Below are 72,089 nucleotides of genomic sequence, written 5' to 3' on the forward strand. Positions count from 1 at the left end.
GATTTCTATCTTGTTATTGAATCATGCCCATGACCACACGAATAAGATTAGGCTTTCCGCTAAATGTTACCAAAGAGACCTCAATAATGAGCTGACAGATACTTCGGAAAACTATTGTTTATAGGGAAAGTAGATGATAAAAGACCACATGGGTGACCACCTATCCGATTGTATGAATAAGTCAAAACAATAACTAGAGTCTCCATTACTACTGCCCGGAGGAAAACATATAGGATAGTATAGGCCTTTTAAGGCAAACACAACCGTCTGAAGACTGAGACAGATGAAAGATATTTCAAAGGTTATAGAACAGAAACAAATGCGAAAATGGACAATGAATTTGATTCCAATAATTGTAAATCTTCAAAAAAGGAAGTCACATGTTAAAGAAGCTTCTTTACGATGTTTAATACCCACAGCAATCGTCTCTCTTTTATTTGCTTATAAAATTGTGGTTGAAACAGCGCTATATTAAATCTTTCCTGCGAATATATTAATAAGTTAATGTAGTAAGATAGTAACCATTGACGTGCAAACTTTATAGACGAATATAAAAGAGTATTAACATGAGTTTAAACTACGATTAGTTTATTCAGAAAATATCTATATTTACATTAATTTTTACTACGATCACCATAAATTAATTATATATGTAATTATAAATTATGATTTCTATGTAAAATTGGTGGTATAATAGACAAATTTGTTTCGTGGAATTGCTGAAGCACGAATTTGAGACACCTTTGCGGTCCCTACACTTTTGTGAAAATGTAAGGAAACAAGTCAAAAATTATCAAAGTCGCTTCAGTTCTTACTCCACGACTAACTACTGTTTTGGTGTTGATCCTTTTACTGGCCTGGACGGACTTTTATGTCCTCAGGAACTCTATTCTAAACATATATTATAGTTACATCTAAAACGTTAATCATATTAAAATGATTATACATTATCTATGCTACCGAAACCGCTGTACCGTGCCACAGGCATTAGCGCGACGAGACGGGGGGAGTCTCATTCCGTTAGTCTGATGTAAATGTTGGCGGCGGTGGCGCTCATTCTCTTTTTACCTAATCCCACCTCACCGCGCTACCCTGAGCCACGGTACACAGGTTTTGGTGGCACGATACCATTATCTTTATTATATAATTAAATTCCAATGCATCGACTTTGATACTCGTATGTACATATGATTAGATTACACATCCCGCCATTTGTTTTACCTATATCGTTTTTTAATAACCCGAATAATGTATACGACCATTAATCGTGAACAAGAATTATATTTGATTGACTTATTTTTACAAATTTAAGTAAAGACGGTAATTGTACACCCGAAAGGATTTAATAATTAATTTCCTAAGTATCATATAATTTTATCATTTAACTAATTACATGTACACATACGAGTTTTCACTCAAGTTAAGACGAATTCTTTGAATTCCATTTTTGGTGCAATTTTCTGTTACCCATTTATCTAACTTTCCATAAACGTTAAGACAAGTTATGGTATCGTCTTCAAAATCTTAAATTTCTACAATTACATTATCTCACACTTATTCTTAAAATATCACACATGAATAAATAATTTAAAAATATAATCTATATTTCAGACACGTAATTTATGTTATATTTACGGGTAATTATATTGATTTAGGGACCGACACAGATAATGATATTATTTTTAAATTTGAAAAAAAAAAAACTTGTGCCAGTTACGTTTTGCGGTTTCCTATATAAAACCTATTTTTAAAACTATTTACGTTCATAGCGTAAAATTAAAATTCGTGTTTATTTTAAAATTACTAAATTAAAAGCTGTTTTCACAGGCACTTTGGTATTTGAAGAGAATTAAACAAAGAGTTTTCAATAAGTAATAAATAGGAATTAAAAAGTAACATATTAAATGAAAATTGATATAACCTATGACTTTACCGGAGGTTAAGTTTTTTTTAAAATAGAAAACATTGGAAAGTTTACAGTGAGTGATAAGAGAAATAAATTAAATATAAGTGCTTAGTGCTTGTCTAAAATCATGGAGAGCAGCTAGAAGTTGAGGTGCAGAGGGTCGACCCGTCGGTAACGTGGTCCAACACCACGACATAAGCCCGTACCTGTTTATAATAATTGCATTTTTTTCACAATAGCCACTAGAGTAGAAATACATATAATAAGTATAAAATATAAAGAAAAAACTTTTGCCAGTTAGTAAATAAAGTTAATAACTGAATTAAAAATCACAGTTGTAGCTAAATCATGTAATTTTAGTAATGATAGATTCCTTTAATAATTTTAGTAAATGTTTATAAGTTGTAATTTTAAACGAATCGTTTAGAAGCACACAAATACAAAACGCTCTAAGACTCTAGACTACAACAAACATGTCCGTCTTCTGTTCTTACTGTTCTTTTTAGATACAAAAGTTATTTGTTAATTTTTTTTTCGATTTACAAAATATATGAAAAATAAAAAAATAGCATAAATTTCTTTTACATAGCAGTTATAATAATTAAAAAATATCTAGACCAAGAAATATATTATTTTGACCATCAATATTTGTATCGAGCGGGGATATAGTTAATAGCTATGTGAAAATAACCATATATATATAAACAATAAGATTTGACCACCATACTCACAACTCATCAGGACAGTTATGAGGCTGCGAAGGTCTGTATCCACCGCTGAGGAAAGCTCCCACATCGGCAGCGTCTAGCTCGGCCAGCGGTGACGCCCCTAACGTTGCGAGCTCCCACAAAGTTATTCCTAACGACCACTGACGACGAGAATCATGTTAGAACTACTCATAGATTGTTAATTAAACATCTTTATAATCTATTAAGTTTTAAATTAGAACTTTTGATACAAGTTACTCTGACGAAATATACTTTGACTACTATTACCTAAAGAAAATATAAATATAAATATTCTAATGACACACTACATTAAGTATATGCAAATGTATTTATTTTTATAATACTGTGTTTATGAATAAAACTCTGTACACAAAGTATTTATATTTGTTATTGGTGTGGATACTAATTCGTTTCACAAAGAGTATCAATAAGTTACAAAATATATAACTGATATTATTACGTAGCCTTCCTACCATATCCGAAGCAGTGGTGTATTGATTTTGAAGCAGAGACTCCGGCGCCATCCACTTCACCGGCCGGTTCTCGTTATCGGCAAGACAGTGATAGTCATCAGGGAATAGGTCTCTTGATAAACCGTTGTCAGTCACTTTAAGTCTCAATTTCTCATCCACTCTAAATATTTACCAAAAAAAGAACAATTAATCGTGTTTATAAATATAGATACACATACTTTTTTTTACCACAATCTAAATGACACGTGATCAGATTCGAATTTTGTGTTCAATGCCAGTGAAAGATAATTATTTAAAGAAAAAAATATTTATTTTTTCATCGCCTTCATCAAGCGGCTATTTCTCCCTTTTTCCCTTTATCATTCCGTCATTTTTTTTTAAATTGATGGGCAAAACACTATTTAGGATAATAAATTATGTGAGTCGAGAGGAAGATTGAGGATTGAAAGATTTTGTTCATACATGCAATTCCTGGCTGCAACGTCAGCATGGATAACACGCTGTACATGGAGATAAGCTAATCCACAAGCCGCTTGGGCTCCCAAGTCCACGAGCTCGCGAGTCGCCGGTGTTGTCTGATGTCCCAATCGACAGGATGTTAAAAATCTACGAAAGGAAATTGTTTATGACAGATGAATAACGTTTCAAATTAAAATATTTATTCAAGAAATTAACAGAAACAATATAGTCTAATATTTGTCAAGTGTTCTTTAATTCATAAAAAAAAAACTTTTTGGCGATAAATGTCAAATATATGTAATTTAACAAACTTATTTTCTTTAACACAATAAAATCTATAAAAAGCTAATAGTTACAAACAGTTACAGACAATTATTTTTGTAACGGAATATGTTTTCATTGGAGCTCTAAGGTTCTGAAATGAAAACCGTGGATCGCTTAGAGCAGCATGAGACGAGAAACGCGGATACACCGCCTTGGTCGTCGGAAGACGCTGGATAGACTTGCCATTCATCCCGTCTTATTGAAAATCTAAGGTATATATAAAGCAATGGACTTGCTACAGCTGGAATGATGGTGTTTTAGTTAAAGTTATGGTGAATATCTAATGGATTCAGGCGTTATTTTGCGGAAGTCCATCCTAAGTAAGAAAAGGACCTATATATAGCTACTTCCGTCATACAGCAGTAGTCGTGCAATAAAGTGCACCGCCTGCCAGCCCGCTGATAAATGCGTATACGGCAAACATTGTGAATTACACAACTACCACCGTTTAATCACTCGACACGGGGCATCCTCAGTAGTAATGTCACACCGATTAGTGCCAAACACAGAGTTCGAATCTACTGCTGCATGGCGGAAATAGCTATATATTGGTCCTTTTCTAACTTAAAATTATGGTGACTTTATAGGAATTTGTAAACAAAATACTAAACCATTCGTAAAGACTATAGACGATTAGAAATTTTTAATTGATAAATCTTACCTCTTTAAATTCGAAGAATGTGAAACACAGCAGTAAACTAGAAGTGGCTTTCGAGCTTCCTCAGCACAAGCGGCCATTGGCGCGAGCACATTAGCGTGTACCAATCCACAAAGTCTTAAACCTTCGGCCACAAACAGGGCGGCTTGCATAGCTGATGCCGCTTCTAGACATTTAAAGGTAATAATTAACGTGATTTTTTCTCCTCTGATATAAAAGACCATTTTTTGTAAAATATGTCATGTTATAAATATCAGAATCGTTTACAGTTTGTGATTTGTGTACGGTACGTTATAAGAATAATAACAAAACAAAATTTATCAAACTAAGTACTTTATAAATCTTCAAATATCATCATTCAATTCATCATCCTTTAATTTAAAATAAAACTATAAGCGTTACAAACACGTTAGTTATCAGTGGGGAAGACCAATTTTCAGCTCCGGACGTCCTGCGACTGAAGTGATGACAAATGACACTGGACTCAATTATTAACAAAAAAAATACAGCTTTAAAAACACTAATAAAATATATTTGCAAAAACATTAAAACCTGACACGGATTTCAAACAATATTGAAACAGAAATTGTTTATTTTTTATAACAGTATCTTTGAGATGCATCATATTAGATTCGTTAGTGTGTTCGATTTTCAATTGTCACTTAAAAAGGAAAAGTCAAAAATTTATGGCACACTTTCTATTACTTAAATTTGCAAGTCATACGTTAATTATCTTTAAAGCTAAACGATGTTAAATGATTCATTTATTTTAACTCTTTGATCATAAAGGTAATTCTGTAGTCAAATGTATGAAGTACTCACCTGATACAGTCTTCACGATAACTTCCTCGTAAGTATCTCCCCGCTTGTAAACTCCTTTGTAAACCCGGCCAAAAGTGCCTTCGTGTGTGAGAATTTCCAACCGTATATTTGACCGAGGTGCAGTGAGGTAACGAAGTTGTTCCGACGGATCCGTAATGCGATCCTTTGCAGTTTGCTATTACAATAAACGGAAATCTTTATACTTTAGGTGTGTAGTAGAATTATAAATAATGCTGGAGATTGGTTTACATATATGTAATGAAAATTGATGCAGTTTGTTGATTTAAACTAAATGCACATACTGAATATTTTTATTACCTTTTAAAACACACGTTAGTGTCTCTTAAAGAAACATTAGTTCGCACACGTAGAAAAATAACGATAGCTTAGTTTAAATAATAACGATGATTAAGTTTTTCGCATCGTTTTTAAAGTTTTTCATTAAGTACTGGATGTGTCGATTAAACTAAAGGTTGTATAAAATAAAGCTTTAAGAAAATTTGAGTAATAATAAAGAAAATTAAATATCATTAAACGCAGAAAACGAATAACTTTTACTTGCGCTATAACGAATAATGGATAAAAATAAACTAAAGATATTTCAGTAAATCTAAATAGTAAATACGTTAATAATACTACACGTGAATAATAGTTTTATTAAAACGAAATTAAGATAAAATAATTATCCTAATCATATTTTTAAGCGAACAACAAAAACAGAACGTAAAAAACTATAATAAACAGGCAAAAGTTTCAGGATATTTTTGACTATAAATTTTTTGTAGAGAACATAAAGATGTAAAAATAAAAAAGTTAATGTTAAATCAAATTAAAAAAGGAATTCGTCGTTTCTGCCCAAAGATGCCTACTGCAAGGTATAGGCTTCCCTCAAAGATATCAAGAAGCGATATATTATAATTGTCATGCTTGACAGGCGGGTTGGCAATCGCAATGAGGCATTATTGTATGAACAAAGACTGCTGCCTAACCTCTGACAACTTGTGTGTAAGCGGTGGCAATCCTAAATAAAAGGGATTCACTTTAATATAATGTCGTAAAAGAAAGTACACATATTAAAAAAGAATATTAGCAATTTGTACGATTGTTAGTTATAAAACAGTTTGTAACAGATCTTATACTCATTTAGCTAGTTAAAAGTCAGGTGAGCGACCAAGTAATTACATTTTGCCTTTTCCTGGAATGCAGAACGATACTGCTAATTGAATTCTGTTGCTGAATTTTGTTTCAAACTTATATTGGATGTTAAATAAATAATACTAACTTTGCTTATGGTGTAAATGGAAAAGTTATAGAGGCTTTTGCAACAAAGGAAAATTTATTAAAAACAAATTTGCATTTGAGAACGCTATTTATTATAAAGGAAACTTCACACTTTGGAATAGCACACATCATATGTTACATAGAAAATAATATCATTTGTAAACACAATATAACTAAAATCGATAAAAAACAAATGAGATAGACATTCACCTTTGAATATAGCTCATTTGTTATTTACTAATATATGGTGCCCTTATCCAAAAATGAAAATTATAATAAAATAGCAAGAAAACGCGTTTTTAAAATTCGTACTTTGTACTACTAAAACTTATAGCACTGTCGTATTACAACTGAAAAAAAGAAATCGGTGTCAATGATCTTTTTATACAAGGTTATTGGAAATAGGTGAAAAACTGTAAAGGTTTCTGCTTATAAATAACCATTGCATTCATACACAGGCATATATATAAAATCATTAAAAACGATTGATTTATCCTGTGTGACAAATTACAGGTCTTGTATTACAAAACATATATAAGAATATATATATCTAAATATGGTACAAGGAAGGAGATTTTATAACGATATGTATACCTTTAAAATTAACAAAAATACGAAAGGCATACGGCAAGATTCAGTACGTTATTTTTAATATATTATTTAATAATATTTTATTCTCTGCTGCCACACATACAACAAATAAGAACAGACCTAACATTTGTAACAGCTTTGGAATCACACGTTTACAAATCCAAGAACACAAAAGACTTTGTACCCCTCAAATACTGCGCGAACAAAGTCTAGTCGCTGACGAAGTTTGTTCTGAGCGGACAATGAGAAGTTCCTTCATTATGTAGTTACACTACATGGAAACATTTATTGAAATGGTACGACATTTCAATAAATCTTTTCATGTATTTGATATTTTGTTCTCGTATTTATTGATATTATAGTCGTCTAATTAACTACATCATTAAATAAAAAAAACAGCATAAGATTTTATAACGTTTTATTTTACGAAATATATATCGGAAGTTAAAGCAGTGGTATTTTACGGGATACAATCTAATATTATTCTCACTTTGTGCATTAATTATATGGGATTACTACTGTTCACAAACAAGTTTCCAGATGGGCAGCAGCGTCGGGTAGAGCTGTTTCCTACATGCTAAGATAAGTTCTCGAACCCTTCAGTTCTGTGAACTCAGTTCCGATGAAACTGTAAAGCGCCCAGGTTAACAGTTTGAATAGCAACAGAAACAGTCTTCGACACTAACAAATTTCCAGAGAGTCCTCTGCGTACCATAATACAGCGATCACCAACCCGCGTACCTAGCTTGGAGATTATGGTATATCTCCCCAAATTTATTTTTGGAGAAGGCCTACACCTTACAGACAACCTATATGGGCTGAAATAATCAGGATATGACGTCGTATATAATGAATCAGGTCGCCTCCAACCAGTCCTATAAGAAATGTATGTGGGAGGCCTTAGACCAGCAGAGGAATTCTTTCATCCTATCGCTGAAATAGTGATGATATTTATATTAATATTCTACCCGGTAAGGTGTAATCCAATTAAAAAAGGGAAAGGAATCAGGAATTTAAGAAAAATAATTTAATGCTTGTTATTGTATTGTATATGAGAGGACCTCAGCTTAGTCGTTAATAATTTGATATAAATAGTCACAAGGCAAAAACATCATGATACTGTGATAATAATAACTACATTAAAATTTATTGCGATGTAAACAATACGTTAAGCAATGAAGTACGCATAAACTCATCCGTTTGGACTTTATTTACTTACAGTCAACAAGCGCCCCCTTCATTCTATCTCTCTCCCTCTATTAGTAACAATACGCACACAACAGCGGCCTGCTATCACCTCACCCTTACTCAACAAAACTTATTCATATTTCCTTGCGAATATACAAAGACGCTGTAAATTTATGCACAGAATGGGGAGACAAATTAAAAAGACTGAGTCGTGCCAAGTCTAATAAAATAAAGATGTAAAGTGAGCTAGATGGCACAAAGAAACAACAAATTATTCATATTGTAATCCATTTTAAACAAGGAACATATCCAATTATCATCTAAGACTAACTGCAGATAAAGACGAAGAAATAAAGTATTAATTTTGAATCGTTTAGTGCTATTTATATAAACCATGAGCATATCTATCAATCAGAGAATATTATACGTGACTACGAAGGCCCGCAATAAACCTAATATGTTTATTGTTAATACTAGCCTTATGTAAATTGCAGTTTTTTATTAATTCTTTTGTGCATACGAACAAAACCATCGTAAGCCGCTTTCGGAAGAAATATGTATTATAATTGTATCATATTTATTGTGACAATTTAGCAGCAACTCATAAAATAGACAAACAAATGATGAATATAAAAAAGAGTTGTCAACTTTTAATATCAATTAATAATGTATATAAATTGATATTAAAAATATTATGAAAGGTTTTGATTAATAAATATATAAATGTTATTTACAATTACTCTTTATTTAACTATTTAATTTCTTATTAAATAATCATGATCCATTCGCGATATGACTTATTACCCAGAATTGTAACTTGATTAGATCTCAGATTAGACTTTCTATAAGCATATATATAAATCTCAATTATTTAGACATCACCTATTTGCAGTACTTCTTCTAGTACGTACTCTCTTTTGGTAAAGAAGCTTGTAGCCGAACAGTGTAACATTACAAAGCTAACCACTAAAAATAATAATTTACTTATATGTTAAACAAAATTTATACTCTTCTTCATCTAGCACAAATCAGATTCTGGTGATTAATTATTATACATAAATATTGTCAATTTGCTTGCAATTCAGCTGTAAAAAAATGTATCAATTGCTCATCTAGTCCTCATAGGTCCGCGTCAAAGCAAGTCGCTAATTGCATTACGTTTGTATCACCTGAAGGGGTGGTGTTGCAGGCGGCTCAAATTGGATCTCTAACGAGGTAAAGGGCTCATTTCATGCGCACCCAAGCCCGGACGAGGTAACTTAAAGAAATAAAGAACTCCTTTATAGAAAATTGCTTTGATATTCTTTAAAAATTAATATTAAAAAGAAAATTCATACTGTGTCCGTACCATGATCAGATTAAAAAAAGTCGAAAGTTTTTGTTAACATTATTATTTAACATTGTTATGTATCACTCCCGTTTCACAAATAAAAGGAGCCAAACCTAAAATTTAAGCACTCTTTTGACTTATAAAGGTTTATCACAATTCACTGAATATAAACTTATCAATATTGGCTTGAAAATTTTACGCTCTGTATGTTCACTTATGAGATATAAATTCTTAGTAATATTTGCTATAGAATAATAATAGGTCGGTGTGTGAATTAAGGGTATTTTCGAAATTTGAGATCCTTTTTTTAAAATAGGCCAGTATTATGTGTTCATGACAGCATAGTGCTGATATTTGTCAAAAATATTCTGAAACTTTTAAATGAGTATAAATTAAAATTTATGAGAAATATACATAATGTATATTATATATATTATAGTTATTACGTTTTTTTTGTTTTGTTTGCTTAAAAATATTATAACGAAAATTATTTTATTTGTACCGGAGTGACCACGTTATAAAATCTCTTCATTGTAAAAAAAAATATTTACTATCGGATAGACATATATTTTATACCTGATTGTTAAAATCAAATGCTGAAAGCAAACGAAGTAAGTCTTAAACCGCCAGAGAATTCGGATTTCTCAAGAAATTGTTACTCTGTTAGAAGTATAATATATATAAGAGTACTTTCCGCAAATGTGTTATTTTGGAAGTTTCTTGTAATCCTAAAAATTAAGTCAGCTTGAACAACGTTAACATTTTAATAACTACAAAATTTCTTATGATTTATTTATAATATTTAGAACAATCCCACCACTTTTATTTTATTTTTTACTGAAAAAGGTTCGCGTTTAATATTTATTAAGTTATCCTCACTATAAACGTTTACATAAATTACAATAAATAAATATTAATTACGCATTAAGATCCTTCACGTCTAGCGAACTGTTTACAATTATTTCTCTATTCAGTCGTGGTTATTATCCTTTGTTTAGTGGTCATTTTAGAGAACAAATGTAATCCTTTAACTTAACATTAGTTTTTAACATTTTAGGTATAGTTTCTCTTATACAAAAGAAATTTTCTCTGACTTTACAGTTTAAATAATATCATTTTAAACTAGATCCATTTACCGGTCATACGGAACATAGAGGTTTTTATACGTATAATGTTATGATACGCGGAGCGGCGAGATCAGCGGTAACCCTTAATGGCAGCTAATTTATCCATTATGGGCTATAAACAGAAGATTTAGATGTCTGAAACGATGAGAATAGATGTTACAGATATTTATATGGCTTAAAGATTTTCAAAGGATTTTCTTCTAACGTTAAATGGTTGAAGAATTAATTCAATAAGATAGTGGGAAATTTTTAAGCTCAAATCTCTCTTTCTAATAAAATACATAGCTTTTTAGAAAACTAGATAGTGATATTATAGTAGCGTATAAATTAAATCAGTTTGTTTTTCAGTCGTACATTTATTATTGAGAATTACAACAAAACCGTTATCTGATCCGACTATTAATTAATACAGTATGCAAAGTTAAACGCAATATCAAATTTGATAACTAAAATAAAATAATTAAATTGTAAAAAGCCTTACTAAAAATTATAAAAATAAATAGAAATGTAGGAGATTAAGAGAGGAAAAAATATCTGATATCTTAAAATTATTGTTATTAACAACATTTTCTATGCTTTTTATTATTAATTTTAAATAAAACGTATATTGTCTTATAAGTTTTAGCACGAAAATGATAACTATTTTTATACTATATATATGATAATTTTTAAGGAAGTGAGAAAAGTCTGGGCGATGAAAGTGAACGCCAATGCTTAGCAAGAAGACCGACCTCCTTAAACTTAATAAGCGGGTTGTCAGCCCTGGGGACTATAAACATCGATTCTCACTACAACGCTTTGGAACTGACACCGACATGGTGAATCCATGAAATACTGAGAAATGACTTTTGAGAAAAGCAGTGTGGTGCCACATAATCTGTAGAGTTAAAAAATGGTGGAGGCTATTGTAAGCTTCGTATTTTCTCTCAATACAAGTTCTCCAATAGCATTTGTATGATATCAATCTCAACAGGTTACTAAAGAAATCACGAGGAAAATAATGATAATTTTATTGGTTTGAATTAAAGGAGTTGAAATAGAAAACTTGGAAGTAAAAAGATCGGTGTTACCTGGGAAACTTGCGTGAGGTTCGAGGCAGCGTAGTACGACACACGGCTGTCGGGCTTGGCGTACACATGCTCTCCAATATGCGTCGTAGCGTACGGCGACGGCGAACGTCGACTGCCTGTTAATACTCGATTTATTAACATTTTTCCGCATAAAAACTTTTCGCTTGATGTGAGTTATGCGCCGCTAATTTTAATAACTCTCTGGCAGACTTGCACTCGTTTGTTCGAATAATTTACAGAGCGAATTTAACCGGTGAAAATTTTGTGTAATGGATCATATCCCTTGAAGCAATTTCGTTGAATGTTTTTGATACGAACTTATTTAAAAAAGAGTAGAGTATTCGTTGTCTGGGATATAAATATAGCTTGCGAATAATATGATATTAATACTGCTCACCAATAGTGAACGAAATGATTGTGATGGAAAAATTTAAACGAAGTTTGAACATCTGATTCAAATCAGGCCTTTTATCTGAGATGCCTGTTTAAACATTATAAACAGAAAAAACATTATAAGGTAAAGTAATATTCTTGAACAATATACATTATTACTAGATGACTTTAAATATTCCCAGATTTCATTCTTTTTAGAACAATAGCACTTTTTTGCAATAGATTTTTAAATTAGAGGTAATAGATTAAGATTATTTTTTTATACAGTACACATACCATTTTCTCTTTAAGTGAAAATTTCAAAACTGATTAAATATATTTATTACGTTAATAATACACGGTTCCGGACTTATTGTTAAACATGCAGTAAAACACGAATCTGCCACCCTAGCCAAGCACATAATCAATCAAGTTATTTTACTTATTTAGCCGTTGTGTTAGAAAGTATACCTTTAAGTTTACACTTCTTTCCAGTTACGAAAAATGAACAGGCTAAGGCTAGACTGGATAACAAAGATTCACTTCATTTTTAACGCGAATAGGCTAAAATGTTTAACGATTACCGTGATAGAACGCTGCGAGATCTGCTACTGAACTGTCTGAAATCTGATACTCGAACACATTTTATTTGAATCACTACTAATCATGATTGGTTAGAGAAAATATGATCGGAATGGTGAGTTCATTGCGTGTAGGAGAGACCTATGTATATTAATGCTAACATGCATATATCATAAGTACAGAAGATATTAAATTTTAATAGATAAACAGTATTTTATTACATTTTTAAATTTTAACTCACCGAAAGGGAACTTATGCAAGCTTGCAATCGTAGCATAGGACCCAGTAGAACTAGGCGGCCGTCCTAAGGTATCAAGTCGCAGTAAAACATTTTGATGACTCCCATACGCCGCAGTTGTATACGAAGTGCTAGTGAAAAAATTTTAAATACATTTTTACATCTATGTTTGCAAATTTAATCGAAGCTAAAATAATTTTTTTTTTAAGTGTAAATAAACTTGTGTTTGATGAATTTTATTAAGATTAAGATATCATAATCTAAAACACCGAATATTAAAATATTTCTATGATGGATGCAGTGGACTGGATGGAAGTGGCTTCTACATGGATATTCTACACTGCGCTAGTCGTTCGTATTCTCCAGACAAGAGTAAAGCCAAGAAATCCCGAGCATTGCTTTTTCTAGGGCAAGTTGAGTGAATATAAGTTTGAATTTTTGGTCTAAATGAGATCCGAAGAGAGATACTACGTTTTGGTGTCGTAAGTCATCATTTAATTGTAAATATACGATGAAATCAACATGTATTCGTTGTAGTCTTCAGACAATAAGAGATATTGGAAGAGAAACTGTTTCGTATGTGTCCAAACACTGGCTAGCCGAGTTGGATTCGACGGTTGTCTCCTTTCTCAAGATTGAACTTAACTAGTTTGACTGTTAGTCCCAGGGCAGCAGTTACCTTTGCGTACCATAATACTACACTGCGATCCCAAACCCGCCTGCCAAGCGTGGTGTTTATAGTATATCGCCCTATACCTTAAAGTGGGCATCTATGGCTTAAAACGATGACTCATGTAGTATAATAGTATAGTACCTGGGGCTATATTTAATTTACAACGTATAACTATATTAGTTTCCTTTAAATACTGACCAGTTTTACAAAGTAAAGTTTCTATATTCTCGTTAGCTGAATTGAATGTCGCTTATTTTCATTTTTTATGACTAGCTATCAGATTAAAGATTTCTTTTTTAATTTCAAAAATGAAAAGTAAACTTCCAAATATTTGTACGAAACAATGGAAATTGAATATTCATTGGAGTCGTTAAAAATGTATCAAAGCGACAATATTTTACTGGGAAACACCAAAGGCAGCAAGCAATTAATGCTCGCAGGGCTATTTATTATCTATCGATAAACCCTCCCCAGCGGTCATCCATCAACCGCGCCAGAGACAAGGGTGGCTTCCAATACACTTTATAATGTGCAAGTGACACATTTTGTAAGTTTTTTAATAAAACTTACACTCGATGTTTATATAACCAGTTTAAAAAAGGAACAGTTGAAAACTATTTATTCTATCGCGCTAAATTATATTGAGAAATATCTTCTTTATTTAATATTCTTTACTTTACCCGCTGGGATACATGTAGTGTGAAAATAATGATGTTCAATCTCCGCAAATATTGCTGTGACGCCTTTTAAACCGGACTTTTTGCTATTTTAAACAAACATACCTAAAGAAAACACAACTAAATTGATAAAGTATTAAGATCTGGTTAACGAAATAATGAACTTGTATGCGGTAAAAGTAGGAGAGAGAGTTACAACAGAAAAAAAACTCTACAACCTGCTGAAGGATGAAGGATTTAGACTTACATTTTCCAAGCATTTCATTACAGGTTTTTTGCAATAGGAAGAGAAGTCTGGTTTGAGAAAAAATATCTGAATTTTAGTAATACGAAATTAAGGGAGAAATAATAAGTGACCAGAACTAATATAGGTGTTCAAAAAAGCAGCTTTTTATATTTTTTTCTCAACAAGACATTGTAACACTCATCATTATTTTTAAATCCATTAATGACGTTGTCAATATGAAGAGACGAATTCAATGTGAAAAATGAGATTAAGAGATGAAATAAATTAAAAGAAAACTTTGAATTTAATCATGTAAGTTGTTGATACACCTTAGAAAAACGTCATGCTTTTTTTTATTATCAACGTACTCGTATACGTGATTTAGGGACCATTCTGAAATTGGGCCTCCACTTTAATTTTTAATCGTGGATCCTTTTAAATTTCTTTAGTTGCAAATGTACATATGTCTGTCAGCGTGACGCCTTGTAGATAAGCGTTCAAAATTAGTTATAACAGGTTAGAAACATTTTTTTTAACAACTGCTTGTTAAAAAGTTATAATTTAGGGAGGATAAATATTTTAAAGTCTTTTTAGGCAGGCAGAGTGGGTCACATGAACCGCCGAAGTGTACTAGTATCTCTCAAAACGTTATTGCACTGTGTTCTACTGAAATTTTGTTGAAACCACCAACATTATATTAGTAATAAATATCTAAGGTTAGCTGCGTAGTTTTATAAAAAAATTGTTATGAATACTGCTATAAATAATGTAACTGTTAATGACATACTGTTTAAGCTAAGCGTCTTACGAGGATTCTTAGAACCATATGTTCTGCGGTATCAAAAGATACATGCTAAGAATAGCAGAGGTATCGGTACAAGCACTTCCAACAGGACCTTTTGAAAACTTATAAGGGGAACTTATATCCAGTAGTGGACATCCTGAAATTATTTAGATTATCTAAGAGAATATTTATTGAAGTATTAAAGAATTATACTTACTGAATAGAGTCATGGTGTCTCGCTTTATTTCCACGCCGATATAAAGTCCCTGCAGCAGCGGCTCCTGCTAACAGCGCCAGGGCTGCTGCCGCGCATCCACCGGCAGCAAAGAGCACCCCACCCGAACCGCGCGAAGCATCGCCAGCCAGTCGTGCTGTTTCATTATGCGTTACTACAGTTGACAACCCTGTCGAAAGTAATTATCTTTAACAAAAACTTATTTTTCATTGATATCACTGGTACGTCATTTCAACAAGAAATTGAAACTTTTAACATAGCCCCTGAAACAAATTTACGTATGTTACAAATATGAAATAAAAATTAATAAAATAAGTATATAATCATCGACGAAGACAAATGTATTTTGTTTCGTAGAGACGTTAATTAATTAACTTCTATGTTTTAAAAACATTAATTGTGTATGAAAATGTTATTCATAACTTGGACTTTAAGACACTCCAACAATTTCATAGTAGTCTAACTGAAGATCAAGACAACTAGTTTTAAGTTATTTTGGCGACATCGCTCGTAGACACCCAGATAATGAAAATAGTTTTATAGGAAAAGATGACGGTAAAAGACGTGGATAACCATTCTGTGTTCTGATCAAATTAAGTCCGGCAGAGCTATCTACCCTAACGGCTTAGATAATAAATTAATGTTAAATGATTTAAGATAAGGCATCAGTATTAAAATTATATTTCATTACTTTCCTTTTCTAAAGATTTTAAGTCGAGAGTTGTTCTGTTTTTAAATACTCTGCACAGTAAGTTTTTATAAATCCCACCGGACGAATAGAATGTTTTACCTATTACTTTTCTGAAAGACGAAACCTCAAATCACTCCCTAAGCTGTAATACTGTGACAGGCTTAATAAGACGAAATGAACGCAAAACGATCCCATTTGAAAAATTCATCACGTCTCCTACCGACCGTAATAACAATGCAGCTTTTAAAGAATTTGTTGAAAGCCTCCCTACAAGTAATGATATTAGATGAAACCGACTAAATGAAATATTAGGGATAATAGAAAAACTTTCTTCGAATGCGGAAAGAACGGGAGGACGATGGTGTAATAGCAATAAACGCAGGTACGCCACTCAGTTTTCAACGTTTTATTAAATACCACCCTCTTATTATCTGCTTTAAAGTGTCTCGGAGCGGAAGATATTGGGGTTTTAAACCGAGGCGGCAGATTGGTCAAACAAAAAATTTACAAAGTGGACCTTAACTCTCTAGTATAGCATTAGTTAAAGTAGGTTTAATTTTTATTTCATTTGTACGTGCACAAAATTTACAGCTGCCAGTCAGTGTATCAATTTTTTTAATAATCAATTACTAGGTAAAGCGTATTACTATTTAGTCCTCTTTTTAAAATATATTGAATCTGATATATTAAAATAGAAGAAACAATCACATATTTACGCTTATTAAGTAGGGTCTCATAAAGAAAATAACGATTAACCGGTGTTAAGTGCCTTTTGCTGAATGAAGTCTACCTATCATTCACCATAGCACCTATCTCAAAGCAACAATGTGAAAACGACATTGCTTTATTTAATTTTGAGGGTGACCTTTGAACTTGTGACGATGAATGCAGAATTTGTATTATAAAATACTTTGTACGATACCTCTGTTATGAGTACCACAGTTACCATTAAATAAATGATTAAACCTAATCGACATTTCAAGGGAATATTAAGCCGTATTAACTCGAGATAAGTCAAGGCAACAAGCCAGGCGGTGTTCCTGAATATTTTGAATTTCAAAATTTTGCTAATTTAACAAAACACATTTACTTTAGTATGTTTGTTAAACTCAATTAGATTTTAGAAACCTAAAAGCCTTGTTCACATTGATCAGTTAAATATCTCAGAAACCTTTTAGTACCAGTTCTTGCTGTGCTAGCCTATTGCGAGAATTCAAAGCTTCAAGGCTTTGGGAAAGAAGCAGGTGTATCTACTTTTACTTCCACAGCAGAGACGGAGTTACACAGGTTCTCCCTACGCAACGCCATGAGTGTCAATATTGTGCGCCACGAATACATGGGGTAGCACCACGGGTGAGGCAGCTGTGGAGCTTTGTAAGAAAATTATCCTTCAGCTGAGGAGGAGAGGAAAGTGAAATGAAGATTGAAAGCGATCATTTCTTACATAAATGTGCGATTGTTTAATATATTCGATACTATAATTGTACGATCGATGCGTACAAATCGATTATAAAAATCACACTAAAAAAATTTTTTTCTTCTATTAACGGGTCTCACAATTTTAAATTAGTTTTCGAAATACAAGTTATTACAGTTATTAAACTTTTCTTCAGAAGAGTTAAAGAAGTAATTAACGGAAGGGAAATATAAGTTCCGATGGAAAAGAAAACTTTAAATTAGATTTGTGTATTATACCTTGTATGATTTATAAATGTTTTTTTTTTAAGTTCCAATTTATGTACAGATGAGAAGGATGTATCTCATGGTTAATTATACGGAACCTCCATAACAGATCTCCGATTTATTTTAAAGTTAACACAGGAGTATTATTTAATATTGTATCGTTTACTAGCCCAATTATTACACACTTCAACTCATAACATGTTAATGCTAACATACCACAATTGGGCAATTGATCTGGTTACTATGTAGTATTCATTGTGATGACTTTAGGGGGCTTTACTTTTATTTTACTTTAATTATATCTTAAGATAACTTATCTTAATGTGTAATTTATGTGAATATTACTGCTTAAATACAAATGTAGTCTAACATGGTTGATTTGAGTAAATAAAAGACGACAAAGTAAATGCGTGTATGGCTATGAAAGTGTTCAAATTAGGTTACGTTCGCGAAACGAGAGCGGAACCGGAATGGCGATCGTGTGCGGTGATTTTTTTCTGAGGGACCGTTAAAATATTCTTTTTGTCTAACAATAACATTTCTTCTGCAAAATTAATTGTAACAGACAAAATTTCGACTTCTGTATAGCACGTGTGATCGCTTCATGGACTACGTTGTTTTAAATCCGTGTTTCAAAAGTATTGTGAGGTACTCTCCAATAATATAGCTATAAAGTCAGGTGCTAAAAGCAATAATATGTTCATGTCACGAAGATCCGAAGAAAATGTGAAACATTATCTTTTTGAAACGGGCAGATATAATTTAAGACAACAGAACTAACATTGTAAAGTAATAAACTATTATGGTGGCACAAGAAAGAGAAAAAGGTGAATTAAAAAGATAAGGACTTTAATATAATTGTGAACTTGTAGATATGTCTCGAGTCGAAACTAAAACTGTATTCTCCAGAACAACTAAAGACTATGCTATATGAGACACGTTGCAACAACACCCATTACACACATTCCTAAATTTCCAAACAGGTATATGATTTAGCGAGTAAAAATTGTTGTTAATCAAAACTTCAAACGCTCAGAACAAACTTGGTTTCAGGTTTGTGCCGCTTTAAACTATTAAGATATTTTAATAAATTTATACTAAATCTCACATCTTATTACCTTAAAACATGTGTAACTATGGTAAAAATAATAATTAAATCATTATATATCTAAAGCTAACTATCAAAAATGTAAAAAGGTATCAATGTCGTGTTACTATAAATACAACGTAGTAATGAGAATTTCTTATATTTATAAAATAGAAAAATATTACGAATTTGATTCGCGTTGAATATAAACCGATTGATGTTTAAATACATTCCGCGCTCGAAGTAAAGATTTGATAAGTCGTACAATAAACTTGACGCTTAGAAAAGGAACGCGAAATTTCCAAGTCAAATAAAAGTACAATAGAACAATCGATACTTCCTTGTAAACACATTAAGCAGGGGACCGAATACGCCTCCGCGGGCGCCCTCCATAATGCGTCTTAGTCCCTCGCAAAATATCCTGTTGCGTCTACGGAATCGTCTACATGCTAATAAAGAATGCGAGGGAGTGATTTGTGGAGTGAATAAAATTGCGGATATACTTTCAGCCCTAAATGAAAACGAGGTATACTTCACTTAAATTTTTAATGTCTATTCCAACATTTATTCCAAATTTCCAGAGTCTAACAATTTAGAACCAAGGAAGATTACAGAGAATAACGAAACTGTTGTAATTTATTTATATTGGTTAAGCTAAAGAATCGGCAATGCGTTAATAAAGTGTCAACTACACACTAATTCTGTGAAAAAAATGTAGAACATACTTTCTTTTGTTTTCCAAATAAAATAATAGAAAAACAGACGCCGAAATACCACTGATATGTTATTATCATTTTATATAACATTAAACCATTTTATTGAAGAACAGTACCAACAAAAAAATTATGAAAATAACAAATACTTACAAAATTTTTCAAAAAAATTTTTAACAATAATTTACCGATTGTAACGTTGATTGTGTAGCTTTCTGCGTATAAAAAGTAAGTATTGTATTATTTGGAATAAATTAATAAATATAACGTTATAAAGAAATGTATTAATTCAAATTAAACTGTAACCAGAGAATCGGATTGCTCTGTCAATGATAACAATACAAAACTTCTATCACTCTATTCAAATACAATAAAGAATAATAAAACAAATTGATAGCGGTATCGGAAAGTATTTATTATGCCGCTATGACACGATTTGTACTACGTAAGCTATTCAGAATAAGCGTTTCAGTGATGGAAACACCCTCTTTCAGGCAATGCTGGCCGGCGGAGTAGGAAATTTATTGTTATTATTATTGCCAGACAAAGTGTTTGCGAGAAAAGTTAGTCTTTTTATTGCTTTATGCGATTTTACTATACCTATCGGTTGTTGGAAAGTGATTTATACAAGAGAAATTGATAGAACTTGGCAAGTTCTCAAGAGTATATTTAAATTTGGAATGGTAGGGAGCTGAACTTATAGGTTTTACTTAACAAACATAAATTCGCTGAACTTGAAGCAGGAAAATGTGACTATAATTATTATTTGATATATGTGTCGTTGTGACTGCATTGCAAAATTGCGGTATTGTTAAAAATTAATTATTATTCTTTATAGCAGATACATTTTCGGAAATACCTAATAGCTAAAAAAAATATTGTCATGGTTGGGTGAATATACGTAAGTCTTATTGGTATATATAACGAATCACTCGCGTTACAGAAAGGAGAGTTAACTTGTTGATCTTTGAAGACGTTACGCTGTTCTTCCTCTTTCTCTTTTTAGCCGATAGGTGCCCACTGGAAGTCTTAGGCCTGAGCCAAAGATCGCTACGATGATCCGACTTACTCTGTCCGCATCCAGTGACTTACTGCAACGTTAACTGACTCCTGGCTGACTTTCTTTGTATTGCGGAGCACTCGGCCCTGCTCGACGCCCTTAAAGTGGAATTTAAATAATATACACTCCCCCGTCTCAACGCCAGAACAAACGCCTCAAATCGAGCCCCGGCGGCCTCGTTGCACATATCATGCACTACTCACCTACATATGACACGGCGGCTGCGTCCGCTTAACTCGCGTTCAAGCGAGGGCGGTCCGGAGAAGCCCGTGTCTCTCTCGACCGCCGAGTAGTCCTCGCTTCGTGCTACATACTCAACACCCCACTCACTACAGCATACACGGTTATAGTTCTCCGCTTGTGGACGTCTTCGTCGTAACTGAGGTACGATCCCCAGCGTAAATTTTTAGTCCGTGGACCTCTGTTTCCACGGGCTCAATTAATGATGAAGACGATGAAGCTGTATAAAGCCTAGACCGGCTAGCAGCACAACTTATAATACATTAGCCAATAGTAATGAGGCGTCTGCTCACTTGTGAACGCACTTCGCGAACCAATCGGCCCTAACGGCCATTGGATGCACGAGCGGATTGCTCCACCCACTACCATTTAAGACAGGCAAGTATTCGAGCTACGACAATGACGTTGGTTCTTCTGCGATCAACTAATTTCTAATTCGATTTCGTAGTGTCATCACGGACAACTCACTGATCAAAGACCTTATTCTTCAATTATTAAGGTATTTTGCAAAAGAAGTTGTTTCGGAACTTTTCAAACGCTGCTCATCAGAGTTGGATTCAGTGAGTGATCCTCTTCATCAATATGTGACTTACCAATCTGGACGGTTTATCTCAGATATATATAATCGTCTGCAAATTTGTACGTAGAATCTCACGGCTTTTGAGGCTTAACTATCAGGAGGCTCTTCTGAGATCATCGAGCATGGTACCCAGGTACTTCATGGTCTCAGCCTTGATGAGTATATCATCGGTAAACCCAATATGAGTGATGTACTCGCCTTTTAAGCTGACTAAGCTATTAGTTAAATATAAAGAGATTTTCCGAAATTGTGTTTTGTTAACCGAAATTATAATTGATGCAAAGCTATCATCGCGCATTTTTAAAACACTAATGAGGCTATTCTAAAATGTAATTGATAATTATCATTGTTATCTATGCACATAATTCGTAAATTGTCATGAGTGCGTCGAATTAGTGACGAAGGAATTCCATTAATGAGAACTAAAACTAATGTCATTTCATGACATGTTAAATTGAAATTTCGTTGCGGCATATGGACGCCGGATTTGGAATTGCACGGCTAAACATCGAATAAACAGTTTTTAATTAGAAATCTGCTTTTATATTCAGAAATATGATAAATAAGATAAATGTAATATATAAATAAATAAATTGACAAAATTGTAAAATACATAGACACTTAAGTAGATATGGGTGAGCCGTGTAGGAAAAAATAGATCGTAAAAATAAACATAGATAGTCCTCAAGACATATTACAGGAAAATAAGCTTGAAAAAATAGCGCACCCAAATTGAAATCGTACGATATTGTCTAATGAGCATTTTTAAACAATTAATAGTTTAGTAAAAAATAATTAAAAAAGTTCTCTAGAAAGAGTTTAAATGTAATAACCCGAGAAAAGAATTGTTTCTGTTAGTAAAATTATTATTATGAAAACCAAAATTTGAAATAAAAACAGCAACCGCAATAGATAAGATACTGACCTTTTAAGCAAATTTTATTTCTCTTGAACAATAGTTTTACATCTTTATGAGCTCGATCTGGAGCAGAAATGTTTAATTGCATCGTTACTAGGATTTCCGCACTCCTCGATCCGGTACAAGGCAATCTCACCCTAAAACAAATTAATATATTAAAATACTTTAAGAATAAAACATGTGTATAAAGTGTTTATTTTTTAATTATCATAAAATTTACACCTGCATATCAAACTAAAATATGAAGTTCGTTCTGTAAAATAAGTGATATTTCACCATTGAAGTATCAATATGACGGTGCGAAATGCCACCGAAACAATAAATTTATAACTAATTAAATTTTCTATTTTAGGAATTTGACCTGGTATTGGCTATTTTTTACAAGACTAAGTTAAAGAACAAAGCTTAACAGTCTCAAACTTCAAAATATGTGGAGCGATTAACAAAAAAGACTCGTCATTTTCGAAACAAAGTTGTTAAAATTTTTTTAATTTGAAATGGACAACTGCATGCCATTGTCATTCGGAATAATATTCTATATTACTATTTAGTTATAATAACTGTATATTATTCATTCTAATAAAATAAAGATGCAGAAGATCGGTTTTTACGAAATATTCGGTTTTTTGACTTGCAAAAAAAGTTCTTGTTGAAAAAATCTAATGCTTTTCAGGGATTAACATCGATAACAAAAGATATGAATACTTGGTTTCAAAAATACATTACTCAAATGATAATTAAATACATTTTTTACACATTAGATGTTTTTCCCGTTATCTAAATAATAAAAAACCTTTTACTAATTTATGAACGAATTACTGAAGTTTAGCTGCTGAAAGATGTAATTAAAAGAAGTACACACATACATGGCTACAATAATAATACACAGACTACAGACTCACCTAAACGTCTGCAGTGTGGTAGGAACATAGCCTCGTTCGGATATATTGACCTGCGGCGGCAGCATGGCGCCTCGGCTCTCGTAGTCTATACCCATCACGTACGGCAACTGGGCGGAATAATAAACACCGGTTACACGACTCTATAGTGCGTGAACAATCTCCACGTCATTTCACCCCGACAGCTAATATCAAACAAATATTTCTCCTTTATTTTCAAATAAATTTCCAGACTTATATATTTTTAAATTAACTCCTTAACTCTTAAACTTTTCAGTAACCCTCTATAAATTTGGGTTTTTGCTATCTGTGGGTAAAGAGAGCTAATAACTGGCCACAAGCGAGTAATTTACGTACTTTCGACCCCTATTTTGCATAAGAGTCTAAGGGGATTGTACTGTGGCATTATCCAAGAAAATTTTTTAAAACTTAAGCACAAATCGAAACTAATTACACTTAAAAATACAAGTTTGTCATGTGACTTAGATATAAAAGGCGTAAAAGTAATATATTATTCAGAACCGAATTTATTTAATAAACGAAAAATTTCCCTCAAAATAGCTTTGATTAATACGCTTTTAGATGTTGGCAAACAGTCTAACGTAACAACTTCCTTAGCAAAACGAAAATAAAAGTTTTTAAAAATTCTTAAGCGTTTTTGTTTAATATTTATTCGCCGCATACATTAAATGATTTTCAGAAACTGAAGTCTACGGAAACTAATTACGATCGCATAATGAGTTAACTGAAATTCAATATTAAATTTGGAAAACATCGGCAAAACTAATCGCTTCGAATAGACCTCTTTGAAAGCACGAAAAATGAAGACTTAATCCCGGTCTTTTGTTTGCCAAAATTAAATCGCTTTGAAGCCAAATTGGAAAGTGCGGGGACAACAACAGATACAATTACCGCCTCTGTAATTGAACTGCTGTTTGCTGAATAAAAACAAATTTGACGACAGACAGAGCGCGCGTTAGTTCTGTTAGCTTTGTCACAATTTAAAAAGTAGCGATTTTTCGGAACGAGTTCCAAAAAGTTAATAAAGTTACAGTCTATTCGGTGATGGTACATGCAAATAAAAACTATTTGATTAACACGCGTAATCCTTTCATACAAAAATGATAGGGAGATGAAAAACCAAATTGCATCCGATTTTATATAAATTCGTTAGCTGTCAATGATATTTTTTTAAAAAAAAGTTTTTATAATCAGAATTAGCACACCAATAAAACCAGATACATTAAAATACTTACAAATTTGCGATATAATTTACATTGCTTACCACGTGTCCTTTTATTTTTAATTATAAAATTTTAAGTATTACATTCACTTGAATAAAAAAAATACTATGCTACCAAGATAAGGAATTCAAAAGCTTTTTGTAAAGTATATAATATATATATATACATACATGTATATATTTATATATATATATATATACATACATGTATATATATTTATATATATATATATATATATATATATATATATATATATATATATATATATATATATATATATATAACACAAAAAATAAATTTAGATAACAACCGACTTTAGTGGCGAATTACGTTCTTTATAAAAAAAATTACGCATATAAAGTGAGTCACAGAGTAATAAATATATAGCGAGTCAATCATAAAATTATCAAGCGCTAGCTGGCATGATTGTGGAGAAATATGAAATACTATATGTATTATAGCTGTGTTAACTGTCTATATATTAGGTATTATTGTAATTGTCTTATGAAATATACTAGAGTAACTGTTAACCCAGGACGATGGCACGAACTAACTAAATGATTACTATGAAAACTGATGTACACATGCAATATCCGAAATAATGCATTTTTTACTTTTTATTATTCCGTCTATACCAGCCGTTTGCTTATATAAAATTCATTCAATCTACATGTCATAAGCTGAACATTAATTATTAATACAATCCCGCAATTTAAAGCTTTCTTCAGTTTTGTTTTGGAATCTCTACTTCATCCGTGTACAATGCCTTCACTTATGTTGCTAAGTCACATTTTTATATAGAGTGATCTGTTATACTAGATAAAGCTTTAAGGGTTAAATTTGTAGCCCATTTGTTTTCAATTAACATAAAATTAATGCATGGTACGTTCTATACAAATCAATAGTCTCAGAAATAATAAATAATAATCAAAAATCATATTACTACGTACTGAGGTAAATTATTATTTACCATCTGACCTTGTAGACTTTGTATTAATTTTCGTATTCCAATACAGAAAATATATTAATGTATTATAAATAAGAGATTGATTACTCATACACAGGTCGATCGAAATAAGGTTTCAAAGCTTTTTCCTGGCAAATTTCCTATATTTTCAGCCCTATATAACTTTTACACCTATAACTAACCGTCATATTTTTAGCAAAACATTTATCTTATACTCTTTTACAAAACTTACCGGTTTCCTTCCTAACGCCTGCCACATAAACTCTAAATCCGACATATGAGCTGGCACGGGTACTATGAAACTGGTGGCGTACGTATTCACAACGCCCTCCCTTACATAGTAAAGCTCGGCGTCTAAACCTGCAACAAGGAAATGTCAAATGTTACTTGACACGAATAATTAATGTACTTTCTGTCACCTTAAGACATTGTGCAAGTTTGTGAATGGCTGCTACAGTAGATATTTAAATAAATATACGATTTATTGTCGCTTGTATATACACAGTCGAATATGAAAGCCATATTTAAACACAGCATACGTTTTTGAATGACGTACTCTAGAAACTTGCAAGCGAGTCCTTGGTTATTAATATAATTTATAATGTCTTCGTTTCTTTACATACTTACGCTTTATGTTCATCGATAGTATTGTTTAAATATAACTTAAGTTAAATAATAAATCTAAATATGAAATTGATTTATTGAACGTTGGAACTTTTAACACAACTCTTATAGATCGTCAACCTATTTTTTTTTCCAATATATTTTATTTTTGTCTCTACTTTGATTAGTATTGTTTTCTTATTAATATGTATTATAGTTGTGAAGAAGAAGCATGAAGAAACTCCATAACAATACATCTTTTAAAAATGTTTAACAATACAGATTTACACGTATACACTTTATTAAACATAGCCTAAATGAATTTCAAATAATCAAGGGACATCATTGGCAAGGATTTTTAGTAATCAAATATTCGCTTATTTAATAATAAGGCATTTGATTATCTTTGATTGACAGAATAATTTACTTTGAATCTGCGCTTAAAATTTTTGGACATTAATAATTTAATGAACAAAACCTTTATGTTACCGTTGCTTTGGTTTTTTTGTTTATTCATATTATCATAAATTAGGACCCTTTGCAATAATCACCCAAGTCAGTCATGGGAAGAATGCTAAAAGAACTCAATTTGATAGCAACTCTGAACAAATCAAGTGCCTCTAACAAGACATTCTTCTATTTAAAATAAAACTACGATGGTTTCAAACATGTCCTAATCTGTAGAGTGTACTACAACAAACTCAGACGTGTTTTTTATCATTTATTGTTAATACTATAATACATATAATTTTTAATAAGAGTAATGATTAATAAATTTTTATTGTCGTTTAAAAATATTTAATGAGTTTCAGTTTAAAAATAAAAACTAAAGATTTTAAATTTATTATTCGAAAATTCAAAAAACATTTCTCAATAGTGTACTGTAAAAACTTGACACAGTTTCCCACAAAAGAGTTATTATTAAAAAGTTTATATTTACTTTCATCGTTGACTTTACGCATATTGCTATTTTTCTTAATATCTTCTTATGTTTCTTAATATTCTTATGACAATATTTAAATAGACTAAGATCGGGGATAGTAAAGGTTTCTATAAATATTCAATCATAATTAGCAATATACTTGTCTAGAATTTAACTTAAAATTAGACCAGATTAAAGTAACGGAGGCATTTTATAATTTGTGTTAAATTATTCATAAAGAAAGAGAATTATTTTCGTTACTACATATAAAAAACATTACCGTATACCCTAATCAATATTTCAAATGCATTCGAAAGAAAAATCTTATTATTCTAATGCCAATTGTAGGCGGAGCATTGCAAAGAGTCCTAACGGATGGGTACACCCCAGATGTTAGTTCTATTCCCTGAGGGCGCGCAGTGACGTCAAATTATCCAAGTAACTCTATTTGCTTAGCCAAAAAAGAAGTGTACCTATCTGCAGCACGACCCAATGGTTTTGATACTTTATTTTTTATTCTGACATAAAATTATTTTGCATTTTTTCTTTCTGATTTTATTTTACAAACAATAAACTGTGCTCATTATAGTACCTTGTTGAGATAGTCCAACTTGCTAACTCAATACCTTTACTTCTAACCCTTCATAATAAGTAGTACTTACCTATTATATAGCAAACGTAACCTATCTACCTGGGGAGTACAATGCTACGCATTAATCGGTCATGGCGGGGGCCGCTCAAGTCTACGCCACTAAATATGTCTCCTTCGACTCGTCATAGATTCATAATGATGTAACCTACCCAGCATTAGTAATACTTATTTACATATATAAAAAAATCCCTTTCTTAGCCACGTCATTGGTTGAAATAGACTGGTAAAATCATCTATTTTCTAATACTTTGTAAAAGTAAGTAATTATGGGAAAATTTAGAAAAATTTAGTGGAAACTTAAAAAATTCTGAAAATATAACCACTGATTAAACTGCACAATTGACAGTTTGCTACCATATTCGCGTGATAAACAATTTGCTTTAAATTTACAACAAGGATAGTAAAATAACTTAGAGAGAACAACCTCATTCTTGTCAGCTATTTTTTTAAAAAAATATATTTATCATAATTATTTAACTGTAGACGTTCTACAAGCTTCGTATTGTTTTAAAATATTTTTCATTAAAAATTCGCGTTTAATTTTAATGCTTAATAATGAACTATTTAATTATTAATGTTTATACTAATAGCAAATTGTGCAAGTTAAGGTTCAAATTTGGAATTATAAAAAAGTCGTAAAGGCATTTAAAGCTGCAGTCTTTCTAATGAAGCCTTTTGGTAAAATAAGAAATTAAAAGCAAAGAGTAGGTAACTGTACCTAATCCTCAGACGAAACAAATGCTGGGATGGTAAAATAATACTGTATAAAATCCAAACTAAGTAAATTGGTAAAAAGCAACTAATCAAAACCTTCATCTACACAAACGGCCGTTATGAATAGACAGCTACCTATCAAACGTTACTTTTTTGTTACACAAAATCCAACGAGAATAAAAGTCTTTAAATTATTTCAATTAAAACAAACGGCCAACGTTTGAAATGAAAAAGAGTATACAACAAATAAAAATTCATCAAACAAATCCTCTTTCAATACGCAACCACTTGTCGAAATATTAACTCGCGGGATCCGTTTTCAAATTACTAAAAGCCTATCGGACTGAAAAAAAAGTAAAAATTAAAATGGTGGATCATCCAATCAGCGTTCATTTGGAGGCGGCAAAGCGGACGCGACAGTGAAACGGACTGAATATGAAGTGGCACTTTGCACAATTGATGAATCACTACCCCTACTTTATCCAAGCTGTACGTACCCCTTGCACCCCTATACTTCAGACACCCTATAGAAATCGCCCCGGAGCTACTTTGTACGTAATGCCTCGCGATATTTTATCTACTCAAGTACTTTTAGTAAGACGCTTTGTTTGGACGTCTCTTAGTGTCTATACACCTGGAAAAATTCCTACACAGAATAATCTATAAGCTATCATAATACTTTTTTTACAACAAAACTTAAACATATGTAACATTAAAAAAATATAATTAGAGAGGTTTAAATGAATCTCTCTCATTTTTGGTCTCTAACTCTTGACTTGCCCGAAGTTCGTGATTTCTTCCGACTTTGATAACCGCTGATATCCATCGATTACATTTTATTATTTAATTTATTTCAGAACGAATTGACTTATATTTTGATCATTCATTTTTAGAGTCACAAACATACGTTCGAAGTTATGTTTTATCCTGTGGGCAATGCTCCTATAATATCACAGTACACATTTCAAGCAAGCTATTGTTGCAACCATCACATATTTATTAGATGAATCTCCATTATGAGGTTAAATTATTATTTCATTAATTTATTAACAAAGTCTTCTAAAATTTTTTTTGACTCTGGGACATATATTTCGATTTAGATTCGATTAGATAAACACGACAACATGTTAATATCTCTTAAGGCTACTACCAACAACAGCGTCATGTAACCCTTCGTGAGACAAAGGGGCGTCTTAAAATTTTCATAAAGCTAGTGGCTTAGATAGTTCATTACATCGGACGATATAACAACCTACATAATTATTTCTAAAACATATTAAGGTATCAGAAGTGTTGACAATTCAAATAAAAGTATAAGATGTATTCAACAGACGATTATTAATGATTTATTATAGACAAGAACAGACAAAAACAATATCGTGTTTCGGTTGAAATATTTCATATAAACTTATTATGATAAGGTGCAGTATCTATCAAGATATTGTTAGAATAGTACTACCATTTTTTAAATACACAAAAATTAATTCCTAAATCGAATGTAAACATCAGGAACAGTAAATTAAGCGCGCACATACCCATAAGACTTTCCTATCCGGACGCCGCTGGGGAATTCTCAAGATAAAACTTGAGCGTCGGTTAGTTTATATTCCGAGGTGGTTCCATGAGCATTTATTAAAATGGCGATAAAAGCGTATTTATTGTCTCGTTAGTTAACCGAGCACACGCGAACAACACATTCTTCAACTGATTTTACAGCTAAAAAATCGCTTCGAATAATTTATTTTACCAGTTGTCGTTGCTTTTGCGAAGGTCCTAATATTTGGTATACATTAAACTATAAACGGAATTTATTAAGTTAGCAAAGACATGACACAGCGCTTTATTTTATTTCATTTTTCTCCATTACTAGAGCTTAAAGAATTTGTATTAAAAAAGTTTGTGTACAGCGCGCTTTGACTGATGACGAAATGGAGTTATTATTAAAAAAAAAAAAAACATTTATTAAGTTTTTATTTTCCTAATAACGCTTCACTAAAACATTGCATACCTATTACACGCAATTTAACTATATCGCAAAATTACACTAATACTATCAGCGCATTAAAAACGCCTCTTAAAAAGAGCAGATACTTATTCAACAAACTGCTGGAACTCCCTTACCAAGTAGTTTTGTTATAGATATAATATAATAAAAATAAATATTAGTACCATGTTATGTGATTGCATTGTGATTGATTGCACGTATTTAAATTACGTCTTCGAATATTTGGTTATTGGCTTTGCGATTATGTTTTTGAGATACTGTAATATCAAATACATGTACTAGAACTTTTATGTTAATTTAATAAAAAAACTGTAGCATGTGTTATAAAAGCATGCAAACTACAGATATTTTTGTTTTTTTTTTCAGGCTGTACCCACTTGTTAGCGTTATACGAAACCGTGTACAATAAGACACTGTAATAAATTTTTATATATTTTTTCAGAAGCGAGAAGCCTTTATAAAAAAACGAATTTAGCATATTTTTTCTCACATACATGTACTTTAACCACTCCACATTTAAATAAGAAAGTCAAAAAATATAGCTAATACCAAAGTAAAATAAAACCAGAAACTAATTCATTTTCAATGCTTCGTCAAGTATAAAAATTGTTAAAAATTTTGAATCTTTTGCATTAATAAAAGTTACTTCAGACTGAACCCATCATCATCACCATTTCAGCAGCAGGATGTCTTCTGCTTGACATAGGCCTCCCACATAGATTTGAACATGCATCCAGTATGTTCCGGTGTTATTAACAAAGTAGTCTCTCTACCTTGCGGATGGACGTCCTGCGCTGAGTTTTCCGATCCGTGGTTCCTGGTTCAAAATTTTAAGACCACAGCGGTCATTTATTCTGTGCGCTTTGTGGCTAGCTAATCCTCTGTATTTCACTAGATACTTTTATTAGTCTACGGATATTCACATTTCTAATTTGAATTTGTAGAGAAATCCCAAGCAGGACGTAAGTAGTTGAAAAATACTGAAAATGTAGTAAACATTTGTCAAGTACCTATTTCTTTCAAAACCGCACGACGTTGGCGTTCTCAAAAAAACATTGAATACACACAAGAAACGCATAATATTTTCACAAAAAATAAACCATTCAAGTTGTGTGTATTTAGAAAGTCTAAGAAAAGCGACCATATAACTAGCTACCGAAATTTATGCCGCCTCCTCGGAGTTCTGTTATCGCCGCAATAAATTTGAATTTGTTTGCGGCCTCGTTTTCACACGAGAGAAAATACTTATTCTGAAAACTTCATGGTTTCGGCTTTAATTAAGAATTACTGCAAATACTTATTTTATCGTCTTTACTCCGTATATATTATGTTAATTGAATAACGAGATTCGGTGAAATTCTCTTGATTCTCTCGATTTTTTTTAGAAGGGCGTTTCCCTACATTGAGAATGGTTATAGGTGTAATAGCATTAAAGGAGTAAATATCTCTCATTTGCAGTTATTTAGTGTATGACACAACTTATTCCAAACGGTTTCAGAAATAGTGAATAACGTGATGATAATACAGTAAGAAAAAGAGTTTACGAAATTCAGATAACTACAGAAAAAAAATTGTTTACGACCGTTCTCCGCAGACTTGTACTGCTAGAAGTTATTGGCCTGTCGCACTGTGATAGAAAAAAACAATGAATAAAATATATTTCAGAGTGATCACTTTATACAGAATGATAGAAAATTGGTTAAAAATTTTAAACGAGCCGTATCTATAACAGTAACGTGTTAAACAAAGTTTAGTAAAACAAAATTCTTTACAATTCCACTTCTCCTCACAACTCACCATAATGTTTTACAATAGTTAGCTTTATACACTATTATTTTGAGACAGATGTAGGTGCCGCCCAAGACATACTCTGAGCTCTTGGTCGGTCATCATCTCAGCTGTATGATGGCCACTAATGGAGACATGCCTACCCCATAGATTTCATATCAAGCGATATTCAGGGTCCACGGTTAACACTTCAGAATATTATAGCCACAGCGATCATCTGTTCTGAAAACTACGCAGCCTGTCCAAAACTAAAAAAATGCGTACCACTAATAAAAGTGTTATTAAGTGTATTATATAAAAGTAATTTCATATAAAAAAATTGTGGTTAAAATTAAAAAAAAAATAACTCGTAATTATCTTTCTATTTGGAAAAAGTTTCGGGAAAGATATGCAAAAGAAAACAATTAAACGCGCCGGTCTCATTAAAGTATCTTTTCAAATTATCACTTTTTCCTTGTGGAAAAAATTCTTTGACGAGTTTAACAACGTAATGAACGCTTTAATTGAGTAAGTCTTGTTTAGAGTTTTTTCAGAAGATCCCTTGATATTTATAATTAAAATATAGGTGTATAATAGGTGAATAAAAAATATTTCGTACATAAATTATTGTAATGATAATCATAAAAATTCTTTTAATATTTTCATAATTTCAGCGACAAGATGTCCACCGGACCTACGCCTCTCTCATAGTTATCCAATATGAATACATCGGCATTTCCGACAACTTTAATTAAGGTGGTTTTCCGATTGGTGGTGCAACTTTCAGGGCTTTAAGGCTCCAGCGGTCCGCTGTTCTTGTTGCTATGCCACCTGCCCACTTCCGCTGCAATTTGCCAATTCGCTGGGCCATGTCGGACGGTCCTATTGGAAATCGTTGAAACAAGCCTATATCCGACATTCCGACGTTCTATGACTGATATTATGATGAAATTCAATTTTTAAATTTAAATTAATTTTATCGTTATATCAAAATATTAATACGTTATGTATTCAATTGATCTATCTTAGAAGAAACTTGCGTTCTAACAAAGAGATAATTAAAGAGCGAACAGGTATAAAAATGGTAGTAATCTTAAAATAAAATTAACAAATTTATAACTTTATTACAATTAGGTTATTGTTTATTAATGAGTTTTTATCTATCAAAATATTTTTGGTAATAAGTGTTACTATGGTTTCATAACTTACACATTCATTTCACAATGGCGTTGGGTACTCATTAGGAAATGTTATACCAATACTAAAGATATCAAACAATTATATTATCATAAATTGAAGCATACGATGGTAGAACAAGTTCGGTCACTTGTAGAATACTGTAGCCATCTGTGAGATAGATCGGTGAAATACCAGCTCCACGAAATTTTGGGCTTCATACAGAGAAAAGGCTTATTGGTAACGATGCTTTGGTAAGCGCTAAACTTCAGAGCTTGGAGCATCGTCTAAAATTTGCCAGTTTATCGGTGTTATATAGACTGCATTTTGAGGAGAGTACATCAGATTTAAATGAATTAATCCCCTATTTCTTTCCTTTCTTATATCGGACATAAAAATACACGGGTTCACGACATCCATGTACGGTTGAAATATCTTCTATCTCCACTAAGCGTTTTACTACAATTTTTACAATGAAATTTTTTATAGAGCTTCTATCTTTCAGCTTTCTATAACTTAGAAGTTTTTAAGTCTTTTAGGCAGAACAGAATGAAAGATTATGTGAAGAATGAAAGAGAAGAGAATGAAAATAAAATAATAAAGTGAATAAATTAAATGCTAATAAAGTCCCTATCCCACCATAAATAGGGGTACTAGAGGCCCCCAATAGCGGGGGTATAAAAAAAAGTCTTTTAGGCAAGCATGAACGTACCATTGTAAACCTTGCCATCGCTTAATATAAGGCAAAACAGTGAACAAACGCCTATAACCATAAAAAAACCTACTATGGTAGAAAAGTACTAAGTAATACAGTATTTAATGATTATCATAAATTTTGCAATACGATTTTTAATAAAAACTTTGTTTCAAAATGAGCATTCGCTGTTGTACATTTCTATTATTAACATCGTCATATTTTTCCGTAGAAAAAATATTTGCGCGATGAAAATTTCGCTTCACTACCATTTCACTAGCCAAACTAGAAACAAAAGTTAAAATAGAGCACGAGTAGAGTGCGCTCGACCATTTTCAAAAGCTTCAAAGGCAATTAAAAAGACGTCATCTAGTCTGTTGTGGGCTTTGCTACGAAATGTCTGAAAATCTTTTTTCAAATAATACTATCTTTAATATTATTGAAAAGCTATCGATGCCACTGCGAATAAATTGTTTAATGTCAAAATAAATCTTTAAAGAAAAATTTAAAAAATATTTAATACTATTATTTTACATTAACTCTTCGTATTAAGTGATTTTCTTGTACAGATTGATGTAAGTGTTGTTCCGAATTAACATTGGGTTGTTTACGAAGCTATAATTAATAATGCTTTATTTCATGACAAGGCGTTCTCATCTTATCTTTTTTCCATCATAATTTTTTTTGGCGGTTACGGAATTATTTCCGTAGAGTGTCGGTTTATTTTAGTCAAAGCAATTAATCTACATTTATTTAGCGTAAAAATTGCCGTATATTTTCCTACATGTTATAGAATTGAATAATAGTTATAAAATAGAATACTTTAATAAATTTGTAAAAATCCAAGGCAATCATTGTACCAAAAATCGAAACGAACGAACACTAACTCTGTAATTTATTCTCATCTATCAAGCAGATCTTTCGCCTTAAATAAGAAATATATATAGTTTTAAATTATACATTTAAGCAATAACAAAATTTTACTGAACAAATTCCTCAATAGATTATGTTATATTTAATTAATTCGAGAATATATACGTAATGTATATATTCTTTTTATTAAATAAGTATTTTTCTTGTAATTTATATATAGTTGTTAACCAAGAAAAAAACAGATATCTCTGAAAAGGTATAATTATGTTTAAAAAAGAACCGGATCAAATATGAAAAAATTATATAAATTTTCGCGATCGTTATTCTTACATGTAGTGCGATATCCAATTTGTTAACTTGAACAAATTCGCAGCCCGTCATTAATTCTTGCAGGAAACCCGTCAAGGTGTTGAGTTCGACGCGTGCCGTCGACATTCTTTTGAATATTCCATGAAACTCGTTACTACACAGTGAATTTGATGCTTTCTTTTCATTTTTTAAATGACTCATCATTTTTCGGACCGGGAGGTTTCATTTCGCGTAGGTAAGTAATTAGTTAATGCGTCTCGTAAAAAAGTAATTTCGTCGGTGCGTTCGTGTTTGTTCAGGCGTTTCATGAATTATAATGACATTCACACTGTCATTATGTTAGATAATATTTTTTCAGCTCTTAATTTACTTCTTTTTTGTCTACGCGTATAATACCGTATACATTTATTGCTATAAACTTGACATCCTTATACTAATTTGCATTCTCGTCACTTTTTAATTTGCAAATAAATCTCTTGTGGTTGAGTTAAATATTTACCACAAGACGACAAAGTAAAGGTAACATGTAAATTGAGATAGCGTTTTTACAATAAACACATACTAGACTATGATGAAGAGAAACAATTACTCGGATATCTATTACCAGTATAATAGTAGATATGTAGTACTTCTTTTTAGCAATTGATCTAAATAAAAGCGTCTCTTCTACATAAAATATAATTATTAAGATAACGACTTCATAATTAATAATGCATCGTAACATTTATATCATTTTTGTATAGATAGATATAGAATATGTCCATGATAATTTTTTTTTCTCATATTGAATGTTCATAAAAGTTGTCACGGTTAATCTTTAAAAGTTATACACATATGTATACATAAATAACATTCAAGAGTTTATAGTCGATTGAAATGTATGGAACTTGGTAAAAAGCGTTTAAAAGATATGAAAGGAAAAATAAAAGACATTATTGCTATATATATTATAATGTATAAAACAAATATTGAAAATTTTCTTTTGAAAAACGAACTTTTGAGTTTCAGGTCGAATCTTGACAGCTTTCAGAGCTAGTGGTTGTTTACTCACAGATTGAATATACCAAGGGGGCTAACCAATAGCTCGCGAGTCACTTGCAACTCGTTGAAGAGTTTAGAGAATTGTACCCGAGTTTTCTTTCATTTAAAAGAAATAACATCAAGATTTAAACACCGATCAGTATTAAATAAGAAGTATCTAAAATAATAACTAAGAAGTCCTGCCACAGCGGATATTAGAGGAAGTAAAATAAATGTGCTAAATTTTTTATATTTACATTGAATATATATGCTACACATAAAATTATATTGTGCTTTTATTTATGTTTCTATTAAGGAGTTTAATCACTCCTGAACTATACTGACCGTTTAATAATGTTTAAAATAATTGATGATTCAAAATTGCCTAAATGCCTAACTAAATGAACATATTTTGTATTTTAAAAACCCTTCGTCATTAGTCTGATATCCACTGGGCTGATTTCTGTAATATCTAAAACAAGCGTCATTTTATGTTATTTTTATTAAAACTTATTATTAATAAACGTATCACTTTATTTCTTTTTTGTTTTCAACAAAAAAAGTTTAAACCCACGACAGTTTATTTATAAGGCGGCATGCCGCGTAATGAGTCATATATTCCGAAACGAATCACCGTTCGTAGCACATAACGATACAAATGTAAAATTAAAGTCGTGCTGTACTTCAAAGGCGTAACACGGGCTTCAGTGTAGCCACGTTAAATTGCTTCCAGGGCTGCCGCACAAAGAGCCCGTGGGAAACCGGGAGTGTTCCCGACAAGCGTACCATTAGTCAAATCTTGTGACCGAGCAAAAACAGTATTAGAGCGTCGCCTTAAGTATGGAATTGTTTGCGGGTAAATAAATTAAATGTTGAATCAACCATAAAGGTTTCAGCCGGCGTTGAATTATTTATGACGTCTTTAGTTTATATTACGGTTTAACTGTCGCGGAACAGGCGTTCGTTTGGGCACGCACAGTGCTTATGTGGTTTTGATTTGGCATAAATTGAATTTCGGATGGGCCATTCGAAATTCTTCATAAATATATTATGATGGTGATTAGGAAATAAAAATCGTATACATTTAATAATTCAAATTTTCCCTTAAACGTACTATGTAACGTAGATATTCCTTTTAATATTTTTTTTTGATTTTCATACGCATTTATCTCCCAACTTTTTGTCTACTAATCAGAATAATACTAATACTTTTCCAGCGATATAATCTTCTTGGCGTTGTAAATTTAAAACTCTTACTCCTTATGTGTATATATACAAATAAAAATAATTGACATCGAATTTTTAAGGACGAAAAAATTGTTTCCGCCCGGGATCGAACCGGGGACCTTCTGCGTGTTAGGCAGATGTGATAACCGCTACACCACGGAAACTTGGTAAGTGGTTGCAAAAATAAAAATAATATTAAAATGGAATAACGGGTTTAAAAATTGACAACTAAAATATTATATGTAATTACAAAAACAACTATGTGATCATTTAGCATAAATAATGACTAAGTAAGAAAAGGACCAATATTTAGCCACCACCGCACAACAATGCGAATTACACAACTGCCACCGTCTCATGTTTGCCGCATACGCATTTATCAGCGGGCTGGCGGGCGGTGCACTTTGTTGCACGACTACCACCGCATGTGCGGAAGTGGCTAAATATTGATCCTTTTCTTACTTAGGATGAACTTCCGCAAGGTAACGCCCGATTCCATTAAATATAAATAATGACCTATTGTATTAATCTTAGAAAGTTTGTTCCGTTGAGATACAAGGTTTCTCCCAGAGACGGGTTACATTATCAAACAGGATTACTGCGTTTCAGTTAAAAACCTGTTGATTTTTTGTTCTGGGATATATCGATATCATATCAATGTATGTCCTTCACAACTTTAGAATAACAATTTATAAAAAAAATTTATAGATAATATGTCTGTCAGTGCCGGGACTCTAGCCCGTAATCTAAAATCGTAGGGGAGTGTTACGCGATTCAACCGGTATTGTCGGATAGCCGCTCTTAGCCCCTGACATCTATATATATATCTCCTTGAAGTCGCCATATACATGTCATCGAAATATATTAGTAATAATTTTTAACTACTAAACTACAAATGCACTAAACTCGAAAGTATTTTAGCTAATCAAAGAAACATAATAGTTATGGGATTTAAATGTTATATCTAAGTTAATTACACAAATAAAACATCTTTTTTAATTTAATACCATTTCTGTAATATAATATATATGACAGGTATAAATACAACAATCAATTGCACAAAATAATCTAAAAAAATATTATTAGCCCTGCCTTAACTATAAATAAGCCATTTAAATCTTAAATAAAACATCCAGTTTTTCTTTTTTTTAAAAAAAACAGTGTATATTGTAATGATTTTAATACACTGTTAGTTTTTTGTCCTAGTGGTCAGATTCACATACAATTGGCCATTTAAAGAACTGGATTTTAAACAGCACAAACACTAAACGACAGCCCTTGCAAGTCATTTATCATCTTAACAAATATTCACAGCATAAATTTCATTTTTATTTCGTAAGAATTTGTTTGGCTGTAGAGTTTTTTAGGGTTATTGTGATGTTTTAAAGAAACTTGTAAACAATAGTGGAATAAAATCGGTAAAGTATATATACATACATATATATATATATATATACATATATATATACATATATATATATATACACATATATATACATACATATATATATATGTATATATATATATGTATATTACAAGTTTCTTTAAAACATCACAATAACCCTAAAAAATATAAATATAATATTTGTATACGTGTGTGTAGTAATAATAATAATAAATATGTCAAAATTTTAATATATTTCTTTATATAGATTTGAAATTTACTTTAAAATTTGTAATAAGAAATTGTATAACAGTAAATGTTATTTCTGTAATGTAGCTGAGAACAAAATCACATTTATCATCTCAACATCACCCAAAGACAATATTCTATCAGGCTTCCGGTTAATTTGTCCATAAAATGGACTGAAATAATCTCTCTCCGGGGAGTCCAATAACATTATGTTAGGGTTAACTGAATTCTTTACCCCCTAATACCACAATCGTTCAACTAACCACAAACGATCAATATCATAAGTCTCTATTGATATATAATTTATGACATATACTTAAAAATTTAATATGTATCTTAACATTTTGCCTTATTTAACACATATAAGGATACTTGAACCTATAGCTTCAACCAAAGAAAAATTTTATTACAATTGGCCATGCAGGTTCACGTTATTCAAAATCTTAAATAGATTTTGAACCAAATTGAAATCTTCAATCACGTAAAGGATTTTTTCCTTTATTTTTCTTTCTTTATTCATGTTAAATGTTTTACCATACCTATCCTTTGTGCTAAACTGTTCCCGTGACCTTGATGTAAAGAACATTGCAGAACTAATAATAAATACAACATGCGATATAACTTACTAGAGCGAGTATACTAAGTCATTTCCTCTGTGTAAAAGAAATCAAAGACTAGCGCTCAAAAAGAGACCATTTGAATGTAAAACGTAGAAACTTGTATACTACGCTGGGTGAAATCGAAGCTGTCGCTGGACAATAAACTTTACTTTAATGAAGCGGTCCTTACACCAATCTGGATGTACAGGACATAGCTTTGTGGAAACACAAGTGACTCAAACGCAATTTTTTTTCATAAAAAATCAGACCAAAATTCTTCGGGCAATAGCTAGTGTGCCCTGATATGCTATGAATGAGGATATAAATCACTACCCTGTCATTCCTATAGTCAGGGAGAAAATCTGACTAACTGCAAAATAGTACAAGGAAAGGATAAAATACCCAAAACGTACTTGCTCGTCAGCCCAACATGGAATCGTTGCACTAGATAGCAGGCACAGACCAATATACAATTAGTGAGCAAATATCTCGGAGTAGTGTACACATAGCATGTTATTTCATTCAAATCTGCGGCCAGGAATTGCCAAATATACAAAGAATAATTTTATAATATTAAACTTTTAAGTGAAATGGAACTTTAAAGCACTATAACAAAAAAGCGTTATGTGCCGATTATAATTTTATTTAAAATTCAAATAATCCAGTTTTAAGTGGCCAAAGTAATTACAACACATTGACCTTTTTAACGTAATTGCAAATTAACTGCATAAATATCTGCCTTGACATTACCGTAACGACTATAATACCACGCACCACACACGTAATAATTGCGAAGGGAAAACAGCGCAGAGAAATGTCCACGATTTCATCTCCACTCGAGAACATTAGTGGGAGCATTACCCAAACAATCTCTGTCGGCCTCGTAAGAATAAAAGTAAACGAACCGCGAACTGTTTACGTTTCATGCACCTCGTGTGTACGGTGCGTGAAAAGTGCTCCTTAGTCCTTTTAGCTGTCCCGAGTGCTCGCGCTTGATGGAGTTATTGCTTGTTTACAATGGGGTGCGATACTTTGTTTTATTCGTTTTTCTGTTATTAGTATGCATATATAATTTTAATTTTTATAGACTATTCCGTTTATATAGATATACAATAAAATATAACTAGATAGTATGGAGACCGTAAATAACTTAAAATTTGAAAAGCAAAAACAAGTCCAAATTTGTACCACTGAATAAAACGTACTAACTGAATAATTTGCGAATTTAGTCTTACAGAGGATTTGTGTACAAAGTAAAAATTATATTGGCGCTAGAAAAAAAAATATTAGTAACCGAAGCAGCATAGGATCTAAATATATAATAAACGAAACATTATTTAAAAAAATAATGTTCTCAAAAAATGTAAATAAATTAATGATGACATTTTAAAAGCAAGGCTAGTTTGGTTGCGTTTTATTTCCGCCGACAAGCAAAAGTAAATGCAAAATCTTCATCTTAACGTTGGAATTATTTATGTGACGCAGTTACTAAACACCGCTTGTTGCTTCCATCGTGAAAGTAAAGCTGGGTTTTCAAGTAGAAGAGTCTTGTAAACGTAGAGATATAACGATGTCTTATAAACTGACACAACGTTTTATTTCTGACCATAACGCAATTTATTACTTATAATTAGTACTTAGAGGTTTCTAGCTATTTTATATGCGTAATTTAATTCGTACCTATTTCTTTTTGTTTATTATTATCCACTTATGGTCATTTATTACTTATGTGAACAATTGTAGCACAGCGGTAGAGGACTGACTTATATAATTCATATTTTGTGCGTTAATAATATAGATTTGCTACTGCTCACGAAATATGTTTTCAGAGCATAGGCAGCAGTCTCCTGTGCGTACTAAAATACAACACTGGGATCGCCAGCCCGACGACGACACGAAAATATATTATAAATTCAGACACAGATGCTCACAAAATTGTTTATTATGTTATAAAGCCCAGAGAAACGTATAAAAATTGTTAATACTGTCTATATATGTGTATTTTCTTAAATTTAATAATGTTCTTATACAATAATAATTAAATATATATACACTGTGTAGTTATAATTTTTACTTCACGTAATTTATTCAGAGAGTGTCATATCAGTATATTGAAGGAAATAATTGCGAAACAAAGTACTATTTGCTATATCTACATAAGGTATGTAATTTAATTTTAATGTAGGCAATGGTATTAACAGCGCAGACAAAGTAATGGTGGGAAATATTAGGTGTTCGAAGACAGGGTCTTCCTTTAACCACAGGTTATTATTGCTTGTCCACGAGACTACAAATTAAAAGCCATGTTTGTTTCCATCTTTATAATTGCTGCATTTATATCTACTTGGAAATATTAAACCATTATTGTGAAATGTTTACTTTGATAAAAAAATATTAATGCAAATGTTTTTAAACAAAAATTGTAAATTATAACACATAATTAAAGAAATAATAATGTTTAATTAAAATCAATACCAGATTTTTTCAACTTTCTGCGTTTGGTAAAAGCGAAAAAAAAATATTGTAAAAAAAAACACAAGCGATACCAATTAGAATTAGTAATAAAAGTTACTGGGTATAAATAGAAGAAACAATGAGGTAGTGATATATAAAATGTAACTAAAGCCAGTAAGGATGTATGGGATTCAGCTCTGGCGGTGGCCAGCAACAATGTAAAATATAATATTATATCTTATATATACTTATAAAAATATATAATGTTTCGTGGTACAAATTTTTAAACGAACAAGATGATGGCAACATTCAAAAAGAAATCAGGGCATTGACTAACATAAAGATAAAATAATTTATTTCACTTTGGAACTAATATTAGAACTTATTGATCGACAATTTTTTAATCTATTTTATTTTTGACTCTACTATGCTTATCTACTCGATTCAGGCGATACTTTGTAGAAATCCATCCTAAGTAAGAAAAGGACTAATATATAGCTACTTCCACTATGTAGCAATAGTCGTGCAAAAAAGTGCACCGCCCGCCAGCCCGCTCATAAATGCGCGTGCGGCAAACAATGCAAATTACACCACTACCGCCGTTAAATCACTCGACAAGTGTTTCATTCCTCCACGGGGCATCCTCAGGAATAATGTCACACTGATTAGTGCCTAACACCGAGTGCTTTTTGTTGCACGACTTCTGCTACATTGCGAAAGTAGCTATATATTAGTCCTTTTCTTATCTACTCTGCTTGGCAAGGCGTTATAGTTGTGCAGAAGAAGCAGAAAAAATTCCACAACAAAACATTTCTTGATAATTTAAAAACACAGATTTTTACAAGATCAAAATCATCAAGCGACATCATTGCTGAGGATTCTTGTGATTTAAGTAATCGTTTATGGAATGCTTATTGCTTCATTTTATCTGATTCCGTTTGTTGAAACTTTGGTATAGCCAATTTTTCATGTTGCCAATGTAAATACACTATAAACGTCACCTTTTTAAAATTTATAATTGTTACTGTAACGTGCAAAATATTATGATAAATATATGAGAATCCGCAGTAAGAATATTGACTTCTTAGAACCATTTTCTCGAGGAGATTCGCGGCTCTTAGTCGTAAATTGCTCGTCCTACCAACGTACCTACTTACCAGTTTGCCATCCATCATCCAGCTGTCCAAAATATTACATCGGAAAATTCTGATCATCCTGAAGCTACAAGAACGGATTTATTTGTATTCCCTGGAAAATACTCGTGGTGCGTTCCCACGTCCTTCCACGGCAGACGTTTTTGAGATAATTTAACTCCCCAGGACGGCTGAAGCCTGATCTCGAATAAGATTTTTAAAAAGCATCTACAAAAGCACGGTATGCTTTACAGTTTGTATTTAAATAATAATTAATGTTTACCCAACTATTTTAATAAAAATTGAAAACTGTACACTACGGTTTAGTGTCTTTTTCTTCGCAAGTGCAGTTTAAAACATGAAACATCATCTTTAAATTAAGTTTCTTTTTTATATTATATTTGACTCTTTGGACGTATGGACGGAATGGGATGCCGGTGGACACGGACAGCGGAAGACCAGTCATAGCGGTGATCTTTGGGAGAGGCCTTGTCTTGGAAAAGTTGTCAATCGGCTGATATGTTGATTATGATGATGATGAAATATGATGAGGTAAAAATACATAAGTGAAATAAAATTCTCTGATCAAAGATAATGTTTTTCTAATCAAATTACATAGCCGTTGTAATCATAACTTGTTTTCTGATACGTTTACGTAATAAATACAAATTTATTACGTTTTCTTTATTAACAGTAAGTTTTGAAGAAAATTTTAAATTCCTGCAACTTTTTCCACTTTAAATTATCATCTTTAAAGCTGGACAAACTTTGAGTTTTATTTAAAAACCACCAACATAGACTTCGTTGAGATTTCAAGAAGATTTATTAACTACATATATAAAATGTATTTTACTGGTTGTCGTGGTTCATCTTGGGTTTTACTTATTTTAATTTAATGTCAACTTTGTCACCATAGAAATAAATCCGACTGGTTTCGTGTACTATCTTCATTAAAAAAATTTCACTGTTGTTTGTAATGATAAATATGTAATCGAAACTGGACAAACTATTAATAGTTAATATTCTGTATTTCATTCGAAACTTATCATATGCGTATCTCAAATGGACGCAACACGCGATAACATATCGGATACACGAATCCAAATGACTCCCCCGCGATATGAAAGCGCAAATACTAGCCAAAAATTATAATAGTTAAGCATTTGTTTTATAGTCAATAATGGCTGAATGTGAAATCGTTTAAAACATATTTCAAATATTACAATATTATTTCAATATTGTTCCAACCATTGAACATATTGTTTATGTAACCAATAAAACGTTTGAGGGTAAAATCGAATAATAATTTTCGAACAATATTTACATTAATGCTTTAGAGCTACCGAAAAAACTGTTTCGCGCCTTAGGAATGTGCGCGGCGGGGGGAGTATCGGCCGCTCAATTTCGTCTGTTCGCTTTCAACACGACCACGCAAAAGTACAAGAACATTTCGAGTATCGTTCATTAGTCGTAAAGGAATTAATTTTTATTTAAAACTACGTTCATACAGTTTTTTTAATGTTAATTTATTGTTAGCATAGTTTATAAATCCATTTTAGTAAAGAATACTCAACAAACAATGTCTTTAGCAAAGATCTGCGAGATTGATTAAAAATGAGACGATTCGCAGATGAACCAAAATCACTATCGTAACTCGAAAAATTACTCGTCCAAAATAGCAATGGGCAGAGCACAATCCTCCTGCGGCCACGAGCCGGTAGAAGCGACATGGGTTGGCCCCCCCACTAGGTGTTCTGACGACATTGATGAGGTTGCTGGATACAAGTAACGCATGACTGCTCATCGTGGTGTACATATTAAATATTTTTAACTTTGTTTTTATCTCATCTATGTCAATTTTATTTCTATAACACAACGTTATGTAACCATAATTAGTCCCAAAAATAAATAATCCCCTGTCATTATTGCATAGTTTAAACCGGTTGACATCAATAACAACACGAGACGTGCTATTAACACGTGAGACGTCAGCCAACTCCGGAACCGAAGCAATTTGTATCGACTACGCACCCACTATATCATGCGTCGTGATGGACGACAGTGGGCCAACGCAAGCCATAGAAAAATGACGGGGTACAATCTGTCCAATTAAAAAGCAACGCAATACTAACCAAATGTATATTAACTCGTATACGTCATGTTATTTGACAGCTTGGTATTAAATCATTTAACATTTAAGTTTTGAAAGATAATATTTTTATTATTTATGTCTGTAATATAAAGGATAAAACGTTTATAACTCGAATGCAAATGCTATAAATGACCTAAATAGAATATAAATATAATGCTATGTTACAATTATTTAACTAATCAAAGTAGACGAAAAAAGTCAGTAATATTAATGTACTTCTACGTATTTCGTTCTTAAAAGAAATTTATTTAAACTTTCCCTAGTTGCCCAGAACGAAATAATATGTTAATAATATATCAAAATATGTTATTTTATCTTATTAATTTGTTAATGTCTAAGCTGAAATAAATAAATCGTTCGTGGATATATATTTTTATGTGCATAAAATGCATAGACGAAAGCTTTGAGCTGTTGTTGAATACCATATGCAACAAAACATTGTTTTAATAATGATATAGTAGGTAATATGTTATGGTAGGTAGGTAGGTATATGTTTACTATCTAATTGTGCATGTCACCATACAGATTTAAAATACTAAGGTGACCTTCAATATACTGGGAGTTCGACAACTTAAAATATTTTCCAAAAAAGGATAGAGAAAGTGCATAATATTGCGAGCATAAATAGAATGTAATTTATTATTCATAAAATAAAATCTCTAGAAATACGAAATTTTTGCGTCTCCGTTTTTGTCCATGTTCAAAATTTCAACTTATTATCATAACCACTCAACTAGTTTTAATAATTCATGCTTTCCGACTTATATTTAAATTTCATAACGCTAAAGAGAGAATTCTCCTTAGGTTTCACATTAAATATTATTTAAAACATTAATACTACTAATAAGAACTCTCATATTCTCATTTTTTATTGTAAGTATCTGAGTCTTGGACAATCAGTGTACTACCAGGAGAAACAAAAGATCTGTTGTCGATCAACTCCACATAAAGGCCAGGTCCTTGATCATCTGCTACAAGCGGATTCAGGGCTACTTCTATCACGGTTTTCAAGGAAAAAGAAGAGTGAAAGAGACCAAGAGAACGATCAATGTGAATGTGACCAACCCGATGTGTGGACTCTGTGCGGGTGATGATGGTCTTCACAATAAAGAGAGCTCTCAGAAAAACAGGTCATAGAGACATGAAGGACCAACTAGTTGAATCCTCGATATTTAGCACTCAAGTTAAACGACGAAGTAGAAGAAAACATTAATATATTTTATTAATATTAACATTATTACATCTACTATTTTTCCATTTATTAATTCATTCCAGATTACTTTTAAGTTTCGTTTGCTTAAAACAAATAATTTTTTTTTACATAAAAAAACTTTTGTTTATAATCAGCTCTTGTAAGAATCGATGTTTTATTAAAATACAATATTACATATAATAATACTATCACAAAAAATGTTATCTCTTATAATTTATAATGGTATAAAATGAATCATTAATTAAACATCCAAATTGACAACGTTTATCAGTGAAATATCTGTATACAATACATAAATAGTTGTAATAGACATTTTAGTCTGGGATTACAGTTAACAGTAAATATAAAAGCAGACAATTATCTCGTACAGTATGCAGGCATTAAGTTGCCCATGGAAGTAGTTGTGACCCCTCACTAGAGTGGTGCGAGGCGATAAGACACCGCCCAAATTGATGTTTGAACTGCCATTAATTCCCCTTTCGGACAGATGTCGCTTTTGTCTATTATTTTCGACACACGCTATTGTCATTTGTCGTTAAAATATTTTATATTCTGTGGGCATATGTAATCGAATAAACGTCAAAGTCCAATGAGTTTAATTTAAAAACAGAAACCTTAAATTTTTACTAACTTCGACGATAAAAATAAAAAGTTGAAGTGGTTAACTTCCGCAAAGCTTTATTAAAGACAAATTATATACCCCAATTTTACAAAATTCGGCGTTGTTTTTTTCTTACTTAAGCCTTTTTAATTAAAACTTACTCCTGTTTTAGCTAAACTTTTTAGCTTAATTAATTTATGATTATATTTTTTCACAATAACGTAACGCGTATAACGATCGTTATGTATTAAATTTTACACCACATTTATAACCACACCTTTTTAAAACACAAAATCTAGCGCTATTTTCAAGTACAAGATCTCTCATCCCTAGCTATGCGCTTTGACTATAGTGCCCTTAAACGGAGTAAGGTAATGTTTGTCAATGCAACAGACAATAGAAACAGACAGTACGATAGCACTCACCTAGGCAGTCTTCTAGAAGAGAAATCCACTTCTGCTAACAGCTTTGTATTGTTCCCACTGACTGGGTACCTATTTCTTTTCAAATATGGAAGGTACTATAAAATTAAATTAATTTGTTAATCCTTTCATAAAATTTTGTTTACAATAACTGGTCGCGGAAGCCTTTGTCTCCTGTATTAGCTAACACCGTTCTTGAACTCACTAATGCTTAATAAATAGCTTTCGATTCCTCAATAAAATATAAAGCACAGTTTAACTGTTAAATTTTGCATAGCATTTAAGCCATTTTTATCATGTTTAGTGCACGTGTATACGTGATATTTAATGATTTCAACAGATTTAATTAATTATCTATTATTATAACATTATTTCTACACAGCTTAAATAGATAAATAAACAAGAATGCCTTTACTTGTAAGTTCGCCGATATATTATATGTAAGAAGTATATAAATAAATAAATATTTGAAATTCCATGTAATTTATATGAGCAATGTATTAATATATATGTCTCGTAAATTATTGCGTAATGGTTTGGTTTACGACGATCACCATTTTCATTTATATGCATTTCGCGATTCTAGTTTCTCTATCTTGAGTAAGATCCCAACTCATGTGGCCATGCGTCGTGTACTCCCTAAAGCAATAAACTACTTGGTGTGCTTACCACTATGCCCATTGTTTTGCGGTACGGGAAAATGATAAAACGAAATATACATTTTTTTATTTTGCAATAATTCAGCCACATACTAAGAAAAAAATAACTGTTCTAGTACCATAAAGATACCTAAATACAGATATATATAGACAAAAATAGATAATTAAAAAGTTTAATATTGGATTTGGATACTTGTTCTTCGGTTGAAAATTTTTGATTATATGTTAATTTAATTAGTTTAAACATATATTCAAAGGTTTCTTTTTTATATACAGAGAGTGATTGGTTATAGGTGAAAAATCTTTAAAGGGGCGAATGTATAGTTAATTAGTTAACATTTTTTTTTATTCTACACCTATTTCCAATAATTCTGTGTAAAATGATCACTCTGAAATATATAACATTATTTATTTCTGGCAGTATTTAGTCTACTGGGACAAACAATAATTAATTTTAATATGGAATGATCATAATTTTAAAAGCGCTTTATTTACTATATTATCATTCCGCTTATTACTGCCGAAACAGTGATTTTTTGAGTACAGTGTACGATTCTGAGTGTGTTCATTCACTCTTTTAAATCTTTTAAGCCATCATATCCGTATAAATCATTTGTAACAATCATATCTGTATCTTATAGCTGGTAGGCGCCCTTTATTTTTTTATATGTTAATCGTTTTATTCATTCGTGCCAGTAACAATTAATCTTTATATAACCTTAAAAATAAAAAAATTATTCAAAGAAAGAACAGTAATTCGAAATCTTGGCCTGAGTATAGTTTTAAGCGTCACTGACATATATAATCTATATACAAAAACATAATGTATAAAGAATATTATATTTTCTATTACTTTTTACTAAGGATATTGGAAACACGTCCAATTGCGTATACGAAATACGTCGAATTTGTAGAACAAATATAAATGGTTGAGGGTAGATCAGGGGTAGATAATTACATTTTTTTTGATCTTCGGAAACAGGGGATGACTTCACTTCTATGGAGGCATAAGTTCTTTGTATTGGACATGTTTTGATAGTGTCAAAGATACAAGACCCTTGTAAACAAGGGAAGTCTCTGCAAAATAAGACATCGAAAGCAAACCATTGAAATTTTCTTATTCGTATTTAAACAAATTAAAGCGCAAATATATCTTCAACATTTGAGGTTGCACATAAAAAAGATTTTTTAGTCGCTATGTTTTCGGGCTCTCTCGTATCCAAAAATAGACTGGAGCAGTTTTTAAAGTAATAAATTTTTCACATCTTCCATGATTTTACTCATTTTTCATCCTTCTTAATATCTTCCGTTTATTTCTCTGTTATCCGTCACATCTTCTTGTATTCCGTTCCATATCTCGCATGACTGCCATCTCTATCTTTCCATATACTACAATTGTTTTCTACATTTTGGTCTATTAACTTGTTTCATTGTCTTTTTACTTCATTCGATTCAATAGGACATGTTGGAAGCGGTCTGCATGAAGCTTCGTCCAACAACCTTAACGAGTCGTCCAAGGCTACACTTGCCAGTCCATGGTGTCCACTCTAAAACCTTAAAGGACCAGCGGCCATCTTTTTTGCTATGCTACCTAGTTAACGCGTGTACAAATTTGTAAAATTATTTAATATTTAGATTATTTCTATGTCGCTTTATGAAATAACACCCGGAAGAAAAAATTAAATTACAAATTTTATAGTATAACTATCTCTGGATACATAAAATATAAAAGTCCAATACGCAATAAAACCGACAAAAGAACGTAGTTCGAAAAACGAAAGGTGTGTCGTTAGATTTATACCCGTACAAAAACTAAGCCCGAACTATTTGTAAGTAAAAAAGTTAAGGGGACAAAGCCATACATCAAACGGATCGATGTTCCGATTAAACTACACATTTATACCCACAGATATTACTCTGGAACCGACTACAAATTACCTAATTTCCGTCGAAATAAATATTTATACAATGAAACTCGACAAAATATCTGCCGCAATTTCCATTAATTTTCTATTACCGAGAAATAAATAAACGTTAGAAACACATTATTCAAAGCCAAATTTAAATTACAATATTTAAGTTATAAAAATATAATATAATAACAGATTTTGTTATTTTAAAACCAGAAATATCTAATGACAAATAATACGGTATACAAAGGGCTAACAATAATGTTTGGTACAACTATATAAATATATAAAAAAAACAATGGTTTCAGTAAGTAATAAATAAGGTGATGCTAATATAACTAGAATTTGTTAACCTATCCCATTCTAAAAGAAATAAAAATAACGTAACATATTTTACAGTAATCGCTGCAGGATGATTGTAAATAAACGCAAGAGTATTAGGACATTAAAGCTATTTTGCCTCTAACCGATCATCCTGTATTACGGGGTGACTACATTAAAAACTTGCAGAATTGTAGAATATTTGTTCTATTATTTTTCTGTTGATCTTTCTATCCATCGAATACAGTGTAGTAGCTATTGCCTTTTAATATTTAAATTTTGAATAAAAAAACGTAATTACTTTTTTATCATAAATGTATTATGTATGAGAGTGTACCTATTAATAAATCACGCACAGACTATAACAATCATTGCTGCCAAATCAAAACATGATTAATATATACGCATCACCTAGTCAAAGGACGATTTATGTCTGAGTTACACGTATCAAGCGAACTGTGTGCACTTTTTTATACTTGCTCTGAGTAATCATTAACGTTATCAGTGATTTGATTTGTAAAGACACTCATCTTGATCGGATAATTGATAATATCTAAACAAAATGTGATATCGTATATAAATTATTGTCTTATTTCTTAAATTTATAAAATGAACAATAGTAGTAATAACATTTGTGAATATCTTGTCAACATTTCACACCAACGTTTGTAAAAATTGTCGAATTTTAGCGAAATTATTGATAAAAAAATGCAATAAAAACTATAGAAATATACAGTTTCATTTGAACGTAATTCTGTCTATTTATGATTTCATGATCAAAATTCAAATTACTATCGCATTCAATCGAGTTTTAAGTACAGTAGACTGAACTTTAAGCTGAAATTGAAGTCCATTCTCTCGGGGACCGACAACTTAGATACGCTTCATACATAAATTTTAAACCAAAAACCAAATTACTTATTACGTACAACCAAAGTTACGATAGATTGTAATATGTACATATAAAATTAATTAAACAAAATTTGAGAAAGGCTTATCTTAAAAGTGAATATAGTATTTTAAGTTGAAGTAAATAAATATTATAACTGAAATTGTATTCCTTACGAGTAAATATATTTTTATACCATAAATAACGATTTCCAATATAAGTACCAGAACGAAAATATGTGACTTGTGAATAAAATATCAGAAATGTAATTTTCGACGATTCTATCATCTGCCGGTATCCAGATAATCCGTTTAAAATATGTCATATAATATTATAAAGACACACACACATGTAATATTTCATGCTTTGCCTATATAATTTTATAAATATACGCAAAGCATAAAATGTTATATATTTATGTTTATTTGTTTTATAGACAGCATTGTAAATACATCGTTTGTTGTTATCAAAATTGATCGACACGATGTGAAAGCCAATTAAGTGAGGAAACAACACGAGTTATTAGGAACCATTAGCTGTACATATTTAAACAGAAAACTTTTCAAATTAAGTTGCTTTTTTTGAAGTGTTTCATAGTTTCAGTTCTATACGAAAACTATATGTGACAACTAGTTATTAAACTGAAACTTGTAAATAACTTGATATTACCTTTCCTCGACAATTTAGTCAGGGTTTTTTTTTCTCTTCGGATTTAATATCTATATAACTTTTTATTTTTTTAACACCTACATGTAAAACTTTTTTATATTTATAGTGGTCATGTTAACATTTTTTAACCTTATTTGTATTATAATAAAAATAGCATTGGCTATCATGATGGAAATTTTATTACTGTTAATTATTTTTTCAAATGTGACATTAATTAATAAATAGACGTTGTTTTTAATAAGCAAGCTGTTGATTGGTTTAATATTATCAAAAATAATAACTTCTATTTATTTTAAATTAGCGTGTATCAGAAATTAATTCATATCGAGTTTACATATAAGTAATTATCGCTTTTGTTTACTTAATAGAAAAGTACTTAATAGGCAGGAATAATTAATTTACAAAGATAAGAATAGTAAAATGTAGAGAAAATATGCAAAGACCTACATTTATTATTCGTATTCGTTCTTTATTAACTATAATTTATATCCTGTTTAAAAATGGGTTAACATCAATTTAGAGACTTAATAATACTGAATTTAAGGGTTGCGGAGATGATATTTTATAATAAATATCTATACAAATAAATAATAAACAATATTTATTTGTTTTTAAATGTTTAATTTGAATGCCGAATAAATATACAAAAAATAAAATTACGCCACAAATTTTAGACAGAATAAATCTAATCTTTGTTCCGAGCTTTTAAAGCTTTAATTTTTTAAATTAAAATTTATGTAATAAATTAGACAAAGTAATTGTTAAAAGTTTTGGTATTGAATTCAATGAAATGATGATATATATAAAGCTAATGATGATAATTAATAAATAATAGTTAAATACGGTAAAAATTGAACCACCGATGTTCTTGACGTAAACTAAAATGCGTATTGAATTTGACATATTGAAGAAGTTTTTGTTGTTTTATTTTTTGATATACAACATTTGATAATACAACTAACATACCTAACTTTTGACTCAACGCTAATGAAAAACCAAATGAGCAATAAATGCTGATTCGTATATTTTATTTAAATAAAAGAGCTAAAAGAATTCTTTTGATTCTTTTTTATGTTATTAGCATTTGTGATTGTTATTATTATCGTTTTGGTAATTATATTTTGGTTCAGTATTATGTGTAGTCGAGTTATGACTATAATTATAGATATTGTGTGGTGTTTTTGTAAATTTTTAACAACAATTAATTTATTTTGGTATTGTTCACTATTGCTATTAACCTATTTCTATTCCTATTTATTTTCAGGTAGAGAAGTAAGGAGTAAATACATCACTTAGCAGTAATGATGTAGTTTAGTTTTAAATGGCTTAGTAACTATTATTAGATATTATTTATAGTTAAATATAAATATAAATATCAATAAGGTGTATGTATTTAAAAAAATAAATGTTTATTATTAGGTATATACATTTACAATTATTGTTAAATTAAATATAGCTATTAAAATATTAAATTATTAACAAAAATTATTGAAAGTGAAAAATGTAATAAAACGCATCAGATAGATTTTAATAAATAATTATTTGATCACACATAACACATCGATGTTTACAGAGTTCAGTTAATTATGTTATATAATGTTTAACAAAAGCAATTTAAAAATCGAACCTTCATATGAGTTAAAAAGATACGTGTAAAAAAAAACAAATGTGCCCCTTTGCATGAATAAAAACAAAAAATTAAAACAAAACTTACCTAATAATTTCTTCACTTCTGCCTGACTGATTAGAACATTAAGATGGCCTGTTGCCCATGGCAACGCTAGCCACATAGTCCAAGCGATAAGAAGCCTTCTGCGCTCCATCACGATATGGAATATTCACTTTCCGATCATTTAAATTTCACTTTATAGTACATAATCACTTTTGAATTTTACAATCATGTTGTATCCATTTTATGATAATTCTTTATAATTTTTCTATTAATAAATTCTTAAGATAATAATTATGAAATCCTTAATAATGTATCTTGAAGTATAACTGAAATATTTCGTTATTTTGAAGATATTAAATAAAATTCACAACGGAAAACTTTGTTTCAAAAAAATAAAAGCAAAATTAGGGGAAAGTAAAATGAAAAGTAGTGTAATCTTAAAGGAAAGTAATATCACCGTATATATCTAAATGTAAATATATTTTCCAATTGATTCTTCAGATTCAAAATCGGAATGCGAAAATTCGATTTTCGAATCGTATCGAAAATAGCGGGAACACGCGTCGGGCATACGCGTTACCGCGCCGCACTGCCGTCCGTTCGGAAACTCGCCGCGTACCAACAAGTTCTTCGCCGACATGCGCACTCCGCCCCAACCCTAACGCCACAACTTTTTATACCACAAACATTTTATTTATAACCGCGAAAATTTATTCCTTAACCTATCTTATTACTCTAATAATAATCGTAAGAAACAATAACTTTCAAAACAAACATGAATTAGTTTCTCGTTTATCTCATATTTCTGAATGAAAACAAAAAAAAAACTTTTAACTAATCATTATTATTTTTTTATGCAATTTAAACCAATATAAGTAAAATATGGTTATTGGTTATATAAGTAAAAGCTTTAAAAGGGTCTCATCATTGCCAGTCACCTTGTATAAAGTGATCACTTTGAAATATGATACATTAATTTATTTTTTTATAACAACGCTATAGGCCAATAACTTTTGACAGTAAAAAGTCTACAAAGACAGATGGTAAATAGAAATTAATGTCAATGTGTGGTAATTCATATTTTGAAAACGCTTTTTCTTACTGTATTATCATTATATTATGCAATATTTCGGAAATCATTGATTTTTGGATAGGTTGTATCATTGGCAAAGGCTTTTTGGGTCTTTTGGTGAAGCCAAAGGTGGAAGACAATGACTGTCCGCGAACTTAACTATGCCGTCGATCCAACCAGAGGCGGGCTTAAAACCACTTAAAGTAAACAACAATACGTGGAGCCTATATGTAGAGATAAAAAGGGGGATAAATTTGTCAAACATAAACTTACTAAAACCTTTCATTTATTTAACTTGAAATGTATTTAATCTTTTTATATAGTTATATATAGAGTTATGTACATAAAAAGCCATTTGAGTAGAAATCTCTTAAAAAATTAAAAGGCTTTCATCGAGAAAGACCTGTGTTGTAAGAGGAATTAATTGAGTTTGTCTCAAGGGAGAGGCGTTTCCGTTTTGCATTAGGCCAGTTCACGGCCCGCTAATGGAATTACATTCTCTTTTATGAACTGCTGAAGGTTTAAAATTAGTTTTTGCTTGTGTAGCGACAGTAAAAGCAAATTGTAAAACGATAAAAATTACTCGGAATAAGCAGAATCATCGTAAGTAATATCATTATAGATACAAATCAAAAAAGAAAGTCACATATACCTGAATTTACTTTATTCTAATATTTTATGCCACTATTATTTAATTAAAATTAAGGGCCAGTTTGGAATTATGGTTCTAGAAAGTTAGATAAATATTTAGGGGTGGTGATAGAATCTAAAGTAAATCACGTTTATAAATAATAATATTTATTTAAAAATACTAAATTTCAATAGTATGCAAGAAATATTTTAAAAATATTGAAATATTCAAAATACATTTTTTTTTCTGAGGTATAGGTGAACAGAAAAGTTGTTTCTCAAATATGAATAATTTCAGTAAGATAGACAAAGATAAAATAGTTTAATATTATTTTCTTAAAATAATTTCCGGTTCATCCACTGCGAAAGCGTCCGATATAAGCGGTCTTATATTTACAGCACAGAAATTTTCACCTTTTTTATCTAGTTTTTGACTGGCTATTGTTACTTTTAAGTATGATATTTTTACAACGTCAAAGATAGTTCGGGGCTCCCCAACATCTATTTATTTATCTATACATATTCTTTATCCAAATCGGATGATTACAGTGATGACTACATCATTTGAAGAACACCAGAAACGGCCAATTTGATAGAAACTTGAATCGGATGGGGTTCGTCTATAATGGCATCCTTTAACTTTACGAGATTTACAAGCAGATTTCTTCCTAAATCACTTATACAATGCTCTAAATACAGTAGATTCATTCCCAAGCTTTAATATCACTTAAAAATGCTTCATACTATACTACAGTGTTTTATTTAAAAATTCTGTTAAAAAATAATTACCTTTTAATTCAGACATATGGAGCATTATAGTTCTATATATAGTTGCCCACAATAGTTACTAGAGAACTACCAATATCACTAGTTTTAAATTATCCATGATTTTTTACTACTATCGGTCTAGTTATGATTCTACTTTTATGATTCCCAAAGTAATCGATTATATTCGGAATTCCTGTTGTATCCTGCGTCCATTCCCTGCAATATAATTCTTCATCGTTTATTCCCTGATAACAGCCGTCAATCAAGTCGATGTTCGACCCTCTTGGATACTCTTCAATCGGAATGCTACACGCTTAAGTGACCACATGCTGAAATATACTCTCGGACACCCTTAAGCATGAAGGAGCATCCGTCCGAGCGTCACAACGGCTCGGCGGCTTGAATCTGGTTAAAATGTATATAACGACCCGAGCAGAGGCTTCTGTACTTCTATGTTTAGTAACCATAAAAATCATGTTTATGCCAGTACTCATCATTACCATTTCAGCTGTAAGACGTTCACGGTTAGACATAGGTCTTTCTCATAGATTTCCCAGAGCATCGGTTAGAACCAGCTTGCATCTAGCGTCTTCTGACGATCTTAATATCTCCAATGCGCCAACTCTACCAATTCACAGTAACCAAAATTCCCAAGTCAAAAAAAAGTTAAATATCAGTGTTTATGAATAGTGACAATGGTTAATAATCTTAGGTCGTAAAGTACTGTCGTCGACCACTGTGCACTCTCTATCTTTAATGGTAATATAAATATGATTATGTAATAACAGAATTTTCTAGAGCATGTCTCGTATCGTGTTTAAAGATCCATACTACGAACGACTAGTTGAGTCAAATTTTAAACTTGCTAAGACCGGCGAAGTAAGTTGAAATCCTCACTAAAGTAGAGCAACACTTCGCACGAGACAGGCTTGAAATTTTTATCGACCTATAAATGTGTATGAGGTTCCGGCGCTGGCAAACAATTTTCAATCTAAATAATTTTAGTCTTTGTAAGTCTCTGGAACACTCCATGAACATTGCTGGTGTAAAAAAACTTCTAGAAGCAGTCTAGTTATATATTTATAACACATGAAGTACCATTTCATCTCAAGACGATATTACAATATTGCGTTGCACAATATTTAAAAATAGTCGGTAGCAATAATATAAGAAAAAAAATATTTAGTGCAAAGAGAAGGCAACAAATATTTGTTTTTAGATATAAAAAATATCGAACATTATGTAATACAAAACCTTCTACATTACAATTTTAAATAACAGTAAAGCTTGAGTATGAATTGCTATATCTACTATAGGACGTGAATTGGTCATGCTAAAAATATCTATGTCTAAAAAGATTTCTATCTGTTACCTATTTAAATGGATGTCTGTAAAAGATTGCCTCGTGTGGTAGGACCATTGTACCTTTGTGTTTATTATTATAAAACTATTTATTTTCATTTTCAAGCGTGTACAATAAAAAAATATTATGTTTAATTAAAACTAATTCGACGATTTATTTTATCTCCATAGCTTTGTTATGTGATATAAATAGATTCATTTACTATTATACAGACGTGTCGTTTTGTTAGAATATAGAAAGAAAAAATAAAAACAGTTATATAGGTTCCACGAGTTAAAAAAACATTCAAGACAACTTAGCAATATACTGTAACATGGTGCAAACGACAACGTTGACTTTTGGTGTTAGTAACGTATGCTGAAACTATACTGCCCTAACATTCCTGAACAAAAAGAAAACAAAAAAAATTATAAGTAAAATAGTAAATAGCAATCCCACAGCTCGGAATAAGCCTATCTACGAATAGATAAGCTATAAAAAAGAAAAAAAAAACATTTAAGTTAATGTAAATTAACTTATAAAACATGTCTTCGTTTTTTATTAGTAAATAGGCGTAGTGTAACTAACATAACAAAAATTCGTAACTCTTAACACAGAAATACTAAAGCACATATTACTTACAGTAGCAAAAAATATTTTTTTATGAATTTATAAAAATAAAATTGTGTATAAAATCCTCGTTCAAAATAACGAATTAATTATCACATATTGCAAAGTACTCTCTCATAATTTGCAGTATCTCGCTCTTATTATAATAATTATTATTGGACTCTGAACGTCCGGAATAACATTCTCACTAATTGGAATCTTAAATATTTTTATCTTTCAGTCTGAAGTGCAATCATGTCGTTGAAATATCATATATTACTACTGTCTGCATAATTATTATCATCATTTGCATTTTCTATTCGCAGACATCGTCTAGAATGCACCTACGAGCATTCGAAAGTGCGCTCTCGTGGAAAATTCTAGAAACTCACGCAGGCGTGGTGGATCCACGACGTAGCGAACTTTTTACTTGTTTTTTTTTATCTCTCCTATTTTTGAAAAAGGAATGTCGAGTGAATAATGAAGTTGTGACGGTGCAGACGTTCAAGCTCATTGTTTTAAAATTGCTAGCAATTTTTAAATTTTATTCCAATTTTTTAACGATGTCTCTTTGAAAGACTTTTGCACCTTCAAATTCCTGTCCTGCATTTTTATTCCACAAAGATGTGAAAATATACTTTAAATTGTATCTGTATTATATATTACAAAGTGAAGACAAAGGTAACATTGAATTGTTTTCTTTTCTTTTAATGGCTTTGCTATTTGGGGCCTCTCGTACCCCCATCTTATGAAAGGACAGGGTTATTTCTTTTCATTTAATAATTTTTTCTCATATTTTTTGTATTTACGCGCTCTTTTTACGATCTTCTTCTTTTCTCTTCTTATGATCTTGCACTTTTTTTCTTACTTTCCACATTTCCTCTATCTTTCCCTTTCATTCCAATTTTCCCTCTTTTCCGAAACCTTTCTTTCTTCGCCTCATCACAATTTTTTTTATTTTATTCTATAGAGTTTACTTTACTTAGATTTTATTTACAGTTATCTTATGGTTTGAACTTTTGTTTCTAATTATTTTTTGTACAGCAATTTTCTTTCACAGCTTAAAGAATTCTTGTCTTTTCACGTCTTCCTTTATTGGCGAGGCTATAGTATCCTCGCTCATATTCGTGCCTAACACGCATTCGGAATCGACCCGGAGTCCTCCGAATGAGGGACAATGGGCTACCAGGTGGACCACGGTCTGGTCCACGCCCGGTTGACAGAAGCTCGTTAAATCGTTAGTCTATTATAATTTTTACAACTATTTTAAAACGAGAAAATTTATACAGCGATCAACATCAGGAGATATACAAAGCTAGGGACTGTCAACAATTCACACATTGCTACATTCAAAAACAACGCAATTTTCCCATTCAAATATTTTCTACGCGCCAAATACATTTTGTGTCGGCTTGCGCGAAAATGAAACAAGCACAATATTGCAGTGGATAACGTTTGCAAAAGCAAATTGCTCAGGTTTGCGGCTTTGTTTTGTTCAATATGAGCGCCATTTTTTGTGAACGCGGACAATAATCGGAATATACCGCGGAGTTTGCGCGAATCCAAAGCGTACATGCGCGAAAGTAATTTAAACAGCGCTTAAACTATTAGCGTCACTGCAAACTGGATTATCTCACGGATTAATTCACCTGACGTATTGGTTACCACATTACCAGCTATATTTCTCTACTATTTCACTATAATCCTGTAATTACAAACATTTTAACGGAATTTAATTTTATAAAACAGGTTTACAGCTTTTATAAGGTACACATCGTGTCATTATAATATATTTTGTAAGTATATGAATGCGTAGAAGTAAATATACGTAAATAATAAATATATATTATCTGTATATGTGTATTTACAATTTGTTGTCCTATATTAGTGTAGTAGTATTTCTTTATCTTTCAAACGTGCGTTTATTGGTAGTAAAGTTAGTATTCTCTATAAAAAAGGTCGAATTTCCATTACTTGCTTTTTAATTTCAAAGCTCCGAAGTTAAGAGATGACGTAAAAAATTTAAAAATTATGATAGTCATTTTTTTAACAGTTCGCTTCCACGATTCAGTAACAAACTTAAGAACACAAAAAATACGTTGTTAATTTTTTATAGTGTAACAAATAAAACGTTTTAAATACAATTGTGATCTTACAACCTTTACGGTACATGATTTTCAACATAAATTATATAAGTAAATTCCCAGAAAAAAAATCTCTTTTGTCACTTTCGTCGGTCTGTTTCTTCGTATAATCAAAAAAATATGTATTAGTTTCCTATGCGATAACAGTGATTGAAAGGTATTCTGGTAACAAGCTAAGATACCGAAGAAGGTTGGTCTTCATACAGGACATATCGTAAGGCAACAGAGCTACAGGGATCAAGCACATAATATTTTTTTTTCGCAGAAATCTTGTTATCTTATATACGAAAGATTTCCCATCCGAAAAAATTGACCAACAAATTACTTAGCCTCAGAAATGCATTCAATTTTTATTTTCAGCGCGAATAGTGTATTTGTCGGAAAACTTCATGCTTGGCTACGTGATATGAAATTGGTAAATGTAGAGTTCAAAATGTTAGCCTGCAGAAACGGATGTATACAATGACTTATTTACTCTGAGTAGATCGAACATTGTTCCGTACACGAATCTTCTACAGTCCATTCATCTCTCCTCGGAGATTTGCTTTACTTACAAGCTCGAGGCGTCTGCTTAGTTTGTGCAAACATTAAGCGATCTGTTACAATATCGGATGGGATGTTTGCTAACGTATTTTATGATAATCTTGGGATGAAGACGAACCTCCCTCCGAGCGGATGTGAGGATCAAGTGTTATATTTACTGAAAATGTCTGTACTTAGTAACAAATTTTGATTCTAAGTAATGTATTTATTAAGTCTTGAAATAAAAATGCTTCATAAATAAGTTTAAGTGTAAGTGTAGTAGAATTACAAAGTTTTATTACTACGCCAAAAATAACACTAAATTGCAAACGTAGTGCTAGCTAGTTAGCTTTCAGTTTTTGTGACCCCATTCGACTATCACTATTTGACATGTGATCATCAACTTCATCATTTCATCATTAAATAAATAGGCCACTACCTTTCACCAATTGGAAGGGGAGCAATGAAACTCAAGCGTCTTCCGACGACGTTAAAAAGGTCATCACGTTATGTATGAAGCGCTTATCGGCTACCGTCCGTGGTCTGTACTTCTAAACCATTAGAACCTAGCAGCGTTATACTTACTTAAGCCTTGAACTTGTCCATCCGCTGGTCTATAATATTTATAAATATTTACTTATAAATTAAGACAGTCAAAGACCTTGTTATAAAACTTTGTTACGAGACCGCAGTTTTTTATTTAAGTCATTTTAAATTAATCTATTTTTTATGAGAATTAAAGATTTAATAACAATAATCATTGGTTACAACATTTTAATAAATTACATAAAATTATCATTCTAGCAGTGGTAAGTTAGAAGTTCGATTCATAATAATACCTTACTTATATGACTTTTGATCTAACCTTCAGATTCAATAATACAAGGTAATTGGATATAGGTAGACAAAACTTTATGTTGTGAATTTTTAGTGTATTTACTGTCAATGAAGGGTACACGCTATACGAAAAATCAGTGTTCTCATAAATAATTAAAAACAACGTTATGATAACAAAATTATAAAAAAAATAAATTCAGATTGCTATGTATTAAAATCAATAATTATTTACTATGGATACGGGCAGCATAAAACGTATCATTGTGGCGATCTTTACTGGTGGTCTTATAGACAAGATATATCTTGCAGTGGGTGTCTGTCGATCGACATGAACAATGACTTTGCAAGAAGTAATGGACCTGTCATAGTTTAATAGAAAAAATAAATTAACATAACGTATTTCAAAGTAATCACTACATAAAGAGTGATAGGGAATTTGTCACAAAATGTCATAAGTATACCTATATACCTTTTACTACATATTTCCAATCAACCTGTATAAAATTAGAATTGCTTAGTATTTACTACCATTATTTATTGACATGATATTTCTTAATTTTTCAAAATTACCGCCTTAAGCAAATTTATGATACAAATACTTTTATTTATCCGAATTATCCACGTTAATAATACGCCTTTCCTACAAACACAAACAAGAATCGTAAATTTAATTTAATCATAGAATCGAATAAAATTTACGTCCTCCCATCACAGCGCGCCTAGATGCGTAAATATTATTTGAATTCGACGCTATCGCAATCCAAATACATTATCTCATATTTCGGGCCCGGGTAAATATTGGTCGTTGAAGCCCTAAATCTCTTGTTACCCGGATACTTAGAGCGAATCTCAAGTTTCCTCGTAAACGCGTTCTGAGATCATTCTCTCGAGCCTTGAATTATTATAACAAATTATAATTCAGATTCAAAGACACGTGAAACAATAATAATTTTAGCTTATAAGTATACTTATAATCGTTATTACAATGTAATAAATATAAATGGTTTGTAATAGTTTTAAACTATTTGATAATTTATTCGTAACTCTTTCTTTCGTACAATTTTTATTCATTCAATCCTTTTTCTTCGTAGGTATAGTACTACCGAAACCGCTGTACTGCGCCTGAGGTTTACGCGCGGCGAGGCGGGGGAGAATCGGCCGCTACGTTTTGTCATTCCGCTATAAACGCTTGTGGCAGCACCGCTAATGCTTTTTTATCTTCCCTCAACTCACTGCACATTCCTAAGGCACGGCAGCTTCGGTATTATTATATTAAATCATAGAGCTTACGTGACATACCGGTAGCGTTAAGTGGAAAGAAAAGAGGAACTCAATTTGATTCGTTTTTAACAAACCAAGTTATTCTATCATTCTTTTCATAATGCACACAAGTGGCTACTGTAATTGATTGTATGTAGTTAGTAAAATATATATGTAAATAAATATGTAAAAATATAAATATATATGTAAATAATATGTATAAATATATAATGTCTTAGTCTTGAGGTGATTATGATTTTTATAAAAGTACGTAAGAGCTTGTCTTGCATAATTAGTCAAGGAGAAAGTCAAGGTTATTTCGCTTCTTCTTGCTATGAATACAAACTAGAAAATCTATTATTTACCTGTGAAGTCCGCGTAGAGAACAGTTTTTTAACATAGTTAATTACAGAAATGTTTGCGATAAATAAACGGGTAAATAATTACAAATCTCATTTGATATTCTGTTTAGAGCAGGACGTTACCGCAAAATGCAATCTGAATTAGGAAACCGCTAGGTGTGGCGGTGACGGGGCCTTTACCGCGACCCGCACGTCTGAGTGTGGTGCGGTTTTAAAAACAGTAAAATAATTTGGATACAATAATATTTATTTGCTATATGTTATTTCGATATTTGTATATATCGGGCCCTTATAAACCAGCAACCTTAAAGGTATTTTAAATTGCAAATCCAAATACATTTATTTATTTATTTATTTATGTGTAAATTGTATTTAAAATAGATAATCTAATTTAATAAAATATAAATCTAATATTAATACGCTAAATTCGATAATTTTTACATATTTATAATTTAGGTGATTTTAGAGGTTTCTATACAAGTTTATAATTTTTTTAATGTTGTAATTGACAGATGTAAATTTGAAAGACATTAGCATGTTTCTTTGTTATGTATAAATGTTCTTATAGTCCAGTTCGTATCATACTTATATATTTTAAACTTATATTGTTTCAGTTTTTTATACAAAAAATTATGAATGTCGACGTTTATAAAAGTAATTAAATAGTCAATTAAATATGTATTTAAACAGTGGTATCACAGCAATAGAGGACTGAGACTTGCGACCGTAAGTCACGGGTTTGGCTCCCGGTATACAATCATATATAACTTAAACTTTGTGCATTAATTACATAGTACTGACTGAGCTTTTAAATGATGATCAACAACGTCCTTTACGAACCATTATACTACACTGCAATCGCCAACCCGCCTTCTACCAAGCATGGCGATTATGTTACATCCCATAGACATTTTTGAGGTAGGTAGGTCTATTCTTTGCACTGGGCGTCTATGAGCTGAACTACGACGATCACAACATATTTTAAAGAATTTTTATTTTGTACGGACTTTGAATTAAATGATTATTTTACTTCCTACATATGTATGTTTGTTTTCGGAAATTGCTAAACGAAAGAGCTTTTATAAAATTATGGTGCTGTATTTAGGCGTTATACTAGATTTTTACATTATAGAATTGACATAATGTAGACTAATTTATATGAAGAAGTAATTAAGAAAAAAAGAACTTCTTTAATATACACATCTTTTTATAATACAGTTACACGAATGAGCGAAACTTTTCTAACGTTGACTTAATCTGACTCGGGAACAGTGGCGGGAACGCCGCGATAGTTGACTTGGAACTTTCCGCCGTAAAGTCGAAGTTGTCACGACCATAAGGGAGTTGGCTGCTATCGGCATTAAAGTGGACTACCCGGATGCAGTTCTCGTGTTAAGGGAGGATATATCTTAAATTACGAACAATATGCACTATCCGAGTTGAGAGTTCGTTGTAAATTCAACAACTGGATCTCGCAGAAAGTTTTTGACCTTATTTCAAAATAATGGTTTAAAACTTTAAAACCATTTTACAAACATATATCTATCAAGCAACTCTTACTAATTTTTACGTTATAATATATTAATAATATTACCAACCATGTAACGCATCAAGAAAACAGACAAGCCGATCCTGTTATTTTACTTAGACGCGTGTTTTTTTTTTCATTTACTAAGACTTGTGTTTTACTTCGACACTTATTGATAATAATTTTCACTTCAAATTATTTATAATGATTACTTAATAAAGGACGAATACCTTTAGAGTCTAATTCGATAGAAATAAGAATCAAATTGAACTCCTTTTTTAAGACGTTCTATAACAATAAAAAGCTACACGGTTTCTAAACGCAGCCTGACATGAAAAGTGTCCTCTACAAAGTCGAATCATTTTACAAATATTTTTAATACATTAGATATAAAAATTCATATCAAACAAATTATTTTATAATTTTGTAAATTTATCGACAGTGTTTCAAAACAGTTTCACGACACACAAAGTCGGAGTTGAAAAAAAATTGCTATCGTAAGCCGCGAACTTTGTTCTTGGTGTACGTACTTATATTTTCGCACTTTCGGCATTAATTATATAGAATTGCCATTGCTCACAAACAAAGTTTCTAGACGATGGGTAGCAACATCCACTGCTAACTATAATACGACAATGCTATCGCCAACCTGCCTGTAAAGCGTGGCAATTATGGTATACCCACCCATAAATATGTTTCAGGAAGGCCCATGCCTTGCAGAGTGCCTCTATGAGCTGAAACGATGAAATTTTTTAACAAAGCATCATCTCTAAGCCTATTTATTTGTAAATAAATATCATACTGCTTGAATCTCTTATTATTATCATTATCATTTCAGACAAAAGACGTGAACTGCTAGATGACTTGAAGTAGGTCTTCGCTGAAGATTTCCAAAAGTACCGGCAAAAACCGGCCTGTACCCGGCATCTTCCGGCGAATAATAATATGTTAAGGTTATATATGTTTTACCATAGACGAATTCTGAGTTGCGTTTTTGTATTTCTTTGTGTATTTAATACATTTAACCACTATATAATAAAGTAGATTATGTCATATAATAAATCTGAGTCAGGAATCTGAAATTGATTTGGTCTAACAAACTACGATGTTAAATAAATAAAAATATTTCTCAACATTAAAATGTATGGCTTTTGTTTCTTTTTTTTAAAAAACTGAAAATAAAATATTCATTCAATACATTCACTTCTTCATAATTCACTGTTTAGCGCGTCGTTATAAAGTCGTAAACCTAGAAAACTCTAGTTAATATTGAAGCGGTCGAGTGGTACATTTACATAAACTTAGGCGTAAAACTTAAAAAAAAATTACGACGAAATATATTATTCATAACAACTCTGTATATTTCAGAAGACTGGTATACAACAACGTTTGTTATTATACTGAATATTTAAAACAATGTTTAGAATGTGTCTTTCTTTTATAGATATACCTTATTTTCAATTCATTTTAATAATAAAAAACTTAATAAAGATGCAACACGATTTTTAAAAATCTTTATTTCAATCAAGTCAAGCAAGTATGTTATTAGCATTTTAACAATACAATATGATTATTGGGGGTAAAAGCACATTTCATGTCTAATGATTTATAGCACATACTATCCAACAATCAACAGAAATGGTTTCAGAAAGAAAAAAATAGCTCAATGATGATATAGTAAGAAAAAACGTTTTCAAAATTTGGCTTACTAAATAATAGAACCAGTTAAATACCTGAGGTGATTGGTCTTTCATATTGCGATGGAGAAATTAAATCAATATATCATATTTCAAAGTGATCACTTTATACAGAGTGATTGGGAAAAAGTAAAAGTATTTTAAAGCTTTTTGCTGTATGTTCAACTGTAAAGCTTCTACAACTATAACCAATCATCCTGTATGTTCTTGTTTTGAAGGAATTAAATATTAAGATGCAATAATATCTGAACAAAGGCGTAGTATGCACAAAGGAAACGTATTACTATGTAATATCCACCAATCCGAAGTGGAACCTCCAAGTAAAACGGAATACCTTCTTCCGGGAGGACTTGCGATTGTACCACAGACAAAGCAAGAATTAAACGGTGTGCAGTCATGCGAGTAGAGACCGTAGCATGATGTGCTAACATAAGCCTTCCTACTTCAACTTAATACTTGGATATTTAATAACGTTGTAGCTTATAACTTATTTGAAAAGAAAATTTAATTCGTTAATATAATTTCCCTTACAAATTCGTAACACAAATATAGAGATAAAGATTTTTATAACTTGAACAAAAAAATTAAAACTTTAAATAAACGAACTGCCTTCTAATAATGTAATATTAATATGTAATACTAATAACGATCTTTAACACACTTTCTGTTGACTTCTAGTTCCACTCCAAACAAATACTTTACCTCTTAACTCTTTTCTAGTATTTATCACAATTTTAAGTCACTTTTATTTGTGTTTTTATTCAATATATACTTCAATAGTGCAATTATAAAATCGGATGGTTTTTTGTGCTATTTACTAGCAAAAAAATCTGTATATTTTTAAATAGATAAATAAAAAAACTTGCCAATAATGCTAATTTAAATATTGTAACAATAGAACAGGCAGCACTAATAAAAACGTATCTCTTATTCATTTAGAACCGTGACCTGAAATCTGGCTTTCCTGTATGTGGTCAAATTTCCAAACTGGAGCCGTTGAAAGCAATTGATTAGTACGGTATCAGTAAGGAAGAATCTTCAGGATTTTCAACTCCCAGCCATAAGGTCTTGTACAATAAGACTTGTAGATACACGCAATTAAATATAATACCCGGCGATAAATATTGCACATGGAAATGATTGATTACGCAAATGTAATTCCGCTGTTGGACGTCCATTGTTAGACAAAGATCTCCTCATAGATTTTCGATAAGTCTAATTGAAAGCTACTCGTATCGAGCGTTTTCAAGATATACATAAGATCTTAACAAGTTTATTTATTATTAATAATCGCCGAAGTACTAGTCCTGAGAATATAAGTTATAAAATTGATATTGTTAACATGCCTAACGTTAAACGGATTTTATTTTATTTTAACAAGTTTATTACGTCTTGAGCAAAAGTTATTTATTTATTAATTGTGAACTTGTTTCACAAAAGCCCTCTGTTAAGCAAACAAAATATTATCGCAAGCCAGGGTCCCGTCATCTTCAAACGATACTGAAACTTTCCCAATCCAGGAAGTTTTCCACTTCACTAGGTCTGAACTAAAATAATTGTTAGAGTTGAGACGCACCGCTGCACTTTCTACGCTTTGATCGCCTGTCACACCGATACGAATTCGATAATCATATTTAAATGTTATCCTAAATTTTTTTGCTCTTTGATCGATATCATAGTAATTAAAACAATAAAGATAATAGGTAGATAAAACAGTAATATTATTTATTTTCAAACATACAGCCAATCACTAAAACGATGTAATCATAATTAAATTACATAACTACCTATTACATTTTCATATCTCGCAAATCGTCGCAGGTCGCTGGGTGCGGACAGTGCGACAACAATTATCGTAGCTATGTTTGGAGGAGGCCTATGCCTTGTAGTGATCTACTAGTTGACATGATAATAATGATAGTTAGTCGTTATATTTCTAAATATTGTCAAAAGTTTATTTGTTTGGATATATTTTGGCTAAATCAAATAAATATCAGCACTACTACAAATAACCTCGTCTGCATTTGTGTTAATATGTACAAAGGCCTTAATTTTCTTATTTAAATAAACATGAAAGTATACTGCTCTGTCATCTACATGAATTGTACGTAGCAAGTTGTAATGTATAAAGATTTAAATTGAAAACTCTATAAAGAAATAATTAAAGTAGGCGTTATTGTGTTTTGAATATAGGTGGTCTAAGTCAGTTAAAATAATGATTGAGAAACATAATATATATCATTGGTGTACGGCTGACATAATTTTATATGATGATCTTGATCCCACAGTTCGATAATACAATGGTATTTTTCTTATGTATGATTTAAAAACTGTTTCGTAAAAATTGACGTCTACCTAAAACAAGAACGGAGACTGTGTGAAAGAAGTCCGCGGAACGACGTTTTAAAATGCAGTACAAAGTGAGCGGGGACTAAGTGGCCGGAATAGAGAGAAACTACTCTTTGTTATGTGCAAAGCGCAGCGATTTTCCTCTTCCCTTCTTTAATTGGAAAGTGTGAGAATTGGCCCGTGAGGAAAGATACTGTCCGCTGTCTTCGCTGTGGGTGGTTTAGTAACTTCTGCAAAGACGTCAAAGTTAACATTATTACAGTTAAAAACGACATTTTATACTTTGTGTTTATTTTACAATGTCTATTACTCTGAAAATTAGATTGTTTTGCAGCCAACTTGAGAAACAGAATCAAATGACGTAATTGTTTGTTTTAAACTGCCTTTTTGTACAAGCTTTCATCGTTACGTATGTCACGTATGTATTACATAATATCATGTTTTACATTCCACTGTAGGTAGGTACTTATTGATCGTAACTTAAGTGCGTAGGTCAGGGGTTTGATTACCGACAGATCGCATAATGATCGGTGAATAAACACCCATAAATGTGATATCAATCCGACCAGTGAGTGTATGAGAATCTATATGGTATATAGCAAGGATTTTGTAACTAAGAACTGAACAGAACTTTGTGAGGTATAACTGATTTATATTGAATACGGCTAAAACGTATTTACAATAAACAAAAGCGACTGTAACATTTAAAAGATTTTTTTGTTATTACAATAGTCATATTATAATAACATAGAAATGTATTTTAAGGGTCCCAAAAAGTTATAAATCATTATTTTCCCTGTTGAACAAAGATGACTTTAATATTACAACACTACTATTGATAATATTGCTCCACCTAATTAAATGTACATCAACGCTGCATTTTATGGCCGCTCCAATTCTTTTAGAACCTCAAGTTTTTCAGTACGTGGATTTATTTAAGTACATTTCGCTCATTGCTACTTTAATTCATGTTCATACATGTAATTTAGAGTAAAAAATTTGACATCGCAAACGTTTGTTGGTACTTGTGTTGGCTTTTAAATTACTTATTCCAGTACATCTAATAAAAACGTGGATATGATCAAAATTAGGGGTGAGCAAACATTTTTAATCAACGGATCAATTTGAATTTTAAAATTTTTTGGAGGGACGCATAAGAAAATTTAACCATTTTAAAGCAAAATAAAAATTAAGAACAAAACAACAGAAAAACGACTAAACTATAAAATGCTAATGACAAGTTTTTTTTTCAAAACGATCGTACATATAACACGAATTCTGCTTTCTAATCTTGCTTCACTTAGTTTTGATCGGTGGTTATTTACTTATTTGTTTTGTTTTAACATGTACCACCATCATTATTTTAATTAATTCAATAATAATATGTTGATGGGATAAAATCAATAAAATAAATTAAATTTTAGAAATGTTTGGCGGGACGCATAAACATGTTTAAGGGGCTGCAAGCGGCCCGCGCGATGCATGTTGCTCATCCGTGATCTAAATAATTATATCTTTTACTATTAGAGAATATTTCTAAACGGTTGCATAAAAATTAAACCATGAATATATTGCACATTATCTAAAATAATGTTTAACCGTGTGTATACAAATAAAACTAAAATAAAATGTAGAATTGCAAATATTGCATATTCGATAGCGCAAGGAGTATTTTCACCAGATATTCACTGGTCTCGAAAGCTCCTGTATGCAATGTTCAAATTTCAAAGCGTCGTCTCTCAAATGATTTCCACTTTTTAAGTTTTCCGTATGTATTCATGGTATTCGGTTCAACGGCGTAGAAAAGTGAAAACATTCTGAACTACACTCGGTTCTAGAAATAAATGCCCAAGCGACGGAGTGACGCGATCTCCGAAGACATTACAAAACTATTTATTAATGCGCTTATTTTTAACTTCATTTTAAGAACAAAGATACACCATGTCTTAAAAAGTTTAATCGTGAATCAGCATTTTATTATCTAAAAAAAATATATTGTATAGGTACGTGTGGGAACGCACCTTTTAATTATATACTAGACAAATCTACCAACAATACTTCTTTTATTATGATACTTTCAGACTTTCTATGGATTCACTCTGCAAATATATAGTTCTTCGCGTTAAAGTAAGAGAGGCCGGGTACGGCGCTTAAGCCCAAAAACCCGCATAGTAAGTTTAAGAAGGCCTCCTTGTAATACAACGGCGTTTACCTTAGTAACAAAATAAGATTTGCTCATAAATTAAAATCACATAGTATATTATCTATTTTACTAAATAATTTAACTAAAACTTTTAATAGCGTATGTAAATTTTTAATTGTAAAAAATATTGCTAAATATTTATAAATAATTACGTTAAAAACTAAGTATCAATCAGGATTATAATAGTAGTTTATAGGTAAATAAAACATTGTCCTAAATACCAAATTAATAATATTTTCGCTTAAAGTTTGTTACTCGTGGCAACACTCTACAAGAATGTCGAACGACGCGAGCAAATATTCCATCGGATATGTTGTTTGATCGGCGAGACAGGTTTGCCGACAAATATGAGAATAAAAAAGGCTTTGGCGCTTTAAGTCCCTCTAGGAATTTTCTCATGCCTTGTATCAATTTGTCATTGTATCTGTTAACCTATAATTTCAATGATATCCAAAATTTATTGAGACGTAAAACTATTTAAGCAAAGATGATTTTAAATTTTAAATTTATACATCTTTCTACACAACATTAAATATATAACTTAAAATACCATATAAAAATTCAAAAACATACAGGGTTTTTTGACTCATTAATAGTTTCCTTAAAAATACTGTAACTGAGTTTTTACAGGTTTCTGTTTAGTATTCTTA

At 31.3% G+C, this 72,089-nt stretch overlaps 1 protein-coding gene and 1 non-coding gene across 2 annotated transcripts; both read right to left on the reverse strand.

Moving 5' to 3' along the window:
* Nucleotides 1-2,000: 2,000 nt before the first annotated feature.
* On the reverse strand, nt 2,001-54,267 carry Drl-2 (Derailed 2). Its single transcript, XM_068770321.1, has 14 exons — nt 54,159-54,267; nt 26,060-26,187; nt 23,620-23,726; nt 22,724-22,854; nt 15,727-15,913; nt 14,718-14,720; nt 13,153-13,280; nt 11,958-12,073; nt 5,371-5,545; nt 4,552-4,714; nt 3,570-3,713; nt 3,108-3,267; nt 2,638-2,774; nt 2,001-2,112 (listed from the first exon to the last, which is right to left on the reverse strand). The coding sequence occupies exons 1-14, from the start codon at nt 54,265-54,267 to the stop codon at nt 2,001-2,003; spliced, it is 1,800 nt and encodes a 599-aa protein (XP_068626422.1).
* On the reverse strand, nt 37,881-37,953 carry TRNAV-AAC (transfer RNA valine (anticodon AAC)). The gene has a single exon. It is a non-coding gene; the product is annotated as a tRNA-Val (tRNA).
* Nucleotides 54,268-72,089: the final 17,822 nt, after the last annotated feature.

The sequence above is a fragment of the Battus philenor genome, unplaced genomic scaffold, assembly GCF_028537555.1.
Source record: "Battus philenor isolate CCGP_79_NKW_IND1 unplaced genomic scaffold, ilBatPhil1.0.hap1 SCAF_3, whole genome shotgun sequence".
Lineage (NCBI taxonomy): Eukaryota > Metazoa > Arthropoda > Insecta > Lepidoptera > Papilionidae > Battus > Battus philenor.

Bases quoted from the DNA above. Each gene is read 5' to 3' on its own strand.
- Drl-2 (XM_068770321.1), bottom strand. From the start codon at position 54,267: ATGGAGCGCAGAAGGCTTCTTATCGCTTGGACTATGTGGCTAGCGTTG. The intron at 26,188-54,158 runs GTAAGTTTTGTT...TCCTTGTTGCAG, and splicing joins AGAAGTGAAGAAATTATTAG to GTTTAGACGCCGAGCTTTAC. The intron at 3,268-3,569 runs GTATGAACAAAA...GTAAATATTTAG, and splicing joins GTTGCAGCCAGGAATTGCAT to AGTGGATGAGAAATTGAGAC.